General features: G+C 31.4%; 2 protein-coding genes and 1 pseudogene across 2 annotated transcripts; all 3 read right to left on the bottom strand.

The window, feature by feature from the left end:
• Positions 1 to 18,104: 18,104 nt before the first annotated feature.
• Positions 18,105 to 22,392, bottom strand: LOC119610965 (phenoloxidase-activating factor 1-like). Its single transcript, XM_037966391.1, has 4 exons — positions 21,557 to 22,392; positions 19,379 to 19,475; positions 18,973 to 19,271; positions 18,105 to 18,906 (listed from the first exon to the last, which is right to left on the bottom strand). The coding sequence occupies exons 1-4, from the start codon at positions 22,143 to 22,145 to the stop codon at positions 18,572 to 18,574; spliced, it is 1,320 nt and encodes a 439-aa protein (XP_037822319.1). The 5' UTR covers positions 22,146 to 22,392; the 3' UTR covers positions 18,105 to 18,571.
• A 3,792-nt stretch (positions 22,393 to 26,184) lies between these two features.
• LOC119610966 lies at positions 26,185 to 37,904 on the bottom strand (annotated as a pseudogene).
• Positions 37,905 to 53,052: 15,148 nt separating this feature from the next.
• On the bottom strand, positions 53,053 to 58,777 carry LOC119610961 (serine protease 7-like). The gene is given in 6 exon segments (XM_037966387.1): positions 53,053 to 53,726; positions 53,795 to 54,087; positions 54,349 to 54,457; positions 57,996 to 58,373; positions 58,376 to 58,441; positions 58,641 to 58,777. Coding segments are annotated over 6 exon segments (1,212 nt in total). The 5' UTR covers positions 58,729 to 58,777; the 3' UTR covers positions 53,053 to 53,448.
• Positions 58,778 to 60,855: the final 2,078 nt, after the last annotated feature.

Below are 60,855 nucleotides of genomic sequence, written 5' to 3' on the forward strand. Positions count from 1 at the left end.
GCATTTTAATAAACAAATTTAAAAATGAATCTCATCTATTAATTGCAAATGTTACCAGAAAAACATTTACACATAAAAAAGGACTTAAACAGCAATTCAAAATAGTAATTAAAGTTTACAAAATACATTTTGCATACAAAAACTATAACACACATATCATAAAAAGGATAAATTTTCAAAATAATTACTATAATTTAAAGGAAACATAAAATAAAAACTATAACAAAACAATTAAATTGAAAACATACATATAGAATCCTCGTGTAACCAAATAAAAACCAAATGTGATGCCCTCTCAAAGGATATTTTTACTGCATTGTTAATATAAACAACAACATATGAGCCCAAAGAGAAAGGGAAATTTGAAAATAAAATCAAAAGAAAATTTGTAACAAAAGTGGTTACATATTTTGAAAAACAATTAATTTTTTATATTTATATAATGAAGACTTGAATGTTAGTGGAAGCCAGCCACCGATGTTGCTCATTGTTTGTTTGTTTGTTTTTATTGTGCAACATTTTCCAACAATCATATGCAAATGTTACAATTTTCTTTTGTTTTTCTATTTTTTCTAAAGGCAAAATTTGAATATGTAAAAACGTGTATGTGGTCCACTAAATTGTTACTGTAACAATTTACAAAACAAATTAACCAACATAACATACATTTTTTTTGTTTCCCTGTAAGCCTTCAGTTTGACAATCAAATTATAGCCAGAGGCTATAGAGAGATGTTTGCAGCAGTAAAGAGGGAAAATCGTTTAAAGTTAAATAGAAAACATTTACTCTACTGTTAAATAAAAGAACATGCTGTGAAAATCACATTTGCCCTATAAAAATGTTACAATTTTGTTAAAAATTGATAGTTGCAAATTGCAATATAATTACTTTAAGTTTTGGCAAATAAACAGTTTTGCTTGAAAACAACCCCAAAAAGTAAAATACTACTTATTACTTATTTGAATGTAAATAGTTTTTGGATGGATGCTGTTATAAGTTGAAGTATTTTGAAAATTTCAAAAATAAACAGGACCTTATGCGTTTTGTAGCAATTCAGACATTCTTTACAAATATTTTCTTTCGGTATATATATTTATATTTAATGGATACAAACAAGTATTTCAAGTACACTTCCAAAGTACTTAAAATCAGTTAAGATTATAAGTAAAAACATTTAACTTTGATTTTTTTTTATTTATTTAATACAACCTCTTGAAATAAAACCTAAAACAAACATGAATTTACACTTCCCTTGACAAATATTTCTCACCCCACCTTCAGGCCCAAAAAACACTTGCCAAATTTAAGCAAAATTTTTGCAAAAACCGAAGCAAAATAGAAAAATGCTAAAGGAATTTGATCGAAAACATGTGTGTTTTTGTCGTCTCAGTATAAACCACTTGAGTTTGGGAAAAATTCTATAGAAACACAAGTGTTATGGTTAATAAAGACACAAATTGAACATGACATTTAACTTATTTACTGCGATAGGCAATAAGTTATTTGCACAGTTTTAGGAAATTTAATAACAGATAAAATGCCATAAATATTTGCTATAGAATTTAAAGTTTACCTTTATTTGATATACAAATTGATAGTGAAAGATTGACATCTCATAAGTAACATGTTTTTCTTTTTTCTCAAATCATGCATTTGTGCAACATGTCCGGGCCATTGGCGATCTATGGACCATGAGTTTTATCTACCTAGAAAGCATTCCAACATGTCTATATGGTCCCAGGTTCTAAAAACGATCTAAAATATACATATGTTATTTCCAAAATCTTTTTGATGGTGTGTATAAAAAAACATATCAGTTACGTCATGTCAACTTTTTATCACCACTCGAAAGTAATTATAAATGCAAATATAATAATAACGTCATTCTCCAAAAGGGTCTAGGTACAACATATTGTTATAAATTAATTTCAATAAACATGTTAAACTTACACATTTCTAATATTTTCATTTAAAACTCTTTTAGGGTATTTTGTTTGGTATTTAAAAATATCCTTGAGCTAAATTTATATACATTTTTTTACAAAAGAACATTTGTTTATTCATTAAAAAAATAGAAAGTAAAATAAAGTTAATAGAATAAAATTTACATAAAGTACTCACATTTACTAATTACAAGCTTTTGTAAAAAAAATTATAATTTTAACAAGAATTAAATGAAAGTTGGAAAAAAATGTAAGAAAGGTGGGCTAAACAATATAAAGGGGGGTGAATAGCATAAATTATGTTTATATAGCAACATATGTCAAAATTTAAAAAATAATAATATTATTGTAATACGTACTCTTTTCGAAGTATTTAAAACATTTAAAGGGATATTCGTAAAAGCAACATGTATGTTGGGTACAGTTGGTAAAATAGTGATGAAGAGATCAGGATTAAAGTTTAAATGGTATGTTTAATTTAAACTATTTCATAATTTCCAAGAGTTTTCTTTACAAATAGTTACATAGGGTAAAACAACTAACTACGAACGAACACGAACCAAGAACGAAACAACGAAGAAAGAACAAAAACGAAGAAGAACGAACGAAAGAAAACGAAAACAAAACGAAAAGAAACAAACGAAATAACGAACTAACGAAACAACTAACTAAACTAACGAAACGGAAAACGAACGAACGAACGAACGAACGAACGAACGAACGAACGAACGAACGAACGAACGAACGAACGAACGAACGAACGAAAACGAACGAACGAACGAACGAACGAACGAACGAACAACGAACAACGAACGAACGAAACGAACGAACGAACGAACGAAACGAAACGAACGAACGAACGAACGAACGAACGAAACGAACGAACGAACGAACGAACGAAACGAACGAACGAACGAACGAACGAACGAACGAACGAAAGAACGAACGAACGAACGAAAACGAAAACGAACGAACGACGAACGAAACGAACGAACGAACGAACGAACGAACGAACGAACGAACGAACGAAACGAACGAAGAACGAAAACGAACGAACGAAACGAACGAAACGAACGAAAACGAACGAACGACGAACGAACGAACGAACGAACGAACGAACGAACGAACGAACGAACGAACGAACGAACGAACGAACGAACGAACGAACGAACGAAACGAACGAAACGAACGAACGAACGAACGAACGAACGAACGAACGAACGAACGAAACGAAAAACGAACGAACGACGAACGAACGAACGAACGAGCGAACGAACGAACGAACGAACGAACGAACGAACGAAACGAACGAACGAACGAACGAACGAACGAACGAACGAAACGAACGAACGAAACGAACGAACGAACGAACTAAAGAACGAACGAACGAACGAACGAACGAACGACGAAACGAACGAACGAACGAACGAAGAACGAACGAACGAACGAACGAAACGAACGAACGAACGAACGAACGAACGAACGAACGAACGAACTAACGAACGAACGAACGAACGAAAAACGAACTAAACGAACGAAAGAACGAACGAACAAACTAAAACGAACGAACTAACTAACGAACTAACTAACTACAATAACTAACTAACAACTAACTAACTAACTAACTAACTAACTAACTAACTAACTAACTAACTAACTAACTAACTAACTAACTAACTAACTAACTAACTAACTAACTAGCTAACTAACTAATGAGAGAGAATTTATTAAAAATTTTGTTTTCGTTCTACTTACAGGTCTACAAGTTAATGTTTAGGTAAGTTTTTTTTATTAACTTCTAAGCTCTTATTTACTTTTTATACCCTACATCACTTTAGTGGAGTAGGCATGTTGGGTTTGTGCTGATGTTTGTAACGCAAAAAAATATACGCTTAGAATTATTTTCGGGGATTAAGCTCCGCCCTTTTTTTTTGGCGAAAGGATGAAGGTCCATTATTTCTCCTAGCCCCCATACAACAGATCCCCCGAAAAGGACCTTTGAATTCATAATTATGTTAAATATACATGTATCTCGATAAAAAAAGCGTATAGCCTAATATCGCGATTGAATTCAGGACAAATAAATATCATATAAATAAAAATCTATTCACAAAAGTTTATCGGGATCGGTCTACTTAATGAAAAATAAATCACATTTAATATTAATAAGTGGTGAAAGGTCGGTCGGTGGTGGTCGGCCACACCCGACTATACATTCTTACTTGTTTTACTTTCTTATATGAATTTCTTTGAAGTCCTTTCATTTTCATTTCGCTCTCTCTCTCTCTCTTTTCATTACACTTACTGGATTTTATTGACTTTGAATATAAAAATGTTAATACATTTTTTTGCTGTATTCTATAAGCAATTTGTTGTATTTGTTGCCAATATTTAATGTCAATATCAATAAATGTGTCTGTTAAGGATGTCAATAGATTTTGACATAATAAAAATAACAACAAATAACAATTCAACAAAACATTGCACACATTGAACTTGAAGGATATAAAGAGCATCATCATGTGTATGTGTTTGCATAAATATTTACGTTGATGGTATTTGTTAAGTTGACCTGCAGTTTTGGGGTGACTTTGGTGATCTAGTGATTATAGTTATAGTTTTGGTTACAAAATTTGTATTTGTCCTAGGTGGGTAATAACTTTCTGGAGGGTTACGAAACTAAGTTAAGTAAGGTATAATAGAGACAACATATTTTTAATTGTCTCATTTTCAGATTACTTAGGGGCACTAAAGTGACGATTAACTTCCATTCCGCATTACATCCAGTAAAAATTTTGCAAATGAACGAAAAATATATAATTTCTAGGTTTAAAGTGTCTCTTGTCTGGAACACCTAAGAACACAAAGTGAATGTTGAATTCCTCTCCTTGATACCTTTATTGAACTGCAGGGTTATATTTGATATAATACCCTGCTAAAAGGGTGTGGACAATTTTAACGGGACATGTTGCGATTATGTGGATTTTTAAAACCAATTTACTTCAACTAGATTAAGTAAAAAAATTTTTTTTCGCCTAAATTTACATTTAATTTTGTTCTTCATTCTGCTGTCACGATTTTAATGTCTACACCCTGTTTATTTTTTATTTCAAAGCATATAAAATCAAACAATTTACTTTTATTTTATATTATTTCATACATTTCTATATAAATACAAATGTAATGTTTATGTTTACAACAACAATTGAAAAAAGTATATACTTAAATAGAAAAAATTTGTGAAAATGTACGTTTAGATATTTGAAAATTGTTGCGTTTAAATGGGGCTGTCAAAACAATTTGACATGTTTTTTCAATATTATTTTGGGTGAAATTGTAGAGTGAATTTAATGAAATTACAATGTGATAATACATGGTTTTATAGAGAAAAATCCATACACTCACACAAGCAATTGCACACATACTTACATGTTTCCCTATAACTGACTATTGACAAACTTCACAATTGAGTGGTAAAAAAGGAAAATATAGGATTTTTTTATAAAATTTTGTTCTGTTATTTAGTCATAAAAAAATGCTGAAATGAAACCTTCTTCTTGTCATCATCATGACATTGTTGGGTTGATGATTGCAATTAGTTAATGGAGTATTATATGTTTGTTTTTCATGTGTATTTATAAATAAACTTTATTATTTTTTTTACAGTACTTACATACGGTACCATATTTACTTAACTTGACAAATATGGTTTTTAGTTAAATTTCATGGTACTAGAAAGTAGTACTTACTTTTAGTATATTTTTATTATTATTTGTTATTTTGGTACTTGTTTGTATACATATTTCTTTTACTCCTTAACTTGGACACCACCTGGTTTAATTGATTTAATTTTCTAATTACATTTCCAACATCTGTCGTTTTTTTTTATAAGAAATATTCCATTTTGCCAAGTCTTTACCCAAACGTCAATCAAATATTAATAATAGTGTTGACCACAATAGATTTCTAAAAAAATTGTATAAAAAACGCTTATAAATCCTCCCCTCATTTATTAAAAGTCAATTGGTTTTTTTTATTATTTAAAATTTCAATTTTACAACCCACAATTTTAAACATAATGAAGTTTACATGCTTTTCAACTATACAATTTTCCAATTAATAAAGTTAATAGAAAGAGTACACAAACTTAGAGGGCTAATTTTGTTCCTTTCTAAGAAGGCTTTTTCGTGACCAATTGTTCACATTTTGCTTTATGGTTATTATGTAATAAGTTATTAGATTTGTTCAAAGAAATTATTTCCATGCAAATCGTTGTAATACCTTACAGCTACACCACTATCGTGGTAAGGGTATTATGCGTTAGTGCTGATGTTTGTAACACCCAAAAATATTGGTCCTACACCCATCTTATAGTACAACAATCGGCTCAGAATAACTTTCTGATTCGATTTAGCTGTGACCTTGTGCGCACTCTACTGGTCGCAATTTTCAAATTTGGCACAATCTCTTCTCTTGACCCAAGGACGAAGTCTTTTGAAAATGGTTGAAATCGATCCATTATTTCGTATAGTCCCCATACGACCGTACCCCCGAATAGGGCTTTTGAGCTCATAGGTATGTTAACTGCTCTTGTATCACTTCAAAAATCGATAAAATTTTGTTATATATAAGTTTTAATGATAGTTCTAATTTTCGTAATGATCGGGCCTTATTTGACTCTTCCCCATAAAAAGTCCTCTTCTGAAAACGACTTGATGGTGAAAATTCGCTTATAAACACTAATATCACGATGATATTCTGCATAAATAACTTATCCAGACGTAAATCCTTCTATCAAAATTTATAAGGATAAGACCATATTAACGCCCTGCCCCCATAAAACCCCTCTTTTAGAAAATCCCTATTTTGTCAACAAATTGTTAAAATATTTCTGAATTAAAGTAAAAATGAAATTAAAGTAATCAAATGAATAAAAAGGTAATAAACATTTTTAGCATGATCACTTGTTCGTTACTTGTTTTTTATTTAGATTATAGAGGCACTCGACTCTAGACGCCGACGCTGTTAGGTTCATGATTGGCATCAGGCATGGGGGTAATGACTACATTTTCAATTACAATTACATTTGATGTAATTGTAGCTTTACCAATTACAATTACTTTTAATTGTAATTATAGTTTTGCCAATTACAATTACATTTGAAGTAATTGTAATTGAAGCCTTACCAATTACAATTACTTGTAATTGCAATTAAACTTTTGCCAATCACAATTATTTGTAATTGCAATTAAAATTTTGGCAATTACTATTACTCGTAACACAAAGAGACCAATTATGCCAAAGTTTTGGCAATTACTATTACTCGTAACACAAAGAGACCAATCATCAGGCATGGGGGTAATGATTTAACAAAGTAATTCATTACATGATCAATTACAATAACTTGTAATGTGTAATTGAGTAATAACCAATTACAATTGCTTGTAATTGTAATTGATGTTTTTTAAATTACAATTACTTGTAATGCTTAATTGACCAATAACTAATTCCAATTACATGTAATTGTAATTAAAGTTTCCAGTTAAAATTTCATACTTGTAATTGTAATTAAGGTATTACTAATTACAAATTACATGTAATTATTAAGAAAAAATTCACAATTATACAAGTAATTTTAATTGGAAACTTTAATTACAATTACAAGCAATTGTAATTGGTTATTACTCAATTACACATTACTACTAATTGCGATTGACCATGTAATTAATTACTTTGTGTAATCATTACCAACCAATGCCAGATGATTGGTCTGTTTGTGTTACGCGTAATGGTCCATTTGTCGACCTACCTATATGGAAAATTATATGTTCATGTCCAATGTTGAACAAACTTGTTTCACGAATTAATGAATTAATCGGTAGTCGAAAAATTGGTCATATCGGACTGCTTCAGAAGAAAAAAAGATAGTGTTTAAGTGTTTGTGTATAGGACATCAACAGTAGGCGTGGAATGTGCTACTCCCACTATTGCTATTCCTCCCATTTTTTATCATAATCATCATGTAAATGTCATAGTTATCTATACAAATTTAAGGACTCTGGATATTGTAGTTTCGCAGATATACGCCATTCAATACTTGTTATTAATGTGGGCGTGGCACCTCACCCACTTGAAATTTTGAATTTTGTAGTGATTGTCTTCCTAAACATCCGAAAATATGAGAAATTTGCTACTATGTAAATAGTTTATTTTCACTAAAATTCGTCTCTCTTGCCTCAATGATTCCCCAGTAGTTTGAAAAAAGTCGTGATGTTCCAATTCGTGTCCATTGTTTCATTCCGAAAATAATTTTTCAAAATCATATTAAATTTATAGAAAATATGTCACTATTTTTAAACAATTCTTTCCTTTTTTTCTAATGATATTCCACATTTAAAATGCCGCCAAATAAACGCAACTGTACTCGAACACAACACACATTACTGCTCTACTAAATGCCCAACAAAACTCACCACTTTTTTAACATGTTAAATATTACCACCCTAAAAGCATACTTTAATTTTAATACAAAATTACCCAATAACTAGATAATAACAACAACAACACAAACATTAAATGAGAAAAAAAGAAATAAACAAAATGTTTGTATGGAAAATTCACACACATACAAACAAATAGAAATAGAAGATACAGGCAGCAGCAAAAAGCAACAATTTCTATATTAAATATTGTTTTCTCATTGAGGAACACGTGTCAAACACACAGTTAAGCACATACATTATAAAAGCAACATTTCCCACTCAAAACATGCAAATCACAATATATTTTTGCAAAGGAAATAAAATTCTGCAATAATTTTCAACAATCATATTTAATATTTTCATTAGATATAAACAAATGCCGCGCTTTTCTTTCCTTGGTGTGAGTAAAACAAAATAACGCTTGTAAGTAATAATCATTATAATCGCTGACATTATCCTCCCACCTTCATCAGTAACTGCTTTCGATGATTATTATCGTTGTCATAAGTTTATACTTTACCTACCATTCAACGGCTTCACCATCATTGTGTTGAAGTTTTGTTGTTATTGAAATTATGGAAATTATTTTGATTAAACATCAAATTTGCATGTGTTTGCAGATTTTCCATACATTTTCCTCTGATGAGTATGAATTAATATTTTTTAAATTAAAAAATAAGATGTAGATATAATAAACATATTTTGGTAACAAGCTGTTTGTTAACAACCATTCTACTAGAAGCAGTGTTTAGAAGGACGTGTGCAAATTATGTTTTTCTTTTATGCATAATCCTTGTTTAGTTTTCGTTGGCAACACAATTATATTTTGTTATTGTATTTGTTGGTTTAGCTTTCTTAATATTTACTTTTAATTTGTGAATATTTGTTTATTATTAAAATGGAATTATTCATATGAATATCAATAATACGAAATAATAAGAATATATGTATTTGGAGATAGAAGCACTAGAAAGATTATAATAAACTTAATAGTAACTGAAAGTATAGGGATTATTGTGTAAAATTTTGATGAAAATGTCTACAAAGATTCAGCATATGGAAACGACTTCATGACACTTTAAGTAGATTTTGAAGACCCACAAACCTGCAAATGTTAACCTAGGAAGAAAAAATAGAAAACAAATCAAATAACAAATAATACCGAATTATTGTATTAATATCTTGGAATACAAGATCCAGAACAATTGACTAACAGATATACCTATCACATTAGGAACTATAATACAAATAATACTATCGGTTATGATCATGATAGAAATGTAGAAATGTAGATTCTTGATCGCAAGACCAAAGGGGATCGATGTATAAGTTCAGATGAAATAGCAGAAGCACCGCTATCGAAAGTAGAGAAGATATCTAAAACGACCAGTGGTTTAGATTGCAACTAACGAATGACAGCTTATAGAGTAAAAATGAGTATTTATGAACTCGCACTACGTTTAGTACGATAAGCAGAAGGATGGATTCATATCCTTCAATTCAGGATAAAAGACCTACGCAAATAATACTCCCGATTATGATCATGAACTCAAATTCATCTAGATTAGGTCAAATAGCGGAAGCACCGCCATCGAAAATGAGTATTTATTTAATCGCCACGCCGTCGTACGTTAAGCGAGTTAAGTTCCTACTAACGAATGACAGCTTTAAAAGTAAAAAAGAGTGTTCATGAACTACCACTAAGATAGGTGAAAGGGTGGACTCATATCCTCCAATTCAAGAGAAAAGACCTCCGCAATATTTCTATTGATTTAGCGTTAATCTACTTTTGTCCAACTCAAGAATCAAACAAAGTTCTGCTCGTCTGAACCAACAGGTTTTCGAGATATTGTGTCCTAAATTTTTATACCCTAAATCACTATAGTGGGGAGAGTATTATGCGATTGTGCTGATGTTGGTCCTGTATGCATCGTTTAAGTATGCTAATCGACTCAGAACCACTTTCATGTCCATGTAAATCTGTGCGCACTGTACAGGCCCAATATCCAAGATAACTTGATAAAACTTGGCAAAAGGACAAATACTATTTAAAATGAATTAAATCGGTCCATTATTTCACTTAGCCCCTATACAACTGAACCCCCCCCCCAAAAAATTCTTTTAAGCTCAAAATTATATTTAACATATTTGTATCTCGCTAAAAAGCGGCACAGCTAAATTTTATACAAGTATTGATAACCTTGCCGAATCGGGCTTCATATGACCATAGCTCCCATACAAAGCCCCTTTCAGAAAATTACTTGAATGTCTACAATTCACTTAAAAATACCAATATCGCGATGAAATTCAACACAAATAAATATTATGTAAATATAAATCTATCCACCAAATTTTATCGGTATTGGTCCATGCCTGCCCCTAGCCCTATTTCAGAAGATGTGTTTCCGTCAATAAACATTTTGATTATATCAGAACCAAGGAGAAATTATACTTATTATGAAAAATGAATCACATTTACCTCCATTTTCTCCACTTTCAGTTATCGTAGCTACCAGTTATTCTGCCGGTTAAAATAAATTTTATAAGAAAACTCTCAATATATCTTAAAGTTAAAGAATAACTAGACATTGAGAAAATAAGGTTAATTATTCATAATTGATTTAGAGTATCATATGGTCAGCCATACCCGGTTGGGCCATGAGTGAGTGAAGAGTGAAATATCTTGTGGGGCTTATTATGGACCGATCCTCTTGAAGACATTATGGTTCTTATAAAACTTGTTTCCCCAATTTCATCGCTATACTATTCTTTATAAGCTCTCTATTCGGGAGGCCACTTGTAGGGGATTAGGTGAAAACGTTCGGACAATATTACAGTGCAGTATAAATGAAATGCTATTCGAAGCCTGATCTGGCTTATTAATGACAAAATAGATTGACTTACAATCAGGATCCTGTGACTCGAAGTAAATGAATTAGAGTGTGATGGCAACAGAACCAGATAGATTTTTAGGTGACAAAAGATACAGAAATACAAACCTCATGTTCCAGTACTTTAAAATATATTTAGAACCTTCTTGATTGAAGAACCTTCGAAATGTAGATTGTGTTTCACTGTAATATTGACGTTGATGAGCAATTTGTTCTCATAAAACTACTAAACTGATTCCAGTCGTATACCCTAAATAATGGTCCAACTTTATTGTTTACTATATAATTACTATACTAACAATTCGATCCGCTATTTATTTGCTACCATTTTCTTCCAATAAACAATAAACAATATTCGATATGTTTATAAATATAAATACACGTCATTGATTGTCTTGTTTTCCTTTCACCAAAAAATTCGCAATCACACATGAAACATTTTACAAACAAACGTATGTATGAATGAATAAGTCGTTTGTCTGGCCAAGTCGTAGTGAAATATAACCAATTGGGAAGTGCTAAGTATCTGATTGCTGTGCTATATACATAAATAAAAAATATAGTTGATCATTTCCGACTATATGATAATCTACATTGATGTTATTTTCAAAGATATTAAGCAAATTTTGGTTTAAATATTAAATTCATTTAATACGATTTTTGTAGAATTATATGAAATCGATTTATGCGTGTTAAAGGGCTTTTTTCGCAAGTACTTGTTTAAGCTGATTTTCAGAAGAAAGTTTTTGCCAACTATAGTTGGTCCCGAAAAACTATTTCGGTATATAATAATTTATGTTAAAGAATAATTTCTTCTTCAAAACCTGCATCGATCCTTAAAAAGTTTCAAAGGGGTCCAGTTTAAGGTCAATCGTTTTATTATCATTTTTATTATTGTTGCAGGACAATGCTAATTCTAATTCCGAGAACTTTTCCAGGTCAACTAGTATTATAAAGTTAAATATGATTCATTTGCAATAATAAAGCATTTATGTTGAAAGATGGACATAGCATAATCGAATCAGAAAGTGATTCTGTAGCGACTGGTATACTTAGGGACAAATATTTTTGAGTGTTATAAATATCAGCATATTATACCGATTTTTGGATAGATAGCAGTATATTAGACGTAGTTAAGAGATAAAAGACCCAAATCGGAAGGTCAGGTTGTATGGGGGCAAGGGCAGATATTGAGCCGAACCTTATAAAATTTATTATGTTTATATAAAACTTATTTGTACCAAATTTCAGTTGTGGGCATTTAAGTAATTTTCAGAAGAGGACTTTGTGTGGAGGCTAGAGTCAAATGACGCCCTGTCATTACGAATATCGACAGTGTTATTTATAATTACATCAAACTTAATTATGCTGAGTTTTGGATAGGTAGTAGTATATTAGACGTAGTTAAAAGATAAAAAGCCCAAATCGATAGGTCCGGTTATATGGGGGCTAGACAAAAATTGGTTCGATCCATATAAAATTTAATGTGGGGATTAATGTTTATATAAAACTTATTTGTGTCAAATTTAATCGTGATACTAGTATTTATAAGTGAATTTTAGACATTCAACTCATTATCTGAAGGGGGCTTTGTCTGGGGGTCAAATGAGGCCCGATCATTACTAAAAATTACAGTGTTATTTAGGATTATATCAAACTTAGTTGTGCCAATTTTTGGGTATATAGTAGTATATTTGACGTAATTATGAGCTAAAAAGTCCGAATCGGAAGGTCTGGTTGTATGGGGACTAGGCCAAAACTTAGGCCGATCCTTATAAAATGTATTGTCGGGATTTATATTTAAAAAAAACTTATTTGTGCCAAATTTAATCGTGATACTAGTGTCTATAAGTGAATTGTGGACATTCAAGATATTTTCTGAAAGGGACTTTGTATGGCGGCTAGGGTCAAATAATGCCCGATCTTTATGAAAATGATCAGAATTATTAAGACTTACATAAAACTATGTTTTGCCAATTTTTTAACATAATTATAAGGACAAAAACCCTATTGGGGGGTCCGGTTGCATGGGGCCTAGGTGAAATAATGGACCGATTTCAACTATTTTCAATAGCGTTCGTCCTGGGACCAAAAGAAGCGCACATTTCAAACTTCATCAAATTATATCAAATCTGTAGAATGCGCACAAGGTTTACATGGACACACAGGCAGACAGACGGACGGACGGACATATCTTAATCGACTCAGTGACTCTTAGTCGATTGGCATACTTTGAGGTGGGTATAGGACCAATATTTTTTGTGTGTTACCAACAGCAGTACAAACGCATAATAGCCTCCCCACTATAGTGGTGTAGGGTATAAACATGGAAATAAATGATAATGTGATGCAATCCTCCTCGCTATAAAAACAAAAGCAACCTACAAAACTAAAATTAAAAAAAAATACAATGAATGACTGTGTATGAATGAACGTATGTAGATAGTTTTTTTATAATATATAAGTGGGCTAACTGAGAAGTAATTGAAAATGGGAAATGTTGGATGTATAACAATGCTTACAGTTATTAAACAAGGATTTATAAGTTTCAAAATAAACCTGCAATTTTTAATACATATTTAAATTTTCAAACCTTATTGTGTTTTTATAACTAGAGAACTAGATTTTCACACTCATCGACATTTAGTACGGAAGCCATTACTTCCTTTTTTTATATGAATTTTGCGATTAACCCACGTTTATAGTTAAATGCACGCAACGACATTAAATGAACAAGTACCTCTTCATATCAGTTGCTACATTGACCAATTGCTAAAAATAGTAACAACTCCGACGCAAACACACAACGATCCATGTGATTTTATGTAAATCGTGATAAGTGATCGACAAAAAAAAGAACGTGTGGGAAATTTAAATGTTTCAAATTGAACTCAATAACAAAAAAAAAAACCTCAACTTGGGGCAGCCATTGACAACTCATGTTTGTTGTTCAGACAAAGACAAAGTATTGGCCAATTTTTAAGTATAAACGATTAATTCAAAACAACAACAACAACACCAAAACAGCCAAGTAGAGTAATTGACCAAAAAAAGTAACAACAACAATTAAACATAAAAACTAAAAAATACACAAACAAAAGTGAAAGTGTCAAATTAATTTTGAACTTGACTTATAATTTGTCTTGACAAGTAGCTGTCAATAAACGTCAATCTTAAATAAAAACAAAAATTACACAAAAAAATAAACATAAACAAACATAATTTATATAGTCATCAATTAAGCACTTAATATTTTATAACATTATTATTTATTAAGTGTTGTGAACTTAATTCCCCGTATAATCAACGGAGCATGATTGAAGTCATCGTCATTTGTATGCTACTCCCCAAATATTCGTCATCAAGACTTAATGGCGCCATTCGATCATTATTGATCTGCAGCACGACTGATCATAATTTTAAAGGTGGGCTGAACTTACATGCATACCTACATACATACATATGTATGTATGTATATAAACTGTGGAAAGAGAAAAATATGTATAAGATCATTGTTTACTTTTTTTATTATCTTCGAATACTAATGATTGAGAAGCCGTGTTTATGTTTGAATTTGTATTTTATATTTAATTATCATCTTTCTTCATTCTCTCTCTCTTTTTCTATCTATCGTTATGTTAGTTTAGTTTAGTTAACCTTGACCCAATTATGAATTCATAATAGTAAATCTTCTTTTCATATTTGTAGTATTTCCAATTGTTGTCAATTTCAGAGTTTCAGACAAAAATTTCCATAAAAGGCACATTTTTATTTAAGTAACTAACTAGTCAATGCCTTTTATTGAGGTCTATGAACCAATTGAGTGGGTTCTTTATATCTCTTTTAAGTTTTTCAAATATTATTTATATATAGAGTACTCGATATTTTTAAGGAAATTTGACCCATTCACTGTTTATCTTAAGTAGTTTTGCATAAAACAGTTTTTCAAACGGGAGTGGGTTAAGTTTCTCAAGCTGTTTACATCTTTTTCGGTCGCAACTTTAATTTTAAATTACTTTAACACATAGAATCCTTCGAGTGATTCGTCCAAAGCCAAATCGCAGGGAAATGTTGACTAATTGACATCAGCGAACTGTTTGAATGCTGAATTACTATTATAAATCCTTAAGCTTTAGGTTTCCGGGAACATTTTTGTATTTCAGTTTTACAGTTTCAATATTCAAAATTTGCCAAGTCTGCAGAACAAGGAATCGTGAGGGAATCGTCTTGTACATTTTCATAACCGCAATCGCAGTTTTAGAGCGGTTTGAAGTTCCTTTGAAGTACAAGTTTTGACTGAACTTCTATAAAAGAGAGCACTATCACAGAGTTTAACATTTGAATATTCTGATCGATATACATTATAAATTGATAAGGTTATTTAGGTTAGGTAGAAGGGGATGATCTTAATATTATGAAAATATACACCTAGACCGATCCCGCTCCGGATGTATGCTCCTTTGTATTGAATTAGTTTTTGATAAGTTAAACTCTCTTATAGTGCAACTACCGAACGTTCGATGATTTAAATGCCCAGTTTCCGGAAGGTGATTTTTAAAATTTGTAAATAAATGTTCTTTAGGGAAGTTTTGTGCTTCGAAATTCTTACCACGTGCTCCGAATTGGCCACATTCCACTCGTCGAAATTGGTGAAGTTGTGCTGGTAGTCTTGTATATACTGCCTGGATAATTACCACCAATGTCCGAGGTGAGACTTGTTCCCACTGCCGAACTTCTTTTTATCCTTTTTTTTGGATTACCTTAAGAGATATTATCGTTCTATCCATCATTCCATGTGAGTGAGTACAATCCCCTAATAACATGTCAATTAGCTCTTTCGTTACCAATAATGCCCGTGTTACATTTTCTAGCCCCATATTTTATCTATATCGTTTATATACACATTCAATAATAACACGGACCTACACCTAGAAGCTAGTGTTGTGATCTGGAATATGATATATTTCGTTTTCAAGGTATACAATTTCTATCTTAAAGCTTAGAGCCGTCTGTGTATCAGCAAATCCTAAGGAATATTTGTTCTAATGTTCTATTTGACCATAACAGTCTATCTGGGATCAATGTCTAACAATTTCTTCACCTTTAATGTTCCTAGTATTCGATCTGGTACTCACGACCCCATCCTATAATTAAATTTCATATTGACATTGGACTAATCATAATTTTACAAAGCCAATATGTCATAATGGGACCTAGGCCCATTTCGTGCCAATGGTTCTGCTACATAGCGTCCAGTAGCGGCGTGTCTTGTTATTTGTTACAGAAGTGCTTAATTCTTTCGGTCTTGCTTAGGAAACTGGATTCAATTAACTCAAAAAGTTTTCGTCTTTCTTGTAAAAACGAAAATCTTCAACGGGTAAACATTCAATCCTCCCGCTTAAGCCTTTTTATACTTGATGGATCAGTACTTCAATAAGGTTAACTTCGTTTTAAAAAGCATTCTGTCGTCACTGATCTATATTGATGTGATAACCTTCGTGGTATCCTGTTTAGATGTATTTAAAACTATCAACTCTTTTTTAGAAACGAAAATATTTTCGTGCGATAAAACATGCAAACTTCAACTATCTGAGGTTCCACTAGAAGGTCGTACAAACTATAACAGGATTCCAATGGTCGACAAATGAAAACTTCAAAGGAAAACAAATTACAATCTGAAAGCTCAGCGCCTTCAATTTTTAGGGAATTCAATGAAGTAATGGAACAAATTGTTCAAATTTGTATTTTTTGACGAAATTCTCATTGTCGATGGATCAGGTGAATACATTTGTTATATCCAAAATTTGATAAGCAGATGAAATATTCATTCATCGTAAGTAGGGAATGCGAAGTTATGGTACTCTCGAAAAACGATTGTTGCATCGTACAAAAGAATATTAAAAGTCACGTTCTCACAACTCAAAAACTTATTTGGATCTATACCATGGACCTACCAACACGACAATGCTCAGACTGTCAGAGTTGTAAAACTGAGATTTTGTTAACAAGCTTTTAAATTATCCTCCATATAGTACGGGTCTTTATATAATACAAAATGTTTAGAAGAGTCGTGTTATAAACCAGACATGCGGGGTAATGATTACACAAAGTAATTCACTATATGGTCAATTACAATTACTTGTAATGTGTAATTGAGAAATAAACAATTACAACAATTACAATTATTTGTAATTGTAATTGAAGTTTTTCCAATTACAATTACTTGTAATGTGTAATTGACCAATAACAAATTACAATTAATTGTAATTGTAATTAAAGTTTTGCCAATTACAATTACTTGTAATTGCAATTGAAGTTTCCAATTAAAATTACTTGTAATTGTAATTTATGTATTACTAATTACAAAATTACATGTAATTATAAGGAACAAAATTTACAATTACAAGTAATTGTAACTGGAAATTCTTCAATAACAATTAGAAATAATTGTAATTGGTAAAACTTCAATTAAAATTACAAGTAATTGTAATTGGCGAAACTACAATTACAATTACAAATAATTGTAATTGGATAAACTTCAATTACAATTACAAGTAATTGTAATTGGTGAATCTTCAATTACAATTACTTCAAATGTAATTGTAATTGAAAATGTAGTCATTATCCCCCATGCCTGTTATAAACATATACAGAGGATTAGAAATGTCGGGAGCTCAAAATCACTAGGTTATATTGGATCTCTCTACGTCACTATTATATTTTCAACTGTGTCAATGAAATTAATTTAAGTCTCACAACATATTTTATTTATTTTTTATCACATTTTATTTACACTTAACATTCCTTAAATGATTAAACTTCAAATTAATGCTAATATTTCATTATCTACATTAATATAAATATTTATTTTTAATCTCTTATATTTACAAATACAAAGGTGGGTGGGTCTTAAATTAATCCTGAATAAGAGTTTTACGTTTATGAACAAAATTATTTAAACAGAAACCAATTAATTAACAATTATTAAGAAAACAAACACACGTTTCACAAAAAAACATAATTGCAATTTTAAACAAATACAAAAACAGCTAAACATATATTAAAAAAAATAATAATAATAATAACAATAATTTAACTAAGTTAGTGCTAATAATTAATCTAATTAAATTAATGCAAATTGTACATATTTAAACAAGTTGTATTTCATTTCTCGAAATAAACACAATTTGTTTTAGATAATTCTAACGTCAATTAGAAAGTATTATTGTATAACTCTCTCCCTCTCTCTCTCTCTTTACGTTACTTTATCGATCACAGAGTGAATCCAATCTAAGTATTCGGCCACATTTGTATAGACAGCCGGATGTCCGGCCATGCCACACTGAGTGAAACCATAACTTACAATGCCGTAGGTAACCCATCTAGAATGTTTACGATCGAAAAACATTAGGGGACCACCACTGTCACCAGCACAAGTGTCTTTAGCATATTCACCACCAGCACACAATTGCTTCGGACCCAATTGTACACCAAACAATTCCAATACCTTGGTGCAATTTTCTTTCGCCACCAAAGGTATGCGAAGCTTAAGTTTTATGGGACTGTGTATATTAATGAAATATTTATTAACTATAATGAAAAAAATTAAGTATTAAGTTGATATTTTAATTATTATTCGATTTTAATCTAACTTACACAAATCGGTTCTACCCCAACCAGATACCGAAAACATTTGTCCCTCCTCAAATGTTATATCTTCGGTTTTATTTGGCAAACATATGGGCATAACAAAATGTGTAAAAGAGACGGGATGTTTTAGACGTATCACCGCTATATCATTGAATTTATTAAAAGAATACTCTTTATAGTCGGGATGTACATAGATCTTTTCCACGCCTATATCCAAAGCCGCATCAGCACAACTCAAATAGTTGGGTTCTTCAATGCAATCCGGTTCAGTTTTTACATTAAATTCTCCCAAGCGCACATGTTTTCTATATATTTATTTGTTCGTAGGAGAATTTTGTTTTTGTTTTTGATATCAAAAGAATTGTAAATTTAGAGTAAATTTCGAAATTATTTAAAATACTATACCGCTTACAATCCCTTTTTCTCACGATAACCTTCGCCTTGTACACAATGGGCTGCGGTCAATATGTGTCGGTCATCGATTAAGGCGCCACTGCAACCGTAATCATCTGAAAAGGGTAGAGTTAAAGTAACTAATAAAAAAATGTTCAAATATTTATCTTAATTAGCGAATAGTCCTCATGATAAAATGTTTAAAATCAAAATATATAAAATATTAACTAATAGTCCTTTTTATATTCGGTGTATAACTTAAGCATTAGTGATCCATGTCAGATGTATGTATCTTTGAGTTTTTCATAAATTATATGTGTTCTTTGATTTAATAAAGTGTATCTCAACGTGCGTGAGATGAACCACTTATCTAAAAGAAGGGAATTTATATACCACAATATTGAAGTCGAAGCAGTTTTCAATCGGTTTATTTTGGTGGAACCATAATAGTCCAATTTATGCTGAAATGTATCTAAATGATCTATATGAAGCTAGTTTTGACGGGAAATTGGCAAATATGAGTCCAGATATGAAGCCCTAAAAACAGTTTAATATTAGGCATGGGTCCAGTCGGAGGCCATTTGGCTCATCATAAGACATCGTGAGTAAATGTATTCCTCTCTAATTTAGGTGGCCTTTTTATCATTTTGTCCCCTGAAATAACTATCGCACTACTAACTACTATGACAAATTCTTGAGACAGTTCATATTGAAATCGAGAGAAACAAGAATGTGTGAAACTATGAAACGAAGTATTTTTTTCCATAGATTTTTTGGTGGGTCCATTATGGTCCCATTTATAGTTAAAATTGTCCAGATGATCTATTTAAAGCTAGCATTGAAAATAGCAAATATTAGACCTAATATGAAGCCGTAAGACCAGTTTAAGATTAGGTATTGATCCAGTCGGAGGCCATTTGGTCCTTCGTAAGACCCTTTAAATGGTATTCATACCTAATGGTCTTTTTATTAATTTGATCCCTGAAATAAAAGAAATTCTTGAGATCTTGAAGAGACTTTTATAAAATATCTTAATCTGCGCTTTTGTAGAGCAGGGCACTTAATAAAAGGTGTTGTACCGATTCTTCTTCCTCATAGTGTAAGCAACTGCTATAATAACTAATACTTTACTAGCCTATATACAGCGCTCAATAAGTTTTCCTAAAAGAAGACTTATAGAAGTTCTATTGAGTGCCAAGAGAACCAATGACCTTTGGCCTTTGATGTCAGAATTAGGAAGATATGAATATACTTTTGCGAAAAATTTCGTTCAAGGACTCGTAGGCAATTTAATTTTCCCTGGAACCTAAACCTATTCGACAGAGTGAGAATATCTAGTTCGAAGCGAGGGCTTTGAGAGATGTAGGACTGTTCTCTAATGATTCCACAGTTGGGCAATCTTAGAAGACCATGAAACCAAGCTCATCGGAAAGAACTCATATCAGTTTTTGAACCATCAGTGTATTCTGAGATCGAGTTGTCTTGAAAGACAGTGTTTGCATCTCAGTCTTCTATTTTGGGTATTCTGCTTCTGAAAGTCTTATTAAAGCTTATCGTAAGTAGTATCTAGTAAGCCTGTCGCATTAGATCCGGTTTACTTAAATTATTTTGGATGGGATCATGAACAATGCAATTATATTTCAGTGCATCAAAAAGATGACTTAACAGACGTATATTTAATAGAGTTTCCAAGAGGCCTGGCTAGCTAGCTAGCGTTTGTTCATTACACAAAATGGATTTGGTTTCTGTCGCCTTTCGCAGATTACCTCAACTCCAAAACAGTACCATCCATTCCACTATTTAAATCAGTTTTAATTTTTGGAATCCAATCACTGTTTATCTATGCAATCCTGATAAATGGAAACATTCTAATTGGCCAAGATCACAGCTGATCAAAATATTTCGGAATTCTCTCTTGTTGCCTGCGATATTGTACCAATACAAATATAGTGGTTGAAACAAAATATGCAATATGATAATCATATTTCAAAATTTGATACCAGTTTGATCACATAGTCAATCCATCTATTTTAGCACTATTCTAGATCACTTAGTTGAAGATCTATCGCATTGTTTTCAAATTCTTTTCGCTGATTGATTTGGTATATTTGTAATAAAAAACACAATTGTTCGCAAACAACATTTTGAAAATGATTATAGAATTTAGTAGAGATCTTTTTCACTCTCCACAACTTACTAGTATTATACACCAACAACGCCAACCAGGGAAATTCATCGAGTTCTGCTATTTCACCACCATAAATACGATGAGTCACCTGCTTGCCACACTCGTTCAACAAATTGAAACCCTCAATAGGTTCGACCGTTTGTATGCGACGCTTTAATTTTTTCTTTTTAAAACGTGCTGTGGCGTCTTGAAAACGTCTATATTCGAATTTAGTAAATTCGATACTGGGAAAACGATAATCTTGACCATTAGCCGTACAACAAACTAATGGTTCCAAACTGCGGGCGCGCTCGTCATACGAAACATTCGAAACACATTGAACTTTTTTCAAAAAGTTCACTTTTTCCGCGGGTAAATTTGTCGAATTACGAACTTGTAAATAAGCCGAACATTGACTTACTTCCAGGCAAACGCCCAGTTTATCTTCATTTGGTATTTCGCAAGGTATGCGCACTCGTTCACTTTGTAACGCGACCGAAACATCTTCTTCTTCATCGTAATCGGCTAGATGATTATAGGCAACTTTATTCAGACAATGACATTTGTTAACTAAATTAATTATGATAAGCGTTATGGCTAAATAGCTGCGAGGTAACATGACTCGAGTTAATAAATAAACGTTTTTTTTATTTATTATTTTATATTTTTTTCTTTTCTTTTAGCAACGCTTTTTAATAATATTCATTGAATTGAACTCACAACAGAAAACACTTGTATTTATTTTTAAATTTATTTGTCTGTTCTTTTTATTTTTTTGTTTTATTATTTAATTCCGCGGCAAATCAAAACAATTGAATTAAAAATCGGCTCAGAGACACAATTTACCGTCGAAACAACATGCCGCTTCAACGTACTACTCAACTATGACGCTCAGTAGTTTAAACGAAATCAAGAGTCAACTAACAACAGCTGTTAATCCTACGCGCACTTTTTTCTTTTGGCCAAAAATTATTTAAAATTATAAAACAAACAAATCAAATAAAAATCCAAACCACGCTAAACATACTTGTACACACACTTAAGCAAACACTCTCAATTTCAATTTCCCCAAAAAAAGAAGTAGAAATACTGTCAAACACATTTTTTTAAACAAAAACAAACGATCAGTCATTAATAGAAAAAAAAAAAAAACGTTCAAGATCACCTTGCGATCTTTAAGCACAAACAGAAATACTAATAACCAGACACGAATGAGAGACCAAAACAAACGATAAAAAACTAATACCAAAAAAGAGCAACAATTACAATTGCTGACACCTTTTTACGTTTTTATGCCCACCATCAAAAAAGATGGGGGGTATATTGATTTTGTCATTCCGTTTGTAACACATCGAAATATTGGTCATAGACCCACAAAAGTATATATATTCTGGGTCCTCATTAAATTCTAAGACGATCTAGCCATGTCTGTCCGTCTGTCCGTCCGTCCGTCTGTCTGTCTGTCTGTCTGTCTGTCTGTCTGTCTGTCTGTTGAAAGCACGATAGAGTCCGAATGGAAAGAGCTAGAGGGTTGAAATTTCACATAAATATTTCTTATAGGTAAGGTTTGTTTGGTATTGAAAATGGGCAATATCGGTCCACGTTTTCGGATAGCCCCCATACAAGTGGCCCTCGAAAAGCAGCTTTAACAGCCATAACTTGTTTAAAAATACGAATATAGCGATGAAATTCGACATAAGTAAGTTTCTTGTGATCCACAATCACTGTGCAAAATTTTATGAGGATCGGTCCATAATTGACCCTACCCCACATATAAGGTCCCCTTCAGAAAATGACTTAACGCTCATTACTGGCTTAAAAATTCTAGTATATAGATGAAATTCGTCATAAGTAAGTTTCATACGAGTCAAAATCTATCTAAAAAATTTTGTGTTGATCGGTCCATGATTGACCCTACCCCCCATATAAGGTCCCCTTCAGAAAATTCCTTTAACGCTTATAACTGGCCTAATAATACGAATATATAGATGAAATTCGACATAAGTAAGTTTCATTCGAGTCAAACGAGGTTTGATGGTGGGTATATAAGATTCGGCATAGCCGAATATAACACTCTTACTTGTTTTTGTTTGTTTTGATTTTTTTCCTTGTTTCTCTTTTCATGTTTCATGTTCAGGTGTTAAAAATGCAATCACGGAAAGATATGCAACAAATGTAATAACAAGTTTTAACGACATCGATAATGTTCATAATTGTTGACTTTGCACACTAACTACTTACTTACCGGTCGGTCATTTACACTTCGTTGCATACGAACTGGTAAATTATGCAATAGGCGACAACTAATTGAGAGTACTGGTTCCATTGGTTCCGATGTGCGTACAAAACAAGTGTACATTACGTACTAAGGTATATATGTTTGTGTGTGATTCATGGTTAAAGAAACGGAATCAAAACAAAAATTGAAAAAATGTTTCAGTTTCACTTTCATTTAAAATACAATTTGAGAGTTATGGCAAATATTAAAGCATATTTCTAGGATCACTATAAAAATTCGTTATTCTGCTAACAGCGTGTGAGGAACGTTTTTGAACACCACTATATTGGGAGAACAAACGCATAATATTGTTCTGATGTTTGTAACACCCAAAAATTTTGGTCCTACACACATCTAAAATATACCAATCGGTTCAGAATCACTTTCAGAGTCGATTAAGCTAAGTCCGTCTATCCTTCTGTCTGCCTATATAAACTTTGTGCGTACGCTACGGGTCGCAATTTTCAATTTGATGAAATTTGTCATATGATTCAAGGACTGATATCTTTGCCGAATTTAAGTGAGGCTTGTTGCTGAAACATCTTAGAGATACAGGGATTCTTCCGTCTCTTACCGCTAGTTCATCAATTTGAGACTAAATTATTTAATTTGAAATCTTAATATCGCCCCGTCTAAAAACCTTCCCGTTTTCTCTGATCCAACAATTCTGCATGTGAGCGGAATCAAGGAAGAAACATATTTTAGTAGTAAATTTCACCCAAGTCGTCTGTGGAACAAGGGATTCAATCTTCTAGGTTTCATTGTTCACTGTCATAGATGTGGCGTAAATATTCATTAGGAAAGCGGCACAGGGGTTTGATAATGATTAAATTTTCAGTCAATTTCGTCCAGATTCTGCAATATGAAAATCGTTTTGCGATCGGATTATTTGAATTTGAAAATAACCTAATTTTACCAGTATAGGGCAATTTGCAAAACACCAAGGAACCAATTTGATCAGAAAACTTACTAGCCATTCCATTCTGTAGAAACTTCAGTGTTTCAGAAGATAACTCCAATATCATGTTGTTTGGATAGTTCAAATTTCAGCCTGAAACTAGCCAATCAGAGCGAGATGAAAGAGGACAAGTTTTACAGTGAAAATTCAGGGCAAGTGCCGTTGTTGTTCCGTCTGTCGGAGAGAAAGTTTTGAAAGCCAGTCATCCATTCTAAATCATTATTCTGCACTTATGTCTGTTTATCACTAAGGCATGGAAATAAGGTCAGTAATGACTGGACATTGTAGTCTTCGTAGCTGGGTGGCCCAGGTTTTCTACTAGAAATCGTATGTATATGTAAGGATATTTATAACTAAATCTAACCTAATTCCTTTCCTTCGTCTCACGAATGGCTTGGAAAGAGTTTTAGAGTTTGGATCGATCCTCGGTCTATCGGTTATATCCAGAATAATATAACTTTCAAAATATATGGATTTAATTTCGGTGAAAACCAGACAATGACAGAGAAAGTTTCACTGTCTTCTCTACATGCTCTACACAATTTTCTTAAATTACTCTATCTTCACTTTTCTTAGAAATGGACTTGGTGAAATATTAATCTCTCAAAATATTTGAAATTAGCTGAATCGTTTAAAAAATTTAATTCTCTGGAATATTTGTAATGCTTTTACTTTAACCATTTCTCAAAGTTGTTCCAGTGTAAAGTGAGTTATTTTAGTCCACGGAGACATGATATTGATTGGTAGTGAAAATATCTATATATAGCTCCTACGATTTAAAAATAAAATATTTGTTAGACCACACTGTTTAAAGTCTTAAACATGACTGAAGTAATGATGTTTCTATCGGTAATTTTTAAACTGTACAGTTCGGCATCCGAAAGTCAATGCATCCGAAAATTTTAGTCATTTGCATTAACGTTTAACCTGGTTGGCTCTAGTTGTCTTTCGCCACGAATGTACTCTTTTTAAACGAGGGTGAAAACAGTCGTTACTTTTGTAAGCGAGAGCGAAGATAATCTTACTTTGCCATCCCCAAGTAATCAAGATAGTAGACACTTTAAACAACTTAAGGGGAGAGGTTCATTTTCATGCATTGACTCCTTTAGACTAGCTTTCAGACTGTTTCTTTGTAATCTATGGAGTGGCTAATGACTACCTCATAGGTTAGTAGGGAGACTTTGGGAAACTCTAAATGATAGATTATATAGCTAGTTCGGGACTGTCATCAAAAGGGTAATCCTACCGTGACGACGCAAGATAAATGTCTTAAATTTTGCGCTAATTCCTTATAAAACAACAAAATTTAAATCTATAATTACTTTTGTTTTAATTTATTAAAATAGTACTTATTCGCTTACAAACTAAATGAGTGTGAGAATACAAAAATAAAACAAAAATCATGTTCTGTATGAAAAACAAATACAAATGCATTAAATTTCACTATTTGTTAGGAAACTAAAAATTAGTTAAATTACACTTAATTTGTACTCAATCACTAAAGTTAAATACGCAGTTTCTTATTAATCCACTGAGTATAGCTACTGACACGGGCATATACACCGGGCCAATCCTTGTAACCGCAACGACGACCGAACGATACCACACCCTCCAAAACCCAAACACCGTTGCGATAGTGCATTAGTGGGGCACCGGAGGTCGCCACGACAACTATCCTTATTCGCTGCCCCACCAGCACACATGTGTGTAGATTCTATTGTTAAGCCAATTTACCGTACTGTTGTTTACAGAACTTCTGATCCATTAGGGCAACATTTACCTTTTGCTTAATGGGACTGCTGGAATCGAATTCTGTTGAACCCCAACCGGCCACAGTAAGTTTGGTATCTGATTTAAGATTGTAGGGTGCTAGAACAGAAGGTAAACAAATGGGTCTAACGGTTTTCGAATAACGAACATTATTCTCAAGCCGTAAAAGAGCAACATCATGTACGGGAGTTTTTTGTGCTTTATAGTTTTCATGAATAATTGTCTCTACAACGCGCCAACGTTGATCATCTCCGGGAAATATGGAACTTTGGGTGTAGTCTCTTAAGCCTAAACGAACAGCCACGCTGTAAAATGAGAATCAATTTAATTAAGTTTTGTACATTTTTGGATTAGAAAAAGAAAAACCTACAGTTCTCCTTTTTGTCTTAGAATGGGACCCTTGACACAATGGGCAGCTGTCAAAATATAACGGGAGTTAATCAAAGAACCAGCACATACCGCTTCCTGAGTGGGATCTAATATAAAAGAAAAATTTTTATATGTTCGGGATTTTAAGAAATTATTTATCAATTATAAGATCTAAACTTACCAGACTTTGAATACTCCAAAAATGCCATCCAGGGGAATTCATATAATTCCGTATCCCTACCACCATATATACGATTGTCTATAAACTCTCCACCACAGGTGGGAGGTTCTGGCAATAACGAGGGTTTGGCTTTAGTTAAAACTCTTGGTACATCAGGAAATATGGTGGTTGTGAGGAAATTTCCTCTGAAAATTTGTCTCAACCAAGATCTTTCTTCTAAACTCAATTCAGGCTGTTCTCTTGCCACTGCCACCGCTACTTCTTGTTTTCTGGGCTCTCTGGTGAATCCCGTATCACTAGAACAACAAACATACGGTGTGGTACCAAAACCACCGCCACATCGTGAAGCTTCTACAAAAGTACGATCACTTTGCAACAACACTTGGCAGTCGTGTATGGCCACACATGTGCCTGGTCTTTTGTTGGGGTTTTCACAGCGTCTGTTGATAAAATCTAGAAAAATGCACAAAAGGGAAACAAAATTAATAATGCGTTGGTTTTTTTCGATAGTATCGTTGCATGTTAAGATCATTAATGGTGATCTTGGGGAAACCCCCTATGAGGAAGTATGTAAGTGCAAAGTGCGATAAACGTTAATAGCCTAGTTCATGTTGTTGTGAACCAAAAAAATACTGGTATGTTGCGGTTTTAAATCAATGGGTTTATGTTTTCAAGTTGTCTTTTTATAAAGTTAATAAAGTTTAAACATTTTTGTGGTTTCAGTTTTGTTGTCTGCTTTTGTTTATTTATTGCTCTTAAATTTTACAACAAAGATGAATCTGAACTGGTTTCGTTTCGCCTTTGTTTCGGAGTTAATTTTACGTTTTTTTTTTTTTTTTGAAGACTTCTTTGACTTTTAATCTTTCATTTTTTAGCGGTTTAAATTAGTTGGTTTTTTTATTATTTGTTTTTTAATTAATTTAATTACAAATTCATCAAAACTACTCAAACAATAATTTAGTTTTGACATGCCATTCCCAAATGAAGAAATAATAAGACCCCCACACCTTTCTTAAGAAAACTTAATTTGAAATAATGATTTGGTATTACAATTTTAAACAAATTATTATAATATCTTATTATTCCTAATTGAACCAGAAAATAATTTGTCAAAGTCTTGCCAGACAATAGAAATATTGAGAAATGACAAGATGGAAATTGTATTGACTATAAATAAAATCATTATTCATATTTTAATTTATTTATAAGAATTAAACTGAAATATGTTGTCATGACTTCTATTAAATATCAATTTCTAATCGATCGCCAGAGTTTAGCTAGAGAATGTTCTAATTTCCAAAAATAACGTGAAATTAAAAACGTTCTCAATATTTTCTGTTTATCGGAAATATATATAGCCCATGATCTTGGGTCAATTATGACCCGTTCCCTACAGCATTTGTAAAAATGATTAATATCTTAAAACAAATCTTATTTGAAGAATTTTATCTTAATGTATGAATAATCGATAAATCATTTTTAAAGGTTTTTATATTAATTCCAAAATTTTTGTTCGATTTATGGACAATAAACCCTCGAAGAGGGCTATATCGGGGTAGGGTCAGTTATGAACCTATCTATAAAACTTTTGGATTTAACAAAAGTGATATTTTTAAGCCAATTATATATATGGGCAATTTCGTGTCAAGTGACCCAATTTTTAAAATCGATGTCTTCCGATTTGGCTGAAATTTACACCAAGATCAGTACTATGGGATTGTAGGTCAGACACAAAATTTCAGGAGTCAGATTATTTCCAAAAAAAAAAAAAAATTGGAAACAATGAAGAAATAGCTTTCTGCACTCCTTTGGACAATTTTTGCTAGGACCATTAGGTGAAAAGTTACACTCTTTTGAATAAAACTCTGTATGACCAAAATGTTCAAATTTGACCCCCTCTAAGCCCAGTAGTTCTTGACCGCTAGAGCTGAAAATTTTATCTATTCATAAGGTTTTCATATGTATGGGCAATATCGGTCCATGATTTCGCCTAGCTCCCATACAAGGCCCTAGAAATTGTTTAAAGGATCATAAATTAGTTAATTATACGTCGGACCATAATTGACCCTACTTCCCATATAAAGCCCCCTTTAGAAAATCACCTTAACGTTCATAACTAGCTTTATAATACCAGTTTGATGGCACCAAGAATCCCTCTACAAATTTTTATGAGGATCGGTCCATAATTGAACCTATCCCCCATATAAGGACCCATTCGGGAAATGAAACACTCATTACTATATAAAAAGTTTTATAGGAGAGCTACTTCCTACTACAATTATAAAATTAATACGAAATCTGAACATGGGTGGAACTCGTTTATCTGCGAAACTATTCTAGTTAGAATCGGACTAGCAATAAGGGGCTTGGTAACTCTCATATTGTGAAACTATTGCAGCTAGAATCTTAAAATTTTGCACGAAGATCTTTAACGTCCACTTTCATTTAGGGGGGCTTGGTACGTCCCATAAGGGGCTTCTAACTCTCATATGAGTTAAATATTTGGGGCGTAACTGGGCGGAATTTCATTAAATTCGAATATCAGGGAAACTAGTTAGTGTTTATATTAGATACTTTTAATACTCTATCAAACGAATAATCGATTAAAAGATATCTAAAACACTAGCACTGAAGTAATTAATGATGTTTCGACAAAAGGAATTTTATTTGAAAGAATTTCAATTTGTATAATTTTTTACAAACATTTTAATTTTATGAATATGTTAAATGTAACAAAAATCATAGTGTCAGTAAGAGAATGGATGAATTTGTCTATAAAAGATTTAGTGATTGACTTTGTATTGGACCATTAAATCAATGAAAAATTCAGGGTCAATGTTAAATAATTCATTGAATGAATTCATAAACAAATGTAAAATATTTCCAAATTATATAAATGATATTTCTCACTCAGAAATGATTGAATCCCATTATTTCAATGTACAGTTAATAAACTCATTAAAATATGGATGTGTATGAATCGATTCTTAGGAATTTAAAAGAGCAAAGATCTGCTTAAGATCAATGCAATAATAATGTTTTTATTATTTAGTCAATTTGCTGTAATACCAAGTGATATTTTGAATACTTGATATATAAATTCTTAAGTTTTTTATACTCTACACCACTTCAATGGGGAGGGTATATTGGGTTTGTGCTGATGTTTGTAACGCACAATAATATTGGTCCTATACCCACCTTAAAGTATACCAATCATTTTCTGAGTCGATTTAGCTATGTCCGACCGTCCGTCCTTCCATGTAAACCTTGTAATCAAACTACAGGTCGCTATTTTGAAGATAATTCAATGAAATTTGGTACATGATCTTCTATTGTCTCAGGGACGAAGCCTATTGAAAATGATTACGATCGGTCCATACCTTGTAATCAAACTACAGGTCGCAATTTTGAAGATAATTCAGTGAAATTTGGCACACGATCTTCTATGATACCAGCGACGAAGTCTATTGAAAATGGTTAACATCGGTCTATTATTTCGCCTAGCCCCCATACAACTGGACCGGACTAATAGGGCTTTTAAGTTCATAATTATGTTTAATTTACTCGTATCTCGACAAAAAGCTGCAAAACCAAGTTCTATACTAGCCTTGATGAACCTCATGAATTTTTTAATTATAGGGTTTTATTTGACCATAGCTCCTATTCAAAGCCCCCTTCAAAATTTGACTTAAATGTCCACAATTTTATTTAACAATAAATGGCTTAAGTATATCTGAGGCAAGGTACAATTCAACTTAAATGCTTTATTATGAAAACTAAATCCCTTTTTTTATGTAACAGCTACCGGAGACGAAGCCTGTTGAAAATGGTTAACATCGGTCTATTATTTCACCTAGCCCCCATACAACTGGACCGGACTAATAGGGCTTTTAAGTTCATAATTATGTTTAATATACTCGTATCTCAACAAAAAGCTGCAAAACCAAGTTCTATACTAGCCTTGATGACCCTCATGAATTTTTTAATTATAGGGTCTCATTTGACCATAGCCCCTATTCAAAGCCCCCTTCAAAATTCGACTTAAATGTCCACAATTTTATTCAACAATAAATGGCTTAAGTATATCTGAGGCAAGGTACAATTGTGTACCGGTGTAGGGTATTATATGGTCGGCCTCGCCCGACTATAATTTCTTACTTGTTTTAAGATATATCTCATTCCCATAAGGAAGTTTTAACGTTTCAAAATTTTAAGTTTGTTTAACTAAACGTTATATTTATCTACTTTCTAAGTGTAGAATCGTGATCTTCTTTAATAATAAATTTTGTTAATAACATTTAAAATTTAAACCATTTAAATTAGACACTCCTACAGGTTTATCACAAGTATCTTGCAAGTCTTGTGGTTTTTAAATATTTTTTTTTTTAATTTTATTTGTCTTAGTAGTCATTAAAAATATTTTAAAATTTTGTTTATTTCTGTGGTTTTTGTGGACACACTCAAGTTTAATTAATTAATTACTTCAATAGATAGACATACAATAAAAGACAAACAATATAAAACAGGAATTTATAAAATTTGTCAAAGAAAAGAAAAAAATATATTAAAATAATTTTTTTAGTAACGGAAATTTTTACTTGATTCTAGACGCAAAAATTTTATTTTATTGTAAATTATTATTATAAACAATTTTTTTTTTTAAAAAGGGGATTTTTTTTAAAAAAAATATTAAAAATCAGATAAATAATTATAAACTGAAGAAAAAAAATATAATTAATTCATAAAAACCAAAAGGCATAAGAAATATGTAAATATTTGGAAATTTGTTTAATATTTGTAGTATGTTTGATAAACAATCTCTAAAATTAGTAACTTTAAAATTTTAAATGTTAAAAATAAATCATGTATAACAATTACAGACTTGTTTTTGTTCTTTATTTGAATATTATTTGTATTTCTTTCTTCTTTTTGGTGAGTCCAGTTTTTTATTTGGCATTCATAATTATATTTTATATATCTACTAAAAAAGAAAGTGAAGCCGTGGCCAATGTTGGAGAGCAAACGCACGTCATATCCCCTATAACGATGTCGTCCCCACCTCAGCAACCTAGTTGCTGTCATTACGGGATACTATGAAACTTGGCAACTACGCAAAAACAACTTGGACTACCATATAACGACTTCTGCAGAAGGAAGAGGAACAATCCACCGAACAACTTCTTTGTCACTTACTTTTAATGGTAATTACTTACTTCAATAACAACTACATATCGGCTGGATTACATGGAAGTAGTCTATTAAGGTCTTACTAATAATGTGTTATATAAATATTTTCTAATTCACTAGTCATCTCGTCCCATATATCTTTAATTTTCATTTCACTTATTCTTATTTAACTTCATACTATCCCCCTCTCTTCTCGCCAGCTTGATTATCCCCAGCAATAAAAGAACTTCCAAAGAAGCGAAAAAGAAGTAGAATTTACTCCATTGAAGTACTAAAAAAGACCTGAAGAAGTGATGATTTTAACACAGGCTTGTCATAAGAGGGATGTCCTTTTTATTTGATTCCAAGTTCACTACTTCTGATGTCATTCTCAAGAAGTAATTTTAATGCTCTTTTTTTAGAAGTTATTCGGAAGTGAAATTATAGTTAAACATCACTTCCTGAAAAGGTAAAAAATAATCAATTAGTGGTACTTTTGAAGTGGTGAGAAATGTTATTCTTTTGGAAGTAATTCGTTTTATTTTTGCTGGGGCTTTACATTTATCACAAAGGGACCAATAGGACACACGTGTGTGTCTTTGCAGCCTGGAAACATAAAACCTTGGGTTTATTATATTGACGAAATATAAAGTTCCCCTAAGTCCATTTTGAGGGCACTGCAAAGGTTAAAGATTCGACACATACGAAGAGTCAACAGACCCACACCATGTTCAAAAAACGTGAAAACTTGGGTTTAAGTTTTTATTTTTAGGCCAAGGATCTACTTCTACTTTTTCGGATATACATATGACATTTTTAGTACCCAAAATCTATCAGTCTCCATGTCCATGTTATCAAACTTCAGTACAAATTTTGAGGCCACAAAAGGTCATGCCCTAATATTAGCGCCCTATATCGGATTCTGGTGTTGGCTATCATATGTTTAAAATATATATATTTTTCGATATAATAGAAAGTATCTATGCTAATTTTAGACAGGCCACCAGACTTTCAGAGGACATAACAAATTTTATTAAAAAAGATGTCTTCGCGCTGTTATAGCGTCTCAAATATGGCCAAAAACTTCGATCTCTGGGTTAAAAATTTGTTGGCCCATGAATGCTGACCTTATGAATTTCTAGAACCAGAACTGGTACTCTTTTGAACTATAACACAGTGTAGACAGGACCAATTTTGAAATAAATAGAGTGGTACTCTTTTCACATATATTTCTAGAAATTAGGTATTAAAATTGTCAGGATATATGAACCGTTATATTGGGAAAGTGGTATGAGTATGGTATGGTGCGTATTGTATTAGAATTTATATCAGATAATGTTAAGGTACTTTTTGTTCTACAAATGGTACTTTTTAAGTTTTGTATAATATTTAAGATATAAATATTATGGGATAAAAAACTCTCCCTGTCAATATAAAGTGCATACTAAGTTATTAGTTATTTAACGCTTATTAATCGCTTATTAAACAGATACATAATAATATTACTTGCTACCAAATAATTAATTAACTTTATAATTAATCACTTGTGTTTTAAATTAGTTCAGTGAACTTATTTTTTTTTTAATTTTTTTGAAATCGAAAACAACAAATTATAATAATTATATTAAATTTTTTACCCACTACAAAGGATAATTGGTATAGTGTAGCAATTATAATAATTAATTAGCTTAGAAATTCTTTTAACCACTTAGAACATAATAAGACTTTTTTGCCCCCCACACAGTAATTTTGTCAAAATATATCTTTGTAATTATGACCTGCGTTCAAGGCCAAACTGGACACAAGAAGTGTTAAACGTGCCCCTTTTTTTACAATGAACAAAAAACAATTGTAAAAACGAACGTGATTTTCAAACATTTAACAAAAACAAAAAATGTATGTATACATTTTTATTAGTTGTTAAAATGATCATAAATCTTGTTTATTATTTATTTATTTTCTTGTTAATTTTTGTGTGTTTAAACAAAAAAAAATAAACCATTCATACATAAAATTACTATAATCATTTAAATTCCATAAAATCTTTATTCATTATGGAGCAGTTCCAACAAAAGCCGAACAAACAGTCAGCATCAAGCCAAAATATGCATGCAGAGCAACAACAATTTGGAAAAAGTAAAAAGTGATAGTTAGACAAAACCGATTATATGGTAACCTACAATAGCTGTGAGTAAATTTAAAATGATTTGTGTTAAATGGTCTAGTACTTAAGCCAGATATTGTTGAGACTTAAATTGAATTTTGGAATATGACCTAATTTTGGTTTTAGGTGCTATAATGGACCAATCTGGAAAGATTTTGTCGCAATTAATATGTATAAGATTCATGATCTTCGGGTGGGGATGTGAGACATTGATCCTTGATAGGAGATCGTGATCAAGTAAAACATTAGATCAAACCGCTGTGGCATTCAGTTGTTACACGGATGTTAGTTAGTTAGTTAGTTAGTTAGTTAGTTAGTTAGTTATTTAGTTAGTTAGTTAGTAGTAGTTAGTTAGTTAGTTAGTTAGTAGTTAGTTAGTTAGTTAGTTAGTTAGTTAGTTAGTTAGTTAGTTAGTTAGTTAGTTAGTTAGTAGTTAGTTAGTAGTTAGTTAAGTTAGTTAGTAGTTAGTTAGTTAGTTAGTTAGTTAGTTAGTTAGTTAGTTAGTAGTTAGTTAAGTTAGTTAGTTAGTTAGTTAGTTAGTTAGTTAGTAGTTAGTTAGTTAGTAGTTAGTTAGTTAGTTAGTTAGTTAGTTAGTTAGTTAGTTAGTTAGTTAGTAGTTAGTTAGTTAGTTAGTTAGTTAGTTAGTTAGTTAGTAGTTAGTTAGTTAGTAGTTAGTAGTTAGTTAGTTAGTTAGTTAGTTAGTAGTTAGTTAGTTAGTTAGTTAGTTAGTTAGTTAGTTAGTTAGTAGTTAGTTAGTAGTTAGTAGTTAGTTAGTTAGTTAGGTTAGTTAGTTAGTTAGTTAGTTAGTTAGTTAGTTAGTTGTTAGTTAGTTAGTTAGTTAGTTAGTTAGTTAGTTAGTTAATTAGTTAGTTAGTTAGTTAGTTAGTTAGTTAGTTAGTTAGTTAGTTAGTTAGTTAGTTAGTAGTTAGTTAGTTAGTTAGTTAGTTAGTTAGTTAGTTAGTTAGTTAGTTAGTTAGTTAGTTAGTTAGTTAGTTAGTTAGTTAGTTAGTTAGTTAGTTAGTTAGTTAGTTAGTTAGTTAGTTAGTTAGTTAGTTAGTTAGTTAGTTAGTTAGTTAGTAGTTAGTTAGTTAGTTAGTTAGTAGTTAGTTAGTTAGTTAGTTAGTTAGTTAGTTAGTTAGTTAGTTAGTTAGTTAGTTAGTTAGTTAGTTAGTTAGTAGTTAGTTAGTTAGTTAGTTAGTAGTTAGTTAGTTAGTTAGTTAGTTAGTTAGTTAGTTAGTTAGTTAGTTAGTTAGTTAGTTAGTTAGTTTAGTAGTTAGTTAGTTAGTTAGTTAGTTAGTTTAGTTATTAGTTAGTTAGTTAGTTAGGGGGTTTATTTAGTTAGTTAGTTAGTTAGTTAGTTAGTAGTTATTAGTTAGTTGTTTAAGTTAGTTATTAGTTAGTTAGTTAGTTAGTAGTTTAGTTAGTTAGTTAGTTAGTTAGTAGTAGTTAGTTAGTCGTTAGTGAGTTAGTTAGTTATGTAGTTAGTTAGTTAGTTAGTTAGTTAGTCGTAGTTAGTAGTTAGTTAGTTAGTAGTTAGTTAGTTAGTTAGTTAGTTAGAGTTAGTAGTTATTAGTAGTTAGTTAGTTTAGTTAGTTAGTTAGTTAGTTAGTTAGTGTTAGGTAGTTAGTTAGTATTTAGTATTTAGTTTGAAAGAAGAATGTGTCTACATCAAATCCGAAGAAATACACCTAGGCCTAAATTTGGCCTATTGTACGCCTCCTTTACCAGTGCCTCAGGTGGCAATAGAACCCAACATCTCCGATTAGAACATTAACCACTAACTAACCTGCTGCACAGATGGTTCTAAACTGGAAAATAAACTTGGCCTAACGATCTCTATTGAAACCCAGTTATTTTCCTAACACTAACTGCCGCATAACTTACGTAGATTGGAATGAATATGACGTCAATAGTGGTTAACATCTTTTTCGATTGTCTGAAGGAAATTACTTCGATATTAGATCATAACCGAATACTCATCCAGTGGTAAGATTTGCATTATGTGGTTACCTAGGCAATTAAGGACATTCGGAATTTAAAGAGCAAATGTACTTGCTATAAAGGGAGAAGAGCTTGAGGAAGTTGACCCTCAAAATGCAAAACTGTTCGATGCAATGATATCTGAATTAAAAACGTGGACAAATAAGGGCTCAATAAATCCGAGATTAATATGATGTTTGAATTATTTGTGGACACACAGGTTTACACGGACACAACTATACAAATTTGGACTACGACGAATTCAGATCATACAAAAAGTATAGTGAAACGCTTCTCTGTTATAAGTGAACACTTTCTCTGTTATAAGCAGGCTTTCCTAATATCATAGGAGCGATATTATTTCCGATATTAATTCCCTCTGGAACACCGATTACAACTACGCTCAGGAAACTGAGATTCTGAACGATAATTGCTTTCATGTAAGGAAACACACAACAGGGCTGTTGTCTAGATATATTTTTTTGGAATCTGATGAAATATACATTCTGTATACACTTCAATATAATCTAACCTATTAAATCTTAAGTCAAAAAAGTCCGGTTGCATAGAGGCTAATTGTACTTCTTAAACTATTTATTTTAAGTTCAATAGATTCATTTCTCAAATGAAATATATACAAAATTTTATGAAATTATTTTTAGAATTTCAAAATTTTCAGATTTTATCACGATTCTGAACCGATTGGTAAAATTTGGCCCATATTTCTGATGCATTACAAAAATCAACAAAAACGCATAACAACTTTCTCACTATACCCAAGTAGGGTATAAATACTTCCACAACAACAACAAGAAAAATCCGCCAAAAAAAACAAATTACTTAACTTTATGTCACTTCCGTTTTCGTAAAAAAATATTTGCGGTCGGTGTCTTTATAACTGCATGTGATTGTACATACATATGCATGGATGTGTGTAAGTGATTTTGAATGTTTATATTTCAATTAATTAATGTTTTGACTTACAATTTGAATTTGTTAGAGATTGAGCTTGCACTGCGACAATTATGGTTAAAATAAAGAATCCAGCCGTTAAATTTACTTTCATTTTAACACTTAAACGATTCAACAACATTTAGTCACGTCACTACAATTTTTGAATAATTTTTTGTTTTAATTTGTTTCTTAATACTTTTTGTTGTTTTTAATAATTGTTTTAATTACACTTGTATTCTTGTTAAACTACTGTATGTTGTTATTTTTTAATTTAATTGTTAATTCATAATTTTGTGGTTAATAATTTGTTGTTAATTTTTTTTTTCATTTATTTATATAAATTTTTTCCAAACATTTGTTTCGTTTCACAAACTAGAAACAAAAAATATTATATTGACCTTGTTGTAGATTTTATTTTATTATTATAATTTTGTTTTTTTATTTCATTTCGTATTTATTTATTTCTTGTTAAATTTCAAAAAAAATAAAAAATTTGCATTTAATCTGAACCGTTTGCTGCTCGTTTGTTCGTTCGTACCGTAGTTAACACTTTGATGCTTGAGATTAAACTGAAATTAAATTAAGAATATAACAAGGCTTTTATATATAGTAAATAGCCACCAAAAACCATTCACACTAAATCTCTGGTCAACTTTACTCTTAATGGGTTTTTGCTTAAGCTACCAAACAAAATAACAACCGCAGTATGTGTGAACGCATTCATATTATAAAAATTATAAAAAAAAAATCTCTTAAGAACCAGATAATAATAATAATGCTGATGATTTGATTTTGTTTAATTTTATTGCAAAAAGTTTGTGGTAAAGTACAAATAAAAAAATTTGCATTACTAATAAGAATTAGTTTAAAAAATTTCCCTTGGTTAAAAGGGAGTGAGTTTTTTTTCTGGAATTTGTAAATTTTCTTGTAAAACTTTACTTAATTTAAATAATTTTCAGTTCTTAGATTTTATTATAATATAAATACAATTCCAAGTATTGAATGTTATTAATTTGTATTATGAAATATATATTAAAATTCTAAATTATAACGAAATTGTGTATAATGGAAATTTACCCAAATTTGGGGAAACTCGGTACTTTACATTACAAAAGTTATGAAATTAAACATGTTTAGACCTGATTTTTATATGTAAGCAAAATAATAATCTAATTTAAAATGATTCTTTATAATATGAATCATGTTTATCAACCATAATATCACTATTTTAGTCACTCTTTTAAAATGTAATTTTTTTTTTTTAAAGAAATTTCTTAAAAATTATTATTCCATTTTCACCTTCTCGCATCTTAATAACAATATGAAATTTGAATATTCTGAATCTAAATGAATTGATTAGTTTGGAATTTATAAACAATTCAACATTTTTGAAAATTACAAACATATGTAGGGTGCCCTGGTAGTTGGTAGTGTGCTAGCCTATCAATCTAAGGGTTTTCGGTTCGATTCCCAGAGACTCTAATCTGCTGCACTACAACGGGCGTACACAGAGGAAAAAATAAATATACATGGCAACGGATTGTTTGTCAATAGTAAGCTTACCACGTTTAGTAAGTGATATTAAGCTTACCACGTTTGTTAACATTTAGACAACGGATGTGTATAAAATTTACACTTCAACAACGAATTGTTGCAATGTTGTCAACATTACATAATGTTATCGTACGTATGTATATACTTTGACAACGGATGTTATTGAAACAGTTTGGTGTCAATTTGGTACCAGGCGTGTATATTTCTTTTTCCCTCTGTGTATGGTCATCGTCACCCTGCTCGGTAAATTAGGTTAGAACATAATTTGTAATTGTTTTGTAAAAATTTTACTGCCTTATTCATAACAATTTATCAAAGATTTGTCCTTTAAACCTTTAATAAATTTTTATGAATAACACCCTTAACATTTATGAACAATTGTGTGATCCGAAATTTGGCTCGGTTTTCACGATTTATTTATATTTAAAGAATTTTCACAAATTGAGGATCAATTGATTACACACTTCGACAAATACATCAAGTAAGAGCTTTATATTCAGCTATGTCCAATCTTTTATGCCCACTATTAAAACATATACCATAAAATAGAGAGTATTTGGGAAAATTGATGTTGGTTTGTATGGGAAAATTGATGTTGGTTTGTATCGAATTCCAACGTTGTATTCGTATTTTTTAGCCATCTTTTGAAGGGGACCTTATATTGGGGTCAACTATAGACCGATCCTCATAAAATATAGATAGGTTTCTGTTTATATAGAACTCGTTTATTTTAAAATCGATAATTAGAGTCAAAGTCGTTTTCTAAAGGGGACCTTATATGTGGAATAGGGTCAATTATGGGCCAACCCTCACACAGATGTAGAGAGATTTTGCTTCATATTTATAGAGATTTTGGTTCGTATAAAACTTGTTTATATCGAATTTTATTGCTATATCTGTTTAACCCTTTCACTCACAAAACTAAACCGCTGGACTTTTTGTGAATACGACTTCACAACACATTTTATTTTGACGTATATTTATCATTTTTGACGAAAAACGGGAAAAGTGTTTTCGAAGGATAACGTGGATTTACCTATTTTTCTTTGGAAATAACCATTTACTGTACCTTTGAACTCGAAATTGCGCTCAAAATGTTAAAAAATTAAAAAAAAAATCTTGGGACCCCGGTGTCCTGTATACGCGAAAGAGTTAAAATGAATTTTGGGGGGTCTAGGTGAAAGCATCTACCGAAATCGCACATTTTCAATACAGAATAGTTGTGCAAAATTTCAGCTCTCTAGCTTTATCATATATATTTTTCAACAGACAAACAGAAGGACGGATATGATCAGATCGTCTTAGAATACATATACTTTTATGGGTCTATGATCAATATATTCGATGTGTTATAGACGTTTGGCCAAATTTGATATTCCACTATTTAAATAGAAATATTGATTTTTTAGTGGCAATTTTCGTCAAATATTTGAAAGATGTGGTGGATGTGGCCATTCTGGTCTATCTTTCAAAAATAACATAGCCTATTGAACTTCGAGTGTAATATCTATATACATGTGTTCCAAATTCAACTAAATCGGTCCAGACGTATACATATATTAGGATTATGATTACTGAAGTGGTATTAATGACACAAACTTTTAGGAGGCTACTTTTCGAAAATAATATTCAATATTTCACGACTCTCTTGGTCCCTGACCAATGATCTTTTAATAACTTTCTTACGTCATCTGTTCAATCTGTCGACTTAAAAATTGTTATTTTGGAATAATATAAACGTTTTTAAGTGTTTTCTTAAAATTTGTATTAAAGTTCTTTATGAAAATAGTGGATCTCTAAAAGCTAGATTTGGTAAAATTTGCTGATATTAAAAAATCATCCTTCTGAGGCCCTTATGAAGTATTTGGTTCATAAATTTGTGTCGGCTGGGTGTTCCAGCAACAAAGTCCCGATCTTATTCTACTTCTTCTTGGGTCTAAAACTAAATAAGTTATGGGCAGTGGGAAACATTGAAGAAATAGCTATCTAAAATCCTTTGGACAATTTTTGCTAGGACCAATAGGTAAAAACCCTGTATGACCAAAATGTCCAACTCTAACAACGGTAGTTTTTAGCCGATAGAGCTGAAAATTTCCAATAGTTGTCGATTTGTTGAGTTGGGTCACTTGACACGAAATTCCCCATATATACATATAAGTAATTTAAAGTTCATACAATGACTTCCTTTAAAACAATTTCAATTAATTTTTTCAAAAAGTTCATAAAGTTTACTAACCTTAAATTTTAATAAATTAAACACCTTTTAACACAACTTTCTTCTTGTCCTTTACCTTACACACTACAATACACTGCATGCATTACATTATGCATTAATTAACAAAAAAATTAAGTATAACAAATGTTTAAAATAATTTAAATATTTTGTTTTTTTATGAACAAACACTAAAGAATCTTTAATTGATATATAAAATAAACTTGTGTGTTGTATTTTTGTGTTAATTGATTTAATTAAAAATTATTTTGAAGGCCTTAAATAAAAATGTATTTGCAAGCAAAAAAAAAAAAAAAACTTTCAAATACTTGGCGGAATGTTAAGCGGATACTTTGTATGTGTAATTAGAAAAACTTTGTCATTTTATTTTAGATCACACAATTGTGTTGCGAATTTAAATGGTGCACTAGTAGATCATATCGTATCTTAGAGAATGCAAGTCAAGGAATTGTCGGCAATAACTTATTGAAATTTCATATTTAACAACACTAATAGCCTTTGCACGGAGTAATACTAAACTACATTATGTATCTTATAATTTAAAGGAAGGACTTCCTTGTGTCTAGTTCAGCACGTGACTCAGTTTGCGTGGGGCATTTCAATCCTGTTAGACTATAATGGAATTCCCATGATAATTAATTTTCTTTTGTTTAAATTCATATTTCATAAAATCATTTTATTCAAATATTTGTCTCTAAAGTTTGCATTGTGTTTTGTCGGTTTTTATTTAAAATATGCAAAATTTAAATTCATAATTATTCACCTATGCATACATATGTGATGAATTAATTAATTTAAATTTCTTATTGTAGTTTTATATCAGACTGCATGTGACTTTGACAAGAACTTAGAGCTGGTTTATTAAATTAAGACTGAGACACTTAGATAGGGTTTCTGGTTCCCGAAATACTTCCAAACCAATAGATTTGGAAACTTTTCGAAAAACTATAAATGTTTACATGGAAAATTTTAGAAGTAGAAGGGTATTATTGGTTTGTGCTAATGTTTGTAAAAACCAAAAATATTGGTTTTACACACACCTTTGAATATATATAGCTATATCCGTCCATCTGTTTGTCTGTCTATCCGCCTGTTTCCATGTAAACCTTGTGGGCACAAGGACGAAGCTATTGAGAATGGGTAAAATCGGTATATTATATCGCCTAGTCCTACAACCATTGCCCCCGAACAAGGCTTTTGAGCTCATAACTATGTTAAATATTCTTTTATCTCTTCAAATATCGGCAAAACATAGTTTATATAAGTCTTAATAATACAGCCGATTTTCGCAATTATCGGGCCCTTGTCCCCATACAAAGTCCACATCAGAAAATTTACATACTTACATTAATATGGATGGAGTCATATTTGGCCCCATGTAACTTCTCCTTAAAAAAATCTCTTTTTTAACTGTGTAGGGTAGCATATAGTCTAACTAACTAACTAACTAACTAACTAACTACTAACTAACTAACTAACTAACTAACTAACTAACTAACTAACTAACTAACTAACTAACTAACTAACTAACTAACTAACTAACTACTAACTAACTAACTAACTAACTAACTAACTAACTAACTAACTAACTAACTAACTAACTACTAACTAACTAACTAACTAACTAACTAACTAACTAACTAACTAACTAACTAACTAACTAACTAACTAACTAACTAACTAACTAACTAACTAACTAACTAACTAACTAACTAACTAACTAACTAACTAACTAACTAACTAACTAACTAACTAACTAACTAACTAACTAACTAACTAACTAACTAACTAACTAACTAACTAACTAACTAACTAACTAACTAACTAACTAACTAACTAACTAACTAACTAACTAACTAACTAACTAACTAACTAACTAACTAACTAACTAACTAACTAAATCGATCCACCAAGGTTAGTACTAATAGGCCAGACTGAAATTTTTAGCTCTATTGGTCAAGAACAGCAGGACGTAGAGGGGATCAAAGTTGGACATTACGGTCATACAGGGTTTTATTCAAATATGTGTAACTTTTCACCTATTGATCCTAGAAAAAATTGTCCAAATTTTTTAATTTTTTTTTCAAAGTGGGAAATTTTTTGCTCAGTAGAAAGCTTATACAATTTCCTTAAGGGCTTCATAGTCCCATAATGGGAAGCGAGTGGGATATCTAATTTTCCCCCTTTTTTCAAAATGTCCCTTTATTGTTGGTTTTTTTTTTGCTCAAAAGAAAGCTTAGACATTTCCTTTAAGAGCTTTGTTGTTACTTAGAGGGATGTTTTAGCTCAAAAAGCAATGTTTTTGAGTTAAAATATTATTTTTTATTTACATATGTCACTTGCATCCCACAAAGTGATCGGAAAGCTTTTAAGGGAAATGGTCTTACTTTTGAGCAAAAAAAACTACTTATAATTTTAACATTTAAATATTTTAAATTTCTTTTATTAAACAAAATTCACACGTTTTTTTTTAAAGAACATAGTCAAATAAATAAACACATAATCATGCAATGATTGGACTTTATTTTTTAATTGCGACACATATTTAAAATAGCATTTAAAAATCCACAAAATTTTGGGTTTTCCATATTTTAAATCTTTTTTATTCAAAATCCTGTAATTATGTTTACACTAGTTTTAGATTCATAATTTATTATTGGATTTTCCCATATTCACAAATGTATCAATTTAACCACAATATTTAGTAGTTGTTTATTCTTTAAAAATCGATAAATTTGCGGTTACTTCTTTAGGCCTTCAAACTTAGTTTGTCACTTTGACCGAGAACATTTGGTATCGTAAAGGTTCAAGTTCAACTATTAACATTTTGTTCTAATTTGTAATCGATAATTTTAAGATGAATCTTTTTAAAGAACTTTATCGTCGTATGTAGTTACTTTCACACGTTTCACTTAAAAACTGTTTTAGTATTTTGAAATTTTTATGCAATTAACTTGTCAATACCTTTGCAAAATATAACTTTTCGCTACTTCACTTGATCTTAACTTGGGTGTGCTAGTAAAAAGTTTTACACCAGACTCATTTGTATTGAAAAACCCGAACACGTGTTTTGTAAAATGTCTCAATGAAACTAATCATTTTAAGACAAGTTCAATAATATTAAATAATAAATAATTTAATACATAATAACTACTATCGCTAATCTAGTTGTTTAACATACATAGTTACAAATTGCATATTTTACATTTACACTACAAGTAATGTTGTGTACACTACAATTGGAATGTCTTGTACTTAAGATATTGTTAAGAATTCAACTTATATAAAAAAAACATTGGCCAAGATTAATGAAGTTTGTTTTTGCCATAATGTTGTAATAATTCAAATGATCTGTCTTCTGATTGGATAATATGATTGTAGATCTGTGATTTAAATTAATTAGAGTTTTGTCATAATAATAATATTTTTCTTGCAAAATAAAAAAATAAACCCTTCGTATTAGTGAAAACAATAATGAATCTTCTATTTAAATATAAATCTATTGGTAACCACCTGAGCGCGAGATGGGTGTGATTTGTCTATACCGTTACTAAAGTAATGTGAAAAGATGTGTAATATCGTGGGAAATAATACAATAAGAAAAATTCCATTTAACGATTAATAAACAATACATACAAAAAATAGTTGTATTTAAAACTTACTTTCACTAGTTTTGACATATGTATGTTCGACGTATGGGGCAAGGTCTGAATTATAAAAGGGTGGCGTTTGTCGGCCATTGTTCGCTTCAAACGAATCAGTTACATTCCGTACGGGTTTTATATAATGGTCTGCCTAGATTTCAAGTATCATTTCGGACATGGAAAATTGCCTTTTAAAGGCTCTCGGCTTCTATTTGTAAAGTATCCAATTTCCCTACATTTAGACTATAGACTAGACCATAAACTAGACTATAAACTAGACTATAACCTAGACTATAAACTAGACAATAAACTAGACTATAACCTAGACTATAAACTAGACAATAAACTAGACAATAAACTAGACTATAGACAAGACTATAGACTAGGCTATAGACTAGACATAGACTAGACTATAGACTAGACTATAGACTAAACTATAGACTAGACTATAAACTAGACTATAGACTAGACTATAGACTAGACTATAGACTAGACTATAGACTAGACTGTAGACTAGACTATAGACTAGACTAGACAATAGACTAGAGTATAAACTAGACTATAGACTAGACTATAGACTAGACTAGACTAGACTAGACTATAGACTAGACTAGACTAGATTAGACTTAGACTGACTAGACTAGACTAGACTAGACTAGACTAGACTAGACTAGACTATAGACTAGACTAGACTATAGGACTAGACTATAGACTAGACTATAGACTAGACTATAGACTAGACTATAGACTAGGACTATAGACTAGACTATAGACTAGACTATAGACTTAGACTATAGACTAGGACTATAGGACTAGACTATAGACTAGACTATAGACTAGACTATAGACTAGACTATAGACTAGACTATGACTAGACTAGATAGACCCTATAGACTAGACTATAGACTAGACTATAGACTAGACTATAGACTAGACTATAGACTAGACTATAGACTAGACTATAGACTAGCTATAGACTAGACTATAGACTAGGACTATAGACTAGACATAGACTAGAATATAGACTAGACTTATAGACTAGACTATAGACTAGACTATAGACTAGACTATAGACTAGACTATAGACTAGACTATAGACTAGACTATAGACTAGACTATAGACTAGACTATAGACTAGACTATAGACTAGACTATAGACTAGACTAGACTATAGACTAGACTATAGACTAGACTATAGACTAGACTATAGACTAGACTATAGACTAGACTATAGACTAGACTATAGACTAGACTATAGACTAGACTATAGACTAGACTATAGACTAGACTATAGACTAGACTATAGACTAGACTATAGACTAGACTATAGACTAGACTATAGACTAGACTATAGACTACTATAGACTAGACTATAGACTAGACTATAGACTAGACTATAGACTAGACTATAGACTAGACTATAGACTAGACTATAGACTAGACTATAGACTAGACTATAGACTAGACTATAGACTAGACTATAGACTAGACTATAGACTAGACTATAGACTAGACTATAGACTAGACTATAGACTAGACTATAGACTAGACTATAGACTAGACTATAGACTAGACTAGACTAGACTATAGACTAGACTATAGACTAGACTATAGACCTAGACTATAGACTAGACTATAGACTAGACTATAGACTAGACTATAGACTAGACTATAGACTAGACTATAGACTAGACTATAGACTAGACTATAGACTAGACTATAGACTAGACTATAGACTAGACTAATAGACTAGACTTAACTAGACTATAGACTAGACTATAGACTAGACTATAGACTAGACTATAGACTAGACTATAGACTAGACTATAGACTAGACTATAGACTGACTATAGACTAGACTAGACTCAACTCCTTCATCCGCATTTTTTCAACCACGTATAAGGAAGTTGTTCAAGATGGTATGTGAAGGATTTCGTGCGATTCAGTAAAAGTAAAAATTTTTAATCTGCCACTCGTAGACAAGTGGGAAATAGAGAGCTGGTCCGAGAACACTTCCTTGTTTAATGCCAGCTTCAATTTTATATTATTTTCTCTCAGTAGTAGCGTGGCAAACAAACTCTAACTTTATAGTAATGCCAAAAAAATATCCTCTTCATTAAAAAAGCTCCCGGTCAGTTATCCATTACAGTATTTGGTCATAGTATTGTAGAAATTCAATCAATTATATCAAATCCTTGATTAGAGCTTTTCATGTATTTAAAGACATTTAGTCCAGTTTGATTCCATCTTTTATTTTTTGAGAATTTCATGAATCCTTATTTGCGTCAGAGAACAAACTATTACTTAAAAAAAACTAATTAGATCTGTTAACACATGTTTGAGGCAGGTCACATCCAAGACTACTCTCTAAAAGAGTAGGGAAAACATATATAAGTGTAAAAAACTTCTATGTGTAACTTGTCTTACTCAGATTCTTAATCTATCCATTGTTAAAAACTATAACAACGGCTTAAACCTTTAGAAATTTGACTACGTGACGAATGAAATACATTTAGTTTTGAAAAAAAACTTTAAATAGTCTGAAGTCTTTAAAAAATCTAAATATTTTAACGTAAAACATAAAATATTTGTATCCATAAGATAACATCCATTTAAACTTCCCCTAAGACCCTCTAACGGTGCAGCGACTCTGTTCTAAGGTTTTTAACAATCGACCTTGCCTGATCTTTAACAATTCTGCCATATGGACAAAACTACTAACTAACATGCGTAGTCTTCGATAAACCGGTTGATAGATAAATATTTTACATGTTCAAATGAAACTGAAATTATGTACTTGAATTTACGAGAATTTCTTTAAATATGTATTAGTGTGTAACTACTAGTATTGTACGAATTATAGAAATAAAATAAATTCTTTTGAATTGAAATATTCAAGTTATTTTTATTTTTATTTTAATGCAGGTTATTTAGTGTATATTGTATTTGTAAGTAATTAAAATGTAACAATAATACAAATTAACATGATAAAAGCAATAAGAATTTTATTATGTACAAAAACATTTTTTATTTATTTTTTGAAATATGTAGACGAGAGTAACTAGTTATCACTACTGTATAGAGATTAATTAAATAACAATAAAATCCAAGTTTTAATATTAAAAACGGCCTTTGTTTCTTTTGCTGCGTGCTAAATGTTTTTGATTCTTATTCCTGTTCGTTTCATTTAAATTATGATTTAATGTTAAACTAACTACTACTTAGTAAATCTATTGTGTATCTTAGGAATTCAAATTGAAAAAAAAAATATGTCATACTAATTCAGGGTCATATTGCCGTACCAGTTGCTTTTCTAACAATAAATTTTCCGTGTATGCGGTTTACGAAAGTTCAGCGAACTTTGAGTTTTTTGTTCAAACAAAACACCAGTTTGTTGATCGCACAAATCAATGACGTTTTAAAAAATTTTCGAAAAAAAACCAAAAATAAAAGAATAACAAATTAAATATTAGTAACTCTTTTTATGAATATAAATTATTAGTTTTGGTTAAATTTTTTCACCGAACAAAACTTTCCGCTTTAATGTGATAAATGCTTAAGCTACTTTGTTGCTGTCGTTTGATCAAGTTTAGAATTTAATGCTGGAGAGTAAAATTGTTCAGTCATTCATTCATTTATTCCAATAATTGGGGAATACCTCGGCGCTTGAGGCATTTTGTTACATATGATGCTGCTGTCGCTGTTGTTGCTGTTTCCGTGGTTGTGTCTTAGTCATAGACATGTTTTTCTCTAAAATAAACTGGATTTTGTGAGAATTTCTTTAGAATTAAATTAGAATTTATAAAAATTATTTGATTGTTGTTTATGTTAATAACAGAAAATCATAAATTCTGGTTTCTTTGTGGTTTCCTTAAAAGGCTTTATAATATTAAAATTCTAACTTATTTTCAAAGCGGAGCTTTACTTTCTATTGTTTACAAATCGTTTTCTAATACTTAAGAATACGTCACTATCAGCCACTCCACTGTAACTAAAAGTATGTACCTTTCCTTCTTAAACATGTCTATGCAGGCGGCAACATGTTTTGATTGTTATACATTTTGCGGATACATATTTATTTTTAGAATAATAAATTATTGATTTATATGCATGAAGTTTATTATTAACGTAATATTTTTAATTTATTTCCATTTTAACGTTTATTAGTAACGGACTTAATTGTTTAATTGTTTTTCCCAAAAACTAATGATTAATTACTTTTCAATTTAGAACTTTTTTGTTTGATTTTATTTGATTTGATTCTTAAGACAATGTCTTAGAAACAACATAATTAATTAAGTTTTCAAATTAGATCAGATAGTTTGTAAGAGGAAAGAATGCTAAGTGAATTATTTGCATTTTGGCACGTAATTAAAATTGAAGCCAAATAGTTATTGGAAATAATATTGTTCTGATAACTGGTACATTTTTAGAGTTCGTTCTCAGCTGAAATTTTTAGCAATTTTTTATTACATTCCGCATGCCCATTTTCTGATCATAAATAATACTTTTATCGGGTACCCTATCCGCGACTCAAAAGACTCTTTTATGAGCCTATTTTTTGATTAGTTCCGACTCATTTTTGAACATTTTTTTTGAGTCGAATTACTGATTGTTTTGGAGACATTTTCCAATATTACATAAACCGGTTTTTGATCTTCTGACCGCGCGAAATATAACATTAAATAATACTTTGAATACACTTTAAACTAGACCATACACTACACTGTAGACTAATATATAGACTATCGACTTAACTATAGAGTAAAGTCTAGTCTGAAACCATGTAGACATAATCATAATAGTGTTCCTTAAAGCCCCAGATGATTGAGAGGAGAGAATCTCAGGTGTAACAGTCAGTCACAAAAACTAAAAACAATCTGGTTTTTCTGCTGCCAAACAATAGTTCCAGTTTAGGTTTTTTTCTACCATTTTTAGGAGTAATATCACATTGCTTGTAAATTCATATAGCCTATTATTCATAGACTAGAACACAGACTATATTATAAACTAGAGTATATAAGTAACTATATACTAGACTAAATATAGACTAGACTATATGCTATACAAAATACTAGACCATAGACTGGAATATAGACTAGACCATATATTAGAACATGGACTAGAACTTATGTAGAACAGACTGTAGACTGGACTATATAGACTAGACTAAAGACTAGGCTGTATGCCAGTTTATAGACTACGCTATAGATTAGGTTAGGTTTATAGGAGGATGTATAGTACATCAAATCCGAAGAAATACACCTAGGCCACTATCGGGACTGTTGTGCGAAAAAAAATGTTCACTGAGTATATTATTTTTCAATGTTCAGAAAGTCAGTTTACTGGACGTAATTCCTAAGAATTTTTCAATCAGTGTTAGTCAGGAATGTTATTTCCGGAATAACATCTCTTCCAAGATACTTGGATCGAACTTCGACGAATGCTTGACAGTGGCAAAGAAAGTGCTCCAGAGTTTCACTGTCCTCCCCACATGCTCTACACTCGTCTGAATCCGCACGGCCAATTTTGTATAGATGTGCTCGTAATCCTGTGTGTCCACTCAGAGTACGTACCATCATACTAACTTCAGACTTACTCATTTTGAGGAGATTTCTCGTCTTGTTATCATCAGGGTCACCCCATAGGATCTTTGTGGTTCTACCCACCGTTTCATTATTCCAAGAGGCATTATGGGATTCTCTCACCCATATTTTTAATTCAGCTTTTGTTGCGTCGAATGATTTTGCGTCCGTCAGGTTAACTACCTCCCTTTAAAGCTATTACATTCGCCCTTTCGTTGAAGACTAATTCCGAGTGGACTGGTATCCATATGATGTAAACCTTACCTCTGGGAGAGTATTCAGTTAAAGCTTTCTTACAATCCAATATGGTCTTAGCTTTAATTATATCACCTGAAATCGAAATATTAAGGGCTATGGGCGCCATATTTATTCTAATCCAATTTACACATTCCGTTATTGCTCGGACTTCTGCCTGGAAGCTTGTGTTATGATTATGGGTCTTAAATATAGGACCCCAGGCCCACTTTATACCCCAATTTAGAGCCATCCATGTAACAACGAATTTCTACTGGTGTTTGCTCTAGTGTTCCGCTTGATCAAGACATTCTATCTGGGATCAGCGTTTCAAAGTTTCCGACATATTCTGTGTCTGGTAACGATCATACACGTCCGATGATTGTATACGGTGGTATATTTCTGTTTCTGGGTCTTAAATATAGGAACCCAGGCCCACTTTATACCCCAATTTAGAGCCATCCGTGTAATAACGGATTCCTACTGGTATTTGCTCTATTTTTCCGCTTGACCAAGACATTCTATCTGGAATCAGCTTTTCAAAGTTTCCAACATATTCTGTGTCTGGTATGCGATCAGACACGTCCGATGATTGTGTATAGTTCGCCTTAAGTAAAGAGACGTTCGGCTGTAAGCGCCGCTTCATATCTAAAATATGTTTCAATGGGTGGAATATCCAGCAACGTTTCCAGAGCTTTGGTTGAAGTAGTGCCCATGGAACCACTTTTTGTCCAAAGCAGTCTACCAGATTATATAGTAGGACTAAGACCCCATTTCATTTTCCTACATATCGCCCAGCACCGATGTGCCTTGTTGATCCTATCAGAGCCTCCTCAGTTCTTCAGCACAAGAATTTGGACTAAACTATAGACTACACCATAGACTGTACTACAGGCTGGTGTATTGACTAATATGTGTATTAACTAAAAAATCAAAAGTTAATAAGTTAGAAAAAGTTCCGAAAAAGTCGTGCGACTACCACGGTATAGTTCAACACCTACTATCGTCCCTAATTGGGCTTCAAAGCAGGAACCCTGCATTAAAATCATATAACTTCATCAGTTACAACAATATATGTACGTCCTTAATATATGTCTAGCAACTGCCTATCCCTCCCTACTTTAATTAGTCTATTGGGTTTATGGACTAATCCAGTAAAAACAGCTCTGTTTCCAGGTTTAAACCTCAAGGAAGGACCTCTGCATTAAAATTGTATAGTTCCAGCAGTTACAACAACAAGGCCAAATCCGAATATCTATGACGCGAATATATAGTTTTACTATGATCTGACTAGACTAGACCATAGACTGGTGTGTTGACTACTATGTAAACTAAATTTAAGGTTAATAAGAAAAAGTTCCGAAGAAGTCGTGCGGGTACCGCTGTATAGTTCGATAATAAAAAGTTTTAAAGTACTGATTTTTCCATGCCTCACTCATGTACTTTTTCTCTGTTGTTTCAGAATTACACATCCAAATTCTTTTGGAAATATGGATTAAATTTTTACTAAAATAAAACAACTTTCTACAGAACTTTTCGCTCATAGTCCATTCCGCTTAGAGGCCAGAAACGGATGTAAGTCAAAACAATACAAACATCAGCCCAAACTCATAATACCCTCCCCACTGTAGTGGTGTAGGATATAATGACCTGCGCAATACATGGAAAAATATACGTCCTTAATACGTCCTTAAACAACTGCATATCCCTCCTTACTTCTCTTAGACCAATGAATTTATGGACTAATCCAGTAGTAACGGCTCAATTTTCAGGTTTAGACCTCAAAAAGGACCCCTGCATTAAAATTGTATAGTTTCAGCAGTTACAACAACAAGGCCAAATCCGAATATCTAAGACGCCAATATATAGTTTTACTATGATCATTGGAAGCCAGTATTGCCTAAAACTCGCGTAATATGCGACCACAGATGAAACCTTAATATTATCGGTCGCAAATTACAAGACCAATTAAAAGCTAAGTACTTAGAAAATAGAGTTTAGGAAGTTTTACCTTTAAAGAACGCTCTTAGGAAAATCCAACCTAATTACTTTAAAATAAAGATTTAAACTCTTTTATACGCAGATTCTTCTTTCTTCGAGGTTCGTACTTAACGCTGCTCAGTCCTTTAGAAAAGTATACTTTGGTCTTTGGGTTTTGATTTTTTTTTTTAATTTTATTGGACTATGTAATTAATAGAACAAATATTAATTACAATTTATAAAATACAAGAATTAAATATAGTTTAATTCTATAGAAGGAATGTTGACCCTATAATAATTGACGAAACATGTAAGAATGTAAAAATTTTTAGGGTTTTTTTTTTGATTTAACTGTAGAACGAGCCGAGTTTTTCCATATTTCCCATCTACTTCTTATGAAACTAAGTAAAAAGAATGCAGTAAAGTTTAAATAATAACTGTATTTGTTTTTTGTTAAAATTTTAGTTAATTTCAAAATACACACAATAAAAAAAGGTAATTTACAATATTAATTTCATTTAGATAACCAAACTAATTAAATTAATGATTAATGTTTTTGAGACGACACAAAATCCTTTAACGATTTTAAGTCGCACAAAATTGTACTTAAAATAAAATTAATGGATTTCATTTGTACAAATAATTATTTAAATAAACATTAACATATTTTTTATATTCATATAATAAATAATTCTAACTAAATAAAAACATTTGTTAACCGCAAAAAACAAACATATTTGAAATGGAAAGTTTTTGCAAAAAAAAAAGTAATTAAATTTGTTTTAAATTTACAAATAACTATAAATAAAATATATCACAGTGATCATATAGATTAATAAAATACTAATATAAAAAAAATAAGCGAAAATATGTTATGGTTGAACATTTGCTTGTATCCAGGTAATATAACTGCTAACGCGAGTATAAACACCAGGTCGCTCTAAACCGCAACCACGCCCATACGATACAATACCCTCCACAACCCATGCGTCACCGGCCAAACGTACTAAACCGCCACCGGAATCACCAGTACAACTATCCTTTTTATATTCACCTCCCGCACACAATTGTTCAGGTGCCACCTTAATGGGACACACCTGATTCTCTACATAGGGCAATTCTACTTTTCGTTTTTCGGCAGTGTATCTGGCTGCAAATAGAGGGAATATTGATTACTTTCCTTTAATATATATGAGATTTTTAAAAATTATGACTTACCGGTTCCCGTATGACCCCAACCAGCCACCGATAACTTTAAGCCCGATCTTAATTTTGGCGTTTGTGGTACCACATTTGGTAAACAAATCGGTGCTACTGAATTGGAATATTGAATATTACGATCCGCTCTTATGAGAGCTATATCATTGTAATTGTGATAACCATTGTAGGAACCATAATCTGCATGCACTATAATCCTTTCAATGCCCAAGCGCTGAAAGTCATCTAAACAGCCAGAATTATTGCAATCAACCGGTGTTTGGGTGTTGTGATCACCCACACGTACTGAGACTCTGAAAAAAAAATTAATAGCATTAGATATAAATTTTATAAAAATTATTGTTTGTATTCAAGTTATATTTGTCAAACAATTCAACAACTATATATTAATCCTCACAAAAATAATAAAGCTTTAAAAGTCATTGACCAATCGTTTTGATCACTGCGAGGAAGCAATGAATAGTTATAATTAGGAATTAATTTATGTAGTTTCTAGTTTGACTTATCTAAATTCAGAATAGCATTAATCTGTTTGTGCAAAATTTAATACTTACAATTTTCCAATTTTTACTTCAATTTCTCCTTTCACACAATGAGCTGCAGTTAGAAGATATCTTTGATTTATTACATTGCCGGCACAGACGGATACTAAGTCATCATTCACTAAAAGTTTAAAATATTAAAGAATCAGTTATATATACATTTATATGTAAATGGAAATTAATACATCGATGTTTGAAGGTTGGTAACTACAGCTAGAGGTTCACATTATGCATTTTCGTGTCAAAGCAGTGCATGCATTAAAATATCACTTCTTTACTAAAAAATGTGTCATACTAATGCTTTACATTTAATTTTGTCGATTTTTAATAATGTCTATTATTTTCGATGTGCGAATGATTTTGTTGTTATAAACGTCAAAACTAAAACCCCATTCTTAACCTATATTTGATAAGTCAACATTTAGTTCAGCTGACATGTTCGTACACCGCTTATGATGTTGAGAATAGTAGACCTAAAACTGTACGGCCACACGTCAAAATTTTGATCAACATTTGTGTATGTGCTGTTTATGCTTCTTCTGCTTCAATGAGTGATCAAAATATTGACGTGTTGCATACAACTAAAGTAATTTAAGAATTCTAAGGGCAATAGAAAATGTTGTCCTTATAACTTGCAACCTTGACTTTTTCGAAATGGCAATTGCGGGAAAAAAGCGCAAAAAAGTCTTATAGTCTAGTCTAGTCTATAGTCTAGTCTATAGTCTAGTCTATAGTCTAGTCTATAGTCTAGTCTATAGTCTAGTATAGTCTAGTCTATAGTCTAGTCTATAGTCTAGTCTATAGTCTAGTCTATAGTCTAGTCTATAGTCTAGTCTATAGTCTAGTCTATAGTCTAGTCTATAGTCTAGTCTATAGTCTAGTCTAGTCTATAGTCTAGTCTATAGTCTAGTCTATAGTCTAGTCTATAGTCTAGTCTATAGTCTAGTCTATAGTCTAGTCTATAGTCTAGTCTATAGTCTAGTCTATAGTCTAGTCTATAGTCTAGTCTATAGTCTAGTCTATAGTCTAGTCTATAGTCTAGTCTATAGTCTAGTCTATAGCCTAGTCTATAGTCTAGTCTATAGTCTAGTCTATAGTTTAGTCTATAGTCTAGTCTATAGTCTAGTCTATAGTCTAGTCTATAGTCTAGTCTATAATCTAGTCTATAGTCCAGTCTATAGGCTATTCTATAGTCTAGTCTATAGTATAGTCTATAATCTAGTATATAATGTAGTCTATAGTATAGTGTATAGTCTAGTCTATAAGCTAGTCTATAGTCTAGTTTATAGTCTAGTCTACAGTCTACTCTATAGTCTAGTCTATAGTCTAGTCTACAGTCGACTCTATAGTCTAGTTTACTGTCTAGTCTCTAGTCAGCTCTATAGTCTAGCCTGTATGACAGTTTCTAGCGGGTTTTGTGACATGATTTAACATGAAATGGTGAGAAAATATTGGCAACACTGCTTTCAACTACATGTGTGGATTTTCAGTTTAATATCTGACATACAGTAATAATGCCAATTATAATATCTATACTGCAAACAAATTGTTAATGTTGCATAAAATAGATAAATAAATTCGACATGAACAAGTTTTATAAGGACCAAAATCTGTTGACCTAATTTTATGAGGATCTGTACAGAAAATAGGGTTTTCTCAGTGTTTAGAACACGATACCTTAAAAAACCTGTTGTGATGGAAAAATTCTCAGACCAGATTCGGATTTAGCGGTGCTCAATCATATGTAACAAATATTTTTTGTAAATGTTTTCTGGATCTTACATAATTTCTGCTATAACAAATAATATCAATATTATTTGAGACCGTTAAAAAGTTATAACTTCAAAATTAATCATATTGCCAATTTTTTAGGTGCCACGTCATATTTGTCAAATATTTGATAAATCTGAAGGTACCTTAAAAGCTACTTATTTCAATGTTTAAGTTACCCATTTTTGCAAGTGCGTGACTCATAAACCCCTTTTTGAAATTCTGTGCTTATAGGTAAATGAAACAATTTAAAAAAAACCAAATTCTTTAAACATGTTTTAAAATAAACATTGTTAAACGAGTATGTAAAATGGTTAATTCATCAAATACACAATAAAAATTTTGCGCGCAAACGTAAAGTTATACAAGTGAATTTTTACGAGTGCATTTGCTAAAGAGAAAATTCGAATTTACATTTTGCAAAGCTTATATGAAGATCCTATATGTGTTAATGTTACTGATTAAATTATAACTAGAATCTATATATATAAAAATGAATGTGTGTTTGTTTGTATGTTTATATGTTTGTATGTTTGAACGTTATAGACTACTAAGCGGCTGAACCGATTTTATTCAAATTTTCACAGCGTATTCCTGTATGTCTGGAATAGGTAATAGACTACTTTTTATTTTGAAATTCCAAGTGGGCGAGGAGCCACGCCTATATTAAGAAAATATTAAATCCGTATATTTTAGATAATACAACAGTTAGAGTCCTCAAATTTTGTCAGAGCAACTTTAGTGTCAATATAATTATTTAGGACAAAAAGTTGGCGGACTATCATTAGGGGGCGTGGCACCTCCCATATAAATTAAATACAAAAATACGTTTATCTTGGAAACTATTACAGTTAGAATCTTCAAATTTTGCACGAAAAACTTTAACATCCATTTTGGGTAATAAATTGGCGGACTACCCATGAGGGGAGCGGCACCTCCCATATTAATTAAAGACAAAAATTCGTTTATCTGGAAAACTAATGGAACTAAATTCTTCAAATTTCGCACGAAGAACTTAAATATTCATCTGAACATTTTGGAGGAAAAAAAAGCGGACTTTCATCGGGGGGGTCTTGAAGCCCCCACATGAATCAAATAGAAAAATTTGTATATCTGAGAAACTATTAGAGCTAGAATCTTCAAATTTTACGTGGAGAACTCATGTGAACATTTAGAACATAACGGGCGGACTTTCAATGGGTGGCTTGGCACAACATATATGAATTAAATACAAAATTTCGTGCATCTTGGAAACTCTTATATTATTCAAATTTTTTATAGATAGATAGTAATTGGCGATAGATAGAAACTGGTGAACTTGCAATAATTTGCTTGTTTGCATATGTAACATATAATAAATCTGGCATTTATTTATACATATTCCCTTTAGGGTAGCAAAGCATACTGGGTATAGCTAGTCGTTTATATAACACCCTTTTCCCCATATATAATTTCAAACCGGATGTGTGTATTTAAAGTTTGATTGCTGTAAATTGTATAACAAAACTAACATTTTAAAAAATATCCCAATAGGCACAGAGGTTTGTTGTCAAATTAACAATTATGAACATTTAAACGTTATTATAAATATTAATATTTAAAAGCTATGTAATAACACAGGCCAACAAAATGTGAAAATAACGAATGGCAGAGGCTTTGGTGTCTAAACATTCGCTCATCTGTAAATTGTTTGAATAATTAACGTTATGCTTATTGGGTTGTTGCTATTGATGTAATTATTACAAGTAATTTTAAATTACATATTAAATTACAAAGAAAGTATAAATTATAAAAAATTAGTAGTAAATCCCACTATTTAGAAACTGTACTCTGAACCTCACTTTCATAAATATACTTTCAAAACTACACTCCCTTCATCCTATACTTACACTTCTTATACTCCAAATTGGCCAACCAAGGAAACTCTCCCAGTTCTGTTTCCCTCGCCGCCATAGATTTATTGCCAATATTAATGGGACCACAAACAGGAGGTTTCGGAAACAATGGTGAATTCTCTCTTTGTATAAACTCCTTTTCCCTATAAGCTGTTGTTGTTGACGCCACTACATAACGTGACGTCTGATCATCTTCATAATCCGAATCGGGGGGAAAAATAATACGATCACCATTTAAATTGTTGCGTGTGGCAAAACCGGTGTCAGAAGTACAACAAACGTACGGTCGGCGGCCTTGACCGTTTGCCTGGCATTCGGATTTGCGGGCAAATGCGAAAGCTGTCTGTTCATGAGTTTTTATAGCGTTTAAAGCGATGGACACTGATAGATGGAAACACACAAACCGCTACGACCATTGGGATTATAGCAACTTGGAGGAGCTATAATTAGAAATATTTACTATTACAAAATGTTGAAATTGTTTTAAACAATAATAACAACTAGTCATCTTTATTATAATGTTGTTGTTGTTAAGAATTTTACAAGTTATTGTTTATTTATTTTAATTATTTTTTTTTTTCTATTCACTTAACACTCTCTTATTATGTATATATCTTTCTCTTTCACACACACACGCACCTTCATACGCAAAAGCTTGTATTTTTATTATAAAAATACTAAAGATGAGCGTAAATTGTATAAAAATTAATTTTTGTTTATTTGCCATAATTACTCCAGTATTTGTATAATGAGAAAAAATTTGGTAATATATTGTTGTTGTTATTTTGTTTATAAGTTTTAAGCCGGGTTTTTAAATTAAGGTTTGTTTCTTTTTTTTCGTTTAGATGTTTCTAGTAGCGCGTTTTGTTTTAAACTAAGATAAGATTTGTTTTAAGCTGTCAGTTTTATCAAATTCTCAAACATTTTGTTGTTTCTCTTATTAACAATAAATAACAAATACACTTTGCAATGTTCTTATGAAAACATCTTTTTTTATCAGAAATGAATACAAATTTCTTCTCCATGTTCTCAAATTGAAACTCTCTCTAATAATCGTATCTAATTAATAATAATAAGTTGTCAAGTTGTAAAAAAAGGGTAGTAGTAGTTTTTTTGTATATATTTATGGTTTATTTATTTAAATATATTTTTGTTTATTTACTTAGTTTATTATACCCTCCACCACCATCAGTGGTGATAGAGGGTATATATAACTTTGCTCATTCCGTGTGTAACACCAAGAATATTCATCTGAGACCCAACAAAGTATATATATTCTGGGTCCTTATGAAATTCTGAGTCGATTTAGCTATGTCCGTCTGTCCGTCCGTCCGTCCGTCCGTCCGTCCGTCCGTCTGTCTGTCTGTCTGTCTGTGTAAAACACGCTCACGTTAATAACAAAGCAATTAAATGTTAACCAAATTCACCCAAAACATTCCTTTTTATCCGGGTACAGTTTGGTATTGAAATGAGCAAAATCGGTTCACACAGGGAAAAGTTTATGAATCAAAATTTAAAACAACCTCGAAAAAATAAGCATTTTTTACACATTCTGATGAAATTTCCCCAAAAACTATATAACCCATATAAATTTGGAATAAGTATTGCTCATGTGCACAGAATATACTGTGAAAGTTTTTTTCCGATCGGTCCATAATTGTCATAGCTCCCTTAAACGCGCATAACTCATTACTAAATTAAGATATCCATATAAAATTTGGAATAAGTATTACTCATATGCACAGAAATATTATTATGAAAGTTTTTTTCCGATCGGTCCATAATTGGTCATAGCTCCCATACAAGGTCCCCTCCCGAAAATCACTTAAACGCACATAACTCATTACTAAATTTAAATATCCATATAAAATTTTACACATGTTTTGCTCTTACATATATAAATATTACTATGAAATTTTTTTCCGATCGGTCCATAATTGGTCATAGCTCCCATACAAGGACCCTTCCCGAAAATCACTTAAACGTGCATAACTCATTACTAAATTAAGATATCCATATAAAATTTGGAATAAGTATTACTCATAGGCACAGAAATATTATTATGAAAGTTTTTTTCCGATCGGTCCATAATTTGTCATAGCTCCCATATAAGGTCCCCTCGCGAAAATCACTTAAACGCACATAACTCATTACTAAATCAAGATATCCATATAAAATTTGGAATAAGTATTGCTCATATGCACAGAAATATTACTATGAAATTTTTTTCCGATCGGTCCATAATTGGTCATAGCTCCCATACAAGGTCCCTTCCCGAAAATCACTTAAACACACATAACTCATTACTTAATTAAAATATCCATAAAAAATTTGGTACATGTTTTGCTCTCACATATAAATATTACTATGAAATTTTTTTCCGATCGGTCCATAATTGGTCATAGCTCCGTACAAGGTCCAATCCCAAAAATCACTTAAACACACATAACTCATTACTATATTAAAATATCCATATAAAGTTTGGTACAAGTATTGCTCTCACATACAGAAATATTACTATGGAATTTTTTTCCGATCGGTCCATAATTGGTCATAGCTCCCATACAAGGTCCCCTCCCGAAAATCACTTAAACGCACATAACTCAACAATTTAAGATAATATAAAATTTGGTAAAAGTATTGTTCACATATACAGAAATATTATTATGGAAGTTTTTTTTCGGATCGGTCCATAATTGGTCATAGCTCCCATACAAGGTCCCCTCCCGAAAATCACTTAAACGCACATAACTCATTACAAAATATTGATATATAAATATTTAGCACAAATATTGCTCTTATATACATAAATTACACTATAAAATTGTTTTGCAATCGGTCCATATTTGGTCAT

This window comes from Lucilia sericata, unplaced genomic scaffold, assembly GCF_015586225.1.
Source record: "Lucilia sericata isolate MDLA Ls3-8-SP2 unplaced genomic scaffold, ASM1558622v1 Contig001325F_arrow, whole genome shotgun sequence".
NCBI lineage: Eukaryota > Metazoa > Arthropoda > Insecta > Diptera > Calliphoridae > Lucilia > Lucilia sericata.

Bases quoted from the DNA above. Each gene is read 5' to 3' on its own strand.
- LOC119610965 (XM_037966391.1), bottom strand. From the start codon at position 22,145: ATGTTACCTCGCAGCTATTTAGCCATAACGCTTATCATAATTAATTTA. The intron at 19,476-21,556 runs GTAAGTTGTGGA...TACCCTTTTCAG, and splicing joins GTTGTTGGTGTATAATACTA to ATGATTACGGTTGCAGTGGC. The intron at 18,907-18,972 runs GTAAGTTAGATT...TTTTCATTATAG, and splicing joins TTGGGGTAGAACCGATTTGT to TTAATAAATATTTCATTAAT.